Below are 72089 nucleotides of genomic sequence, written 5' to 3'. Positions count from 1 at the left end.
TAACAATTGCTAAATACGCCAGGAAATAGATGATCTGTTGCGATCTTTATTTCCGCTTCTCTAGCTGTCAGCGTCTGATTGCTCTCGGACCGTCCCCCTGGTGGGAACTTGGGATGTAAACACTACTCATGGCGTGTAGTGAGACGGAGGCTGGGAGGGAGAGGGGAGGGTTGTAAGGCAGCAAATTATTACGAGCTGTAGTCTTACAGTGAAAGCGTAGCTTCCTGTGGTGCCAGGAGGGGAGCGGATTTCTGTCCTCAAGCTCGCACGCTGGCTACTGGGCCGGGCGAGCGGTATACTACTTACCGCTGCGTGCAATACGTTGCACATACCCTCTATGAATCTGGAGAAGTACCATTAAATATTAATCGATCTTTTTCATACTTAGTATACAAAATTCTATGGATATCCAACCATACTGCTAAAATTTCAAATCAGTAACTTCAGTATTTTCGGACATATAAATTTTCACCTAAAACACACAATAACCGTGCTGGCATTGTGAAACCGAGGTAGCTACTGTGATGTCTTCATCTATAGTATCAATTGAAATTACAACCAACAGGATAGTCTGAAATGGTGTAATTTTCTAGAATTTTGTTTAGTTTCTTTGCCACAGATTCCTGACGTAATCTACAATAGATTGGAAAATTATTATTTCATTGTATTTTGGTTGTGTGAGTGCTCTGAAGAGACAGAGAGCGAATGGAGGACGTACGTAGAGTGAGAATGCCAAATTTTACCAAGCTTGAGAAAGTTGTTGTGTAATAGAGGAATTTGAGACGTATGTCCGAGTGAGCTTGATTTTTCAAAGGGCAACCATAAGGGTCGTTGAATATTAAATTTTGTTAGTGATTTATTTTGTAGAAAGGAATCGTATTTTGTTTTCATTAAATTTTATCTAGTCTCGGTATGACGAGACGTCTAGTTTAAATTACGTGTGGTTATCTGATTGCGTGACATTGGAAATACCGCATGTGTAGAAGTGCTCGAAAGGATCTCATTGGCCGCTTAATATACAAGCCAACAGGAAATTAGCATTTTCCCTCAGATCTAGGAGTTGATAGAGTCGCTCGGGAGGAGTCTTCGCCAGCCGCGGTGGCCGTGCGGTTCTAGGCGCATCAGTTCGGAACCGCGTGACTGCTACGGTCGCAGGTTCGAATCCTGCCTCGGGCATGGATGTGTGTGATGTCCTTAGGTTAGTTAGGTTTAAGTAGTTCTAAGTTCTAGGGGACCTCCGATGTTAAGTCCCATAGTGCTCAGAGCCATTTGAACCATTTTTTGAGGAGTCTTCTAGAAAACACCTACATATGTTAAGTAACGTTGATCAGATTTGTACCAAAATGAAAAACTCCGCGAGTTTCATCGGTACTTGATCAGAAGCATCTACAGTGTTGAGTATTTTGTGAAAGTTTGAGCTTTGTGAGCGATTTATTTTAGGAGATTTCGCTTGTGAACATTTCAAGTCGTATATAAACTCCACGTTGTGTGTTTAATGCAAATTACGAGACATTATTGGCGAGCACTTCTGTACAAGGAGACTACTGAACGACTGATAGTGTTACCTCGCAGTTGGTCGTGGGTCAGTGACTGTTTAGGAAGTTTAAAATATTGAGGCGGGCTAAGTGTCTTACGGCTGCTTTCGGGTGTGAACTTGGAACAGAGAATCAGTAACATTTCCTAACTGATGTCGAGATATTAGGTAAGGACGCGATAGCCATTTTCTGTGTTTTATAGACAATAAACAAGCTTATAGGAAATTGTAGACCTTTTTTCAAAAGAGTCATTCAAGAATCCGGAACACCCGGTAGTTCAACTAACTTTCATGTGCTGCCCATGGACTGGAGTTAGGTGGCCTTTGCGTTGTAGGTGTTTAGCTGACTTTTCGTAAACACTGCTTTTATCGGCTAAACCAGTATCTACCATCGCAGAGCGAAGGAGCAGACAACCTGAACTCTATCCATCTACGTGAAGTGATTGTCTAAAGGATAGTGAAAGACCGACCCGCCCAGCCGCAGGGGGCGTTGACCCTTGCCTGCACAATCTACATACCCAGCCCGCACTCTGACGCTGCGACTGTTTTGTCCACGCAAAGGGCGTGCCGCCGACTTGCGCACACTATAGATGCTGTATACAAAGACTGTTATATAAGGGACGAGGAAAAAGTTTGAAAGGGTTGCTGCAGCGCATATGCAACGCAGTGCGACTCCGATGCGAGTATAGAAGCACCGACATAGAGAGAAGGGATTAGTGTGGCATTCGTGTCCATTCCACGTGCGGTAAATGCGGGAACTTGAACTGTGACGATGTCATTACATCTACATCTAGATACAAACTCCGCAATCCACCATACGGTGCGTTGCGGTGGGTACCTCGTACCACAACTAGCATCTTCTCTCCCTGTTCCACTCCCAAACAGAACGAGGGAAAAATGACTGCCTATTGCCTCTGTACGAACTCTAACCTCTCTTATCTTATCTTTGTGGTCTTTCCGCGAAATATAAGTTGGCGGCAGTAAATCTGTACTGCAGTCAGCCTCAAATGCTGGTTCTCTAAATTTCCTCAGTAGCGATTCACGAAAAGAACGCCTCCTTTCCTCTAGAGACTCCCACCCGAGTTCCTGAAGCATTTCCATAACACTCGCGTGATGATCAAACCTACCAGTAACAAATTTAGCAGCCCGACTCTGAATTACTTCTATGTCCTCCCTCAATCCGACCTAATAGGAATCCCAAACGCTCAAGCAGTACTCAAGAATAGGTCGTATTAGTGTTTCATAAGCGGTCTCCTTTACAGATGAACCACATCTTCCCAAAATTCTACCAATGAGCCGAAGACGACTATCCGCCTTCCCCACAACTGCCATTACATGCCTGTCCCACTTCATATCGCTCTGAAATGTTACGCCCAAATATTTAATCGACGTGACTGTGTCAAGCGCTACACTATTAATGGAGTATTCAAACATTACGGGATTCTTTTTCCTATTCATCTGCATTAATTTACATTTATCTATATTTAGAGTTAGCTGCCATTCTTTACACCAATCACTAATCCTGTCCAAGTCATCTTGTATCCTCCTACATTCACTCAGCGACGACACCTTCCGTACACCACAGCATCATCAGCAAACAGCCGCACATTGCTCTCCACCCTATCCAAAAGATCATTTATGTAGATAGAAAACAACAGCGGACCTACGACACTTTCCTGGGGCACTCCAGATGATGCCCGCACCTCCGATGAACACTCACCACCGAGGACAACGTACTGGGTTCTATTACTTAAGAAGTCTTCGAGCCACTCACATAGTTAGGGAACCAATCCCATATGCTCGTACCTTAGGAGTCTGCAGTGGGGCACCGAGTCAAACGCTTTCCGGAAGTCTAGGAATATGGCATCCGCCTGATACCCTTCATCCATGATTCGCAAGATATCATGTGAAATAAGGGCGAGTTGCGTTTCGCAGGAGCGATGCTTTCTAAAGCCATGCTTATGCATGGACAGCAACTTCTCTGTCCCAAGGAAATTCATTATATTCGAACAGAGAATATGTTCGAGAATCCTGCAACAAACCGATGTTAAGGATATTAGTCTGTTATTTTGAGGATCCGTCCTTTTACCCTTCTTATATACAGGCGTCACCTGCGCTTTTCTCCAGTCGCTCGCCACTTTACGTTGGGCAAGAGATACGCGATAAATGCAAGCTAAGTAAGGAGCCAATGCAGTAGAGTACTCTCTGTAAAACCGGATTGGAATCCCATCAGGACCTGTCGATTTGTTTATTTTCAACCCATTCAGCTGCCTCACAACCCCAGGGATGTCTATCACTATGTCCTCCATACGGGAGTCTGTACGAGACTCGAACGGCGGTATGTCTGTACGATCCTCCTGCGTGAAAGATTTCTCAAATGCTAAATTTAAAATTTAGCAACGTCCAAACAGAATTAACATGGCGCCACTTTCTTCTTGTATGCCGAAGCGGAAACACCTGTAGACATCCATCAGAGAATGAAGAATGTGTCTGACGCATCAAGCCTATCGAAAACCACCTTTGTGGTATGGTGCGCAAGTTCCGTCCTGATCTCGATTCGACACAAGACGCCGGTCTACCTGGGAGGCCAGCCATAAATGAGGGACTCAAGGGCGAGACTCTTGAGCTCGCTCCCTATAGTCATGATCTCTCCCAATGCGAACAGCACGCCTACGATCCCTTAAATAAGGGCTCGAAGGGTTCACGGTTCCTGTCGACTGAGGATGTGCAGCAGGCAGTTACAGACTTCTTCACGCAGCAGGATATGGTGTTTTACCTAACGGATACCTTGAAACTGGTGCGTCGGTGTAATGATTGGCTCAATGCTCAGGACCATTTTACCTATTGGCGTACCATCTCTGAGCTGTATGGCCTTCGAACGGAAACGTTTTGATCGCTCATTATAGTTTGTTCCTGTAAACGTCATCAGCACAACCAAGTTTTATGATGTACTGATTTTGTGATGCCCTACGTTTCCTTAATATTTCTTGAACCATTAGGCTTTCGCCGCTTAGCTGACGTGTCTTCTTAAGCGCCTGTAAGATCGCATTTATCAGCGTTTTCGTCATGATCTGCAAGTCAGATGGACCTGTGATCGCTCTTGCCAACCCTTTTCCGTAGCCGTTCAGTTTCAGCTGGCAGTCATAACCTATGAAACACGTATGTATGCAGGGTATACAGTACAGCGATGGCGAGCCATGAGAGAATCTCTGACCAGAGGGTTATTTATCGTTGCTAGTCTGCGCTTGACCGCGCGAGAGTTCAGTTCAGTTGCATGTAGGGAGTCGGTAGTAGTAGTTGCGAGTTAGCTGTTGTGTGAGGAGTCGGCGGGCGTCGATATGGAACTCTGGTCGGGATTCACGACGAGGTATATTTTTTAAATAAGGTAATGAAGCAGCATTGCGCTCATCTGATAATGTAATGGATCTTAAGTGTAATTAATTTGTTCAAGAATCGCCCCAGTAATAATTTTGTTTTCAAACCAAGCATTTTAACAAAACAAACATTTTATTGAAAGAAAATTTCCCATACATTTCCTTAAAAAATTTTACTTAAATCCAAAGAATTTTTGCGATGCATTTCCTCCAAGCTATGGCGAAAAAATAAGAGCAGATGCAATTTTACTGAGGTAAGAAGAGGGCCTAAGATCGACATTTCGGAGGTAAGAACAGGGCCTAAGATCGACATTTCGGTCTATTTGCGTTTTCATTGTCACTGAGATTTCATTTTTTTATTGAATTGACTTTATATTTTTTGCTGGTTGGTTACACTAGGTTCTATTCTCGATAACATTTAAATATTGTCTTTCAAAATTCTCCGGGGAGGTTACACTTGGCTCCATTTATATTAAATAATTGTCATTAAAATTTTGTGGGGAGGTTACACCTATCAGTTCATGAAAAATGAGATACGTTAAGATTATGTATTTAGTACTTCAGGTAAAAATAAAATGTAAGTGTCGTGTGACAGGGCCTCCCGTCGGGTAGACAGTTCGCCGGGTGCAAGTCTTTCGATCTGACGCCACTTCGGCGACTTGCGCGTCGGTGGGGATGAAATGATGATAAGTAGGGCAACACAACACCCAGTCCCTGAGCGGAAAATATCTCGACCCAGCCCGGGATCGAACCCGGGTCCTTAGGATTGACAGTATGTTGCGCTAACCACTTTTTTTTTGTTCGGTATTGGTCTGTGCATTTGTTCAGTGCGGATGTAGCATTACACCCGTTCAAGTTCAGTGTTGAGCCGTGGACTCAGTTTTTTATTGCAGAGGGCAGCTAACCCTCTGACCGAACACGGTGAGATACCGTGCCAGCATTTTTTTTACTCATTTTGTTTTATATTGTTCGTTGAATTCGTTCGGGGCGGACGTCCGATGACATCCGGTCAGGTTCTTCGTTGATCCGTTCACTCAGTTTTTTTTATTTTTATTTTTTTTAATTACAGAGGGCAGCAAACCCTCTGACCGTACGCGCTGAGCTACCGTGCCGGCACCACTCAGCTACCGGGGTAGGACAGTACTTCAGGTGTTCTACATAGTTTCTTCCCTACGCCCCCCAACCCCACCAAGCCCATTTGACGGCAACGTATAAAACGTTCATACAACCCTGTGAAACTGTCAGGAAAGTCCTTTTTTGGGATGTCCCTTTACTCACGTATTACATTGGCTTGAATGTCAGTTACGCCGGCCGCGGTGGTCTAGCGGTTCTAGGCGCTCAGTCCGGAACCGCGCGACTGCTACGGTCGCAGGTTCGAATCTTGCCTCGGGTATGGATGTGTGTGACGTCCTTAGGTTAGTTAGGTTTAAATAGTTCTAAGTTCTAGGGGACTGATGACCATAGATGTTAAGTCCCATAGTGCTCAGAGCCATTTGAACCATTTGTCAGTTACGTCATGAAAGTCTTGACCATTCATGTCAATTTTTGCACTGCGTCGTTTTGTTACTTATAACAGCAAGCGGTACCTGTGATGAGGTTTTTAAGAAAAGAACTGTCCGCGCATTGATCTTCACTCAAATCGCGGCAAGTGTCCAGGTGTCTTCGTTGTTGTTCAGGAATCAGGCTGCGCTGGACAAACTTGTAAATTCTGAAGAATATTTTGAACACTTACTTTAGCGATGTTGCTTCATTGCGTTTTGTGACACAACAGCATTGACAGTCTACGGTCGCACGCCAACTACTTAACATTGGCTGCCCACAGTCTGGTTGAATGCTCGTCTGTTGTTTACAGTCGTAAGATCAAGCTGCTACTGTAGTTACTGCGCTGACGTTTTCTTCTTCTTCTCCCTTTCAAAATGTCCAAATGTTTGTGAATTCCTAAGGGACCAAACTGCTAAGGTCATCGGTCCTTAGACTTACACACTACTTAAACTAACTCAATCTAACTTATGCTAAGAACAACACAAACACACCCATCCCCGATGGAGGACTCTAACCTCCGGCGGAAGGGGCCGCGCAAGCAGTGACATGGCGCCTCTAACCGCGCGGCCACTCCGCGCAGCTATCCATTTCCATTAATGGATGTAGGCGACCATACGTTTCGTTTACATTTAGTTGTTTCGGTTTTGTTTCACTCAAACTTCCGTTTTCTTACAGACTCTTGCCTAGAACACCGTACAAACGACTACACAGCTAACAGCTAAGTCGAAATCTCTCTCCTTTTAATCCAAAATTATGTTTTTACCTTCGCACTGACCAAGTGGAATCCATAACACAACTTCATCCCCCTTTCTTTCAAATGGTTCAAATGGCTCTGAGCACTATGGGACTCAACATCTTAGGTCATAAGTCCCCTAGAACTTAGAACTACTTAAACCTAACTAACCTAAGGACATCACACACACCCATGCCCGAGGCAGGATTCGAACCTGCGACCGTAGCAGTCCCGCGGTTCCGGACTGCAGCGCCAGAACCGCTAGACCACCGCGGCCGGCCCCCCTTTCTTTCACATTGCTCTTTCCAATGCTACTATATTTTCTCTACATGATGTCTTTTCTTTGTTTTTGTTTATTCAGATCTTGAGTTATTTTATTTTTTCTTCCTTGAAAGTCTTTTAAATTTAAGATTCGACACGAGAAACAGCTTCTCTCTTTTCTCCCCGATTCTTTCATATTTCTCTTTGTAGTTGCTCCTTTTACTTCTGTAATCAGTTCTACTGTTCACTTGTTTTACCATAAATAAAGGAATGTGAAGCGTAGCGTCGTATACCGATCCTGCCTTGGAGGCGGTTAAGTGTGAGATGTGTCTCAGCTCGATAGTGACAGATGGTGACGTGAGACTGGACGCGCACGTAGTATATGTATCGGTCGATAGAGGACAGTATTGGAGAGGGGACTGTGATTAAGTATCCATTGTGCCCAGTAGAGTGCGCTAAAGTAATATCATGTTTTTCATAAACTGTTATAGTATTTTCATAAAGTGTTTTTATGTCTTTTTGTGTATGTAAAATGTTATAAATGTGTTTTGGCGGTATGAATGATGCGTGAGTGAGATTTAAGGTTAATATGAAGATAATTGTTTAACGAGTTATGTAGTGGGATTTAATGTGGGAACATTTCAAAGAAGTATGGATATGGGCAAAGGGGATTTTTGTAGAATAGATTTGTAAAGTAAGTTTATAGTAAAGGGAAAGTTAATGCAGGTATAAATAACAATAGTAAATAACTTTAGGCATAAAAAAACTTCAGCATATTAGATAATTACGTCGGTAGAAAGTGCAGTCGTTAGGTTTACTATTTTGCGATTGGTTATTGATGAAAAGCGCGGACTGACGCAGGAGAATGTTGTTTTGCTATTGGCTGTTGAGTAAACTGACCAATGGTAAAGCAATATTCTTCACGCGCCTTTTTCTGCTGGTAGAGAAGACTTACAGTATTCTAGAGAGGAGTCGGAGCCTAGCCATGAAACAGTTCGGACGTGTGTAGTTGTAGTTCCGAAGGAAATGATAAGTTGCGGGATCTAGCTGTGTTTCATACATCAAAAGTGTTGTAAACTGACGGCATAATTATTCCGATTGGTGTGTAGAAATTTCGGAATTTTTAAAGTGAATTTTGTGACGAGAAAAGACTTAAATTCCGCGTGGCGTATTGAGCAGGTCGGTGGCTAAAAACCGTGACTGCATTAGGTACCGACAGACTTAATATTTGTCGAGCATTCTCAATCAAAAACAATCCGTATTTTTGTAGCTATTACGTTTTCGGTAAATGCAACACCATAAACTTGCTAACGGGAGTGAATGGGACTGTGAGTGACTGTGTTAAGACTAGCACGGGCAGTGATACTTGTTCACCTAAGCTTCAGAATTTGTTAATTAAGGACAAAATCTCCAACCTTTCATTTCATGTGAAAACTTTCTCCCGAAACGTAGATTAGTGACTTTAATTGCAGCCTGGTTCACGTCGAAGTGCAGTAGGTTTCGCTTGGCTTCCCTACTGATGATCTGCTAAGACAATGTTCACAGGTAGGTGCAGGTTCGTCGTAAAGGGACAGAAGGAACCGCGTTGCCGCAAATGTTTGTTTCGTTACTTTGTTCTCATACATTCGGTAGAAGTGTTCAAGGAAGGTTAATCGTTAATACCTCATTACTCTATCAGTGTTTTGCATTTGTTTATTCTGGTCGATATCCTCATTACTTTCGCGATTCAAACGCTCTGTTGTAAGAATTCCACTTAGTTGGCTAAATGGCTCTGAGCACTATGGGACTTAACATCTATGGTCATCAGTCCCCTAGAACTTAGAACTACTTAAACCTAACCTAGCTAAGGACAGCACACAACACCCAGTCATCACGAGGCAGAGAAAATCCCTGACCCCGCCGGGAATCGAACCCGGGAACCCGGGCGTGGAAAGCGAGAACGCTACCGCACGACCACGAGCTGCGGACTTCCACTTAGTATTTTTCTAACAATCCGTCTTTCATGTACCTTTATTCCCTATATATTGTTCAGCATTTATATTTTAATACACACCCCGGCGTAGTGTTTTAGTTTTGTATTTCTAAAGATGCATCTGTTGCTGTAGATATATACAGTTAAGCCATATGCTCTTACAATTTTAATATTATTACATTTATTGTAAATCTTTCTAATCCTGTATGATGTCTTCTAGATATTTAAATTTAGTAACTCATAGTGTGCCTATTTGTAATAGTTCTTTTTTATAAAATTCATCATTTTTTTCATATGACAAAAGCTTTTCTCACAATTAACGTGGTGCACGTGTCAATAGGCGTGTAACATAATGAGCTTAATGACTTCAGCAGTTTCATTATGTTTAACGTGTGAATGTTTGAAGGAGTACTGAGTTTGTCCGACTTCGCAGCGTAGAGGATCTGCTTTGATACGAACACGTGAAACGCGGCTCCTTCTTGGGGACTGTGTCTTCTTGTTGTGGAGGTTCAGAGACAGGTTAAGTGAAGTTGGATCTGGAGATGATCTCAGCAGAGAAAACCGTAAAGAAGACAGCGGCCTCTTGTCATCATCTCGGCTCTGCCTCGTGCGGGAGAGCAGAGTAATGCGATACCAACTGACAGAATCACAGCGGGGCAGCCATCTGCTGCAACAAAACGGCCGAGAATTAAAGCATACGACGTCAGGAAGACACACGATAGGGGCAACTGAGATTTCCTCTGGGAAGGCTAAGACCAGCGCCAATTCACTCATTCATTCACTCACTCACTCACTCATTCATTCTTCGTATACTGGACACGAAAACTTGATGAATTTTCAAGCTGGTCAGGAAGGTCGCAGTTCGTAGTAATAGACGGCAAATCATCGAGTAAAACTGAAGTGATATCAGGTGTTCCCCAGGGAAGCGTCCTGGGACCTCTGCTGTTCCTAATCTATATAAATGACCTGGGTGACAATCTGAGCAGTTCTCTTAGGTTGTTCGCAGATGATGCTGTAATTTACCGGCTAGTAAGGTCATCCGAAGCCCAGTATCAGTTGCAAAGCGATTTAGAAAAGATTTCTGTATGGTGTGGCAGGTGGCAGTTGACGCTAAATAACGAAAAGTGTGAGGTGATCCACATGAGTTCCAAAAGAAATCCGTTGGAATTCGATTACTCGATAAATAGTACAATTCTCAAGGCTGTCAATTCAACTAAGTACCTGGGTGTTAAAATTACGAACAACTGCAGTTGGAAAGACCACATAGATACTATTGTGGGGAAGGCGAGCCAAATGTTGCGTTTCATTGGCAGGACACTTAGAAGATGCAACAAGTCCATTAAAGAGACAGCTTACACTACACTCGTTCGTCCTCTGTTAGAATATTGCTGCGCGGTGTAGGATCCTTACCAGGTGGGATTGACGGAGGACATCGAAAGGGTGCAAAAAAGGGCATCACGTAATAGGGGAGAGAGTGTGGCAGACATGGTACGCGAGTTGATCTGGAAGTCATTAAAGCAAAGACGTTTTTCGTCGCGGCGAGATCTATTTACGAAATTTCAGTCACCAATTTCTCTTCCGAATGAGAAAATATTTTGTTGAGCCCAACCTACATAGGTAGGATTCACCATGAAAATAAAATAAGAGAAATGAGAGCTCGAACAGAAAGGTTTAGGTGTTCGTTTTTCCCGCGTGCTGTTCGGGAGTGGAATGGTAGAGAGATAGTATGATTGTGGTTCGATGAACCCTCTGCCAAGCACTTAAATGTGAATTGCAGAGTAATCATGTAGATGTTGATGTAGATGTAGAAGGCTCTCAAAATCTAATTCGTTTGCTATATTGAAATTAGTATTTACACAAGCTATTTTAGTATCAAAGAAAGAAATGCAGTTACTTCCTCAGTCATGTTAAAGAAGTGCTATTTATCCTATGGTGCTAGGCTAATATTTATACTAGCACACTGATTCTATCAAAGAATAATAGTCGATCATGGGAAGACGTAATTACTGCTGTAATGAAATAGTGGTGGCTGGGACATGGGTGGCAGCCGAACTACAGAGTTTCTTGCTGGGTTCCAACGGATGAGGAAACACAGAGACGAAGACGTCATGGAAGGTGGAGAGATGACGCCGGAAAACTTGCACAGGCAACATGGGTGACTGCACATTAAGTGTGTAATGAATGGAAAAGTCTGTACAGGGCACTTTAAACATCAGTCATTAACATCCTGTAAGAATAGACGTTTACTTGCTATGAATATTGCTGCCAGTTACACTATTAAAGAGAATCGTTATATATAGACAAGATAATTTGTTACAAAGTTATTTATTAATTGCCTTTAGCATCCGTGGAAGTGCCTTATATCACTTTGTTGATAGCTGTTATTTTTCCACCAACTATGACGCAAATTTTTTCGAAATGGAGTCAGTCGTCAGCTGCACAGCTGGCACATTTTATTGCACTGAACAGGTTTCGACAGTTTAATCTGTCATCTTCGGAGGTCTACAAGGTTTAGGAAAATACAAATCGTTAGAACGTGAACATACACGTATGTAAAGTACAATCGAAAAACATACTCTTCCTCCGATATATTTATGTAATATGGAAATTTTGTATATAGCTGACAACGATTGCAAAATGAACCTCTTAAAAAAGCTTGGAATGTATAAACGTGCCTGCCTAATCTCTAAAGATTTGCTGAATAATCAGTTCTCTTTGAAAAACAGACACTATTTTGATTGTATACAGTCTCTTACACAACGATGAAAATTAGCATATTTCATGTTGATACTAATGTTTACAGTTGATACTGTGGGAGTATCTTGATACACATTTTTTTCTCTCTTGTGAGTCATCAGTCCTCTGACTGGTGTGACCCGGACCACCAGGAATTCCACTCTTGCACTCAGCTCTTCATCTCAGGATAGCATTTCCATCCTAGAAGCTCACTTATTTCTTGGATGTATTCCAATCTCTGCCTACCCCCAAAGGTTTTTACCTTCTGCTGCTCACTCTAGTTTCCTGGCGTCTTAAGACATGTCCTGTCATCCTTTCTGTTCTCTTTGCTAGTGTTTTCTATACGTCCATTCCTTCGCCGATTCTACGGAGAACTTCCTCATTCCTGATCAGTTCGCCTAATTTTCAACAACCTTATGTAGCACCACATCTCAAACGCTTTGATTCTCTCCTCTTCCGTTCTGGTCCATGTCTCACTACCATACAATGATGCGCTCCAAACGTCACATTCTCAGAGATTTCTTTCTCCCAGTAAGGCTTATGTTTGACACTACTAAACTTTCCTCGTCCAGGAGAGCGGCCTTTGCGTGTTGTAATCTGCTTTTTGTGTCCTCCTTGATTCGTGCGTCACGTTTTCTTTTACTTCCAAGGTAGCAGAATTTTTTAACTTCTTCTCTTTCCTGAGCACCAATTTTGATGTTAAGTTTCCGGTTACTCTCAAAAAATGGTTCAAATGGCTCTGAGCACTATGGGACTCAACTGCTGAGGTCATTAGTCCCCTAGAACTTAGAACTAGTTAAACCTAACTAACCTAAGGACATCACAAACATCCATGCCCGAGGCAGGATTCGAACCTGCGACCGTAGCGGTCTTGCGGTTCCAGACTGCAGCGCCTTTAACCGCACGGCCACTTTGGCCGGCGGTTACTCTCATTTCTCCCACTCCTCGTTACCTTTGTCTTCCTCTGGCATACATTATTCTTGAAGAACGAAGTTAGTCAAGATCGTTTGTAATTATTTTTCGTACAGTGACCGGTTTCGACAGATCTTCGGTGTCATCCTCGGATCTTGTAACATTATTAGTTGCACATACTTGTTACAATACTGAAAGCTACGTAGTAAAGTTGCGAAAAAAAGGGGCAGGGAACATCAGGATGTCACAAATAAAATAACACACAATTAAAACATTCCCTGCCACATTTTATTTGATGCAACATCAGTGTGTCACTTTCAGTATTGTACATCCGAGGATGACAACGTAGATCTGTCGAAACCGTTCATTGTAATGAAAAGGATTGCTAGCGATCTTGGCTAACATGATTCTTGAAGAATAAGATAACTTTGAACTCGATTCTTGAAGAATAAGATAACTTTGAACACGCCCTCAAAGTGAGACAATCTCAAACATACATAATTTTTCTGTTTTTCTCTCAATCCATATTCAGTACTCATTAGACTGTTCATTGCAATCAAGAACTTCTGTGATTCTTTTTCATTCGGTATGACGACGGTTCAAACCCGCGTCCGGCAATCCTGATTTAGATTTTCCGTTATTTCCCTAAATTTCTTCAGGTAAACGCCGGGATGGTTCCTTTGAAAGGGTTGGCCGACTTCCTTCCCCATCCTTCCCTAATCCGATGGGACCGATGACCATGCTGTTTGGTCCCCTCCCGCAAATCAACCATCCAATCAACCAACCAATCTTTCCCATTTTTATCAAGGATAGCAATCTCATCAGCAAATCTTATCAGTGATATCTCTTCACCTTCAACTTCAATTACGTCCTTGAACTTTTATTTCCTTCACCACTGCACGTGCATATTTAACAGTAGAGGCGAAATACTCTTTTTAACACAAGCACTTCGTTCTTGGTATTCCAGTCTTATTGTTTCTTCTTGGTTCTTGTACATACCGTACATTACTCTACTTTCCCCACAGCTAACTCCCGTTTGTCTCAGAATTTCGAATATCTTGCACCATTTTACACAGTCGAAAAATTTTTCCTGGTCCACAAATCCCATGAGGTTGTCTTGATTTTGCTTCAGTCTTCTCTCCGTTATCAACCCCAACGTCAGAACGGACAATGTGGTACCCTCACCTTTCCTAAAGACTAAGTTATCGTCATCTAACAATCACTTTTCTTTTCCATTCTTCTGTATATTATTCTTGACAGCACTTATCTGGCCTTGCCATCTTTGTAATTTAGTTGATAACATTTTTTCGAAAGTCTGATGGTACATCGTCGGCCTCATAGATTTTACACACCAACTTGAGGAATGTTATCTGTTCCTTCTGCCTTATTTGATGTCAATTTTTCCAAATCTCTTTTAAATTCTAATAGTAGATCCCATATGTCTCCCTCATTGACTCCATTTTCTTCTTCTCTCAAGTCATCAGACAAGTGCTCCCCATCACTGAAGATTTAAGTGTACTCTTGTCACCATCCGCTGTCTCCAGTGCGTTCAGCAATGGAATTCCCACTGCTCTCTTAACATTACCAGCCTTGCTTTTAATTTCACGGTACGTTGTCTCATCTTTTCTGCATGCTGAGTCATTCCTTCCGACAATCATTTCTTTTCCAATTGCTTCACATCTTCCCTACAGGCACTTCGCCGTGGGTATCCTTCATTTCCGATTTATTTCATTCCTAAGGGATTTATATTGCTATATTCCTGTCATTCCTCTAAAATTTTTATACTTCTTCCGTAGATCAAATGAAGTATTTTCTACTGTTATCCAAGGTTTTTTCGCACTTACTTTTTTGCGCCTATATCTGCATGTCGAACATCTGTGATTGCTCATTTTAGAGAATTCCACTCCTCTTCATTTGAACTGCCTGCTCTGGTATTCCGTATCGCAGTATTCAAATCCTTAACGAACTTCAAACTCCAGAATGAGATTTTCACTCTGCAGCGGAGTGTGCGCTGATATGAAACTTCCTGGCAAATTAAAACTGTTTGCCGGACTGAGACTGGAACTCGGGACCTTTGCCTTTCGCGGGCAAGTGCTCTACCATCTGAGCTACCCAAGCACGACTCACGCCCCATCCTCACAGCTTTACTTCTGCCAGTACCCCCGTCTCCTACCATCCAAACTTCACAGTTGCTCTTTTATTATTTTAAAGAAACATTTTAATATTTTTATCTTGGTATTTCTGTGGCTTTTTAATTGTTCTTAAATGCGATGGGATGCCAACACGAGTGTCACCTCTATACGGACCGACAGCCGGAAATGGTGGTCTGGGTTCGTAGCACGACCCCTTTGGTTTTCATCCGCAGCATTCTTACAACACAGCGGTACGTCGAGCATATTCTACATCCCGTTTTGTTGCCCTTCACTGCAATCCATGCTGGGGTTACATTTCAACAAGCTAGTGCCCGCCCGCGTATGGCGATAGTTTCTACAGCATGTCTTCGTGCTTGTCAAACCCTACCTTGACCAGTAAGGTGGCCGGATCTCTCCCCAACTGAGAACGTTTGGAGCATTACGGGCAGGATCGTCCAACCATCTCGGAATTCTGATGGTCTAACGGGCCAAATAGACTATCAGACCAATTGTGTGATTGGATTGAGGAGTTCCTAGATAACAGGACGCAGCAATGTCATTCTCAATGGAGAGAAGTCTTCCGAAGTAAGAGTGATTTCAGGTGTGCCGCAGGGGTGTGTCATAGGACCGTTGCTATTCACAATATACATAAATGACCTGGTGGATGACATCGGAAGTTCACTGAGGCTTTTTGCAGATGATGCTGTGGTGTATCGAGAGGTTGTAAAAATGGAAAATTGTACTGAAATTCAGGAGGATCTGCAGCGAATTGACGCATTGTGCAGGGAATGGCAATTGAATCTCAATGTAGACAAGTGTAATGTGCTGCGAATACACAGAAAGATAGATCCTTTATCATTTAGCTACAAAATAGCAGGTCAGCAACTGGAAGCAGTTAATACCATAAATTATCTGGGAGTACGCATTAGAAGTGATTTAAAATGGAATGATCATATAATGTTGATCGTCGGTAAAGCAGATGCCAGACTGAGATTCATTGGAAGAATCCTAAGGAAATGCAATCCGAAAACAAAGGAAGTAGGTTACAGTACGCTTGTTCGCCCACTGCTTGAATACTGCTCGGCAGTGTGGGATCCGTACCAGATAGGGTTGATAGAAGATATAGAGAAGATCCAAAGGAGAGCAGCGCGCATCGTTACTGGATCATTTAGTAACCGCGAAAGCGTTACGGAGATGATAGATAAACTCCAGTGGAAGACTCTGCAGGAGAGACGCTCAATAGCTCGGTACGGGCTTTTGTCAAAGTTTCGAGAACATACCTTCACCGAAGTGTCAAGCAGGATATTGCTCCCTCCTACGTATATCTCGCGAAGAGACCATGAGGATAAAATCAGAGAGATTAGAGCCCACACAGAGGCATACCGACAATCCTTCTTTCCACGAACAATACGAGACTGGAATAGAAGGGAGAACCGATAGAGGTACTCAAGGTACCCTCCGCCACACACCGTCAGGTGGCTTGCGGAGTATGGATGTAGATATAGATTTAGAATTAGGCACTATATCTCACAGGAGTAAATCCAACAATACTACCAATCAACGCCAAGCCGAGTAACTATTTGTATAAGGCCCTGAGGTCGAACAACGCATTATTGTTTTGCTCAATTTGTGGAGCTATTTCTCTTTAATAAATCGTCCTATTTCCCTGAAATTGTAATGATTTGTTTGTCTGTACACGTACATCATATCTAACAGTTTCTGTCCCATTTCGGAGAATTCCTTCGTTGCGCGTCGTTTCTTTTGTCTTAGAGTGCATGTCTTGATCCCTGTTGATACACGTCAATTAGAGTGTCCACGGGCACAATATCCAAGTGATCTTGGTGAGATGACCTGGTTGCCAGCAATCGCTCTAGCTCATTTTCCAGTCTGGTTGAATAGTGCTCACTCCAAAACGCTACACGTCCAAATACATACTGGATGCGTCAAGTCTCCTTCAAGTTATCAGCTATATAGCTTCATATCCTCTGCGCAGAGAGGAAGCACTCATCAAACAATACAAAGAAGTCACGGATAATCCTGACCTGCACATACACCAGGTTATACAAAGCTTGCTGCTAAGAAGTCGGTTACGAATCAGCCACCAAACCTCGTATCTTGCTCAACACCTCGTTGATGACATCTTCGATCTTAGTGCCAACAGTTGGAATTGAGGAATGAAAACACCCCTACTAACTACGTCATCCATTAAATCTGTAAGAAATGAACAGTTGAAAGGGTAAAGTACCGCCCGACATTGAAAATAGGTACAACATACTTCATTATTTTTGTCAGAACAACACATTTTTTTTGTAAAATAACTCAATTTCAATTAATACAGCGAAGCCGGATACCAGTGTTGGAAAGAATGACAATTTATTTATTTAATTGATCACATGTGCACTCCCACAAAGTAAATCCGTACATCCAGTTTGGTGAGATCTGTGAAATGAATGAGTGTATGGTCATCTGCTAACTGCAGATAGTGAATGTGAATATATGATCATCTTTGAGACGATCCTTTGGCCACCTTTGGTGGGACCAAAGAGATGAAATTTACCTGAGCTTTGAGTGCCTGAAATGTGGCTGACCAATATGGTAGCAAGGTGCTCCCCCACTTCAGCAGAGGTGCGAGAGGACCCGAAGAACGTCCATGTTTCAGCACTCTGCCGCTGGATCTTGTGCTGTTAAGACCTGTCTTAGTTGTGCTCTGTAAAGACAAAAGAGTGGAGACATGGTATGCATGTGGAATATTTAAGAGTAGTTTGAAATAATAATTTCTCTATTTCAGGAACTTTTGTGGGGAGAATTAAATGTCAGGCAGGTAATATTAATGGGATCGTAGTAATCTTCGGAAGTGACCAACGGTCACAATGAAACCACGTGTAGCAATAAGTTGAAATACTTCCGTGTGCTTAAGTTAAGCTGAATTACTAGCGTGTGTACAATAAATTGAAATATTTAAGAAATAGCGTGTGTACCATAAGTTGAAATATTTAAGAAATGGCGTGTGCAGGACTTGAAATTAGAGACGAGTACTTCCACGTGGTGAGTACTGTGTGAGTCTCAAACTGTGTATGAGACAAAAGATAAAGAGAAGTACTCGTCCATGCTATCAGTTGAGAACTCGCGTGTGTGATGAATACGCTCTTAATATTACTTTGCGTGATATAATTCCGTGTGACACTAGATTCAAACTCTGAGAGAGAAGCAAGGTGAGTCGTCCGTCTATTCAGCAACGCCACTTGGCTTGCATTGTACAGGAAGACGTGCATTTATCTCCAGAGTTCATAGTAGGAAAGTAGAATTACAAAGTGGGGCAGTGTCGTGTGAAACTGGGATAAATATTAATTGAAGTGGGAAAGCTGAAAGTGATAATGTTGTGACTATTCACTGTCTTGTATTTCATATTGTAGTGTGGTGTATGTCATGTAATTTGGGTATGTGTGGTTTGCATGGGAGAGTAGCGAGGTTGTTTCAAAAGATTAGTGGGTTATGCGTGTTCCTTTTGTACTGCTCGGTCTGGAGGAAAGTTTCGTGATGATGATTGTGAGAGTCGAAGTGTGAGATATAATAAAAGATCCACCATCCTATCCAGAAAGTGCACTGTAGCGTTAAATAATTACGAGACCATAAGGTAGAGAATCACCAATGTTAAGCCATGCCCACTGGGCGGAATTTCTCATGTGTTATTGTTGTAGGTTACAGAATTTGTGTGTTTAGGTTATAGAATTTATCGGAATAAATAAGATAGTGAAAAGAAAAAGATTGGTGGCCTTTTCCTTTGAATTGTATGTTGTCATGATATCCAGAATCTATAATGTGTGCGCCATTCATATTCAGTGCGGTGGCCACGTGTTAATAAAAGCCATTAAATAAAAGACAAAAAGAAAATGTGGTATTGCCAGTGCGTAGTGAACAGTCAGAGTCCTGTAAATTACTGATAGTCAGATGTGCGTTTCCGTTGCGTATTATTCATACAGGAGGATAATTTGTAACTTAATTGAGAGTACGAGAGTTCATGTTACTCGATAAATAAGAATGAATCCACTCGCTCGGCAAACCACTCATCTTGCAAGCCTGACTGCTTGATGCCACAGTATGAGCAAGGCATGTGGGTGCCTCTCATAATTTCGACCCTGCCAGGCTAATTTTGCCAGGATAATTTTGCCAGGATATACACTCCTGGAAATGGAAAAAAGAACACATTGACACCGGTGTGTCAGACCCACCATACTGGCTCCGGACACGGCGAGAGGGCTGTACAAGCAATGATCACACGCACGGCACAGCGGACACACCAGGAACCGCGGTGTTGGCCGTCGAATGGCGCTAGCTGCGCAGCATTTGTGCACCGCCGCCGTCAGTGTCAGCCAGTTTGCCGTGGCATACGGAGCTCCATCGCAGTCTTTAACGCTGGTAGCATGCCGCGTCAGCGTGGACGTGAACCGTATGTGCAGTTGACGGACTTTGAGCGAGGGCGTATAGTGGGCATGCGGGAGGCCAGGTGGACGTACCGCCGAATTGCTCAACACGTGGGGCGTGAGGTCTCCACAGTACATCGATGTTGTCGCCAGTGGTCGGCGGAAGGTGCACGTGCCCGTCGACCTGGGACAGGACCGCAGCGACGCACGGATGCACGCCAAGACCGTAGGATCCTACGCAGTGCCATAGGGGACCGCACCGCCACTTCCCAGCAAATTAGGGACACTGTTGCTCCTGGGGTATCGGCGAGGACCATTCGCAACCGTCTCCATGAAGCTGGGCTACGGTCCCGCACACCGTTAGGCCGTCTTCCGCTCACGCCCCAACATCGTGCAGCCCGCCTCCAGTGGTGTCGCGACAGGCGTGAATGGAGGGACGAATGGAGACGTGTCGTCTTCAGCGATGAGAGTCGCTTCTGCCTTGGTGCCAATGATGGTCGTATGCGTGTTTGGCGCCGTGCAGGTGAGCGCCACAATCAGGACTGCATACGACCGAGGCACACAGGGCGAACACCCGGCATCATGGTGTGGGGAGCGATCTCCTACACTGGCCGTACACCACTGGTGATCGTCGAGGGGACCCTGAATAGTGCACGGTACATCCAAACCGTCATCGAACCCATCGTTCTACCATTCCTAGACCGGCAAGGGAACTTGCTGTTCCAACAGGACAATGCACGTCCGCATGTATCCCGTGCCTCCCAACGTGCTCTAGAAGATGTAGGTCAACTACCCTGGCCAGCAAGATCTCCGGATCTGTCCCCCATTTAGCATGTTTGGGACTGGATGAAGCGTCGTCTCACGCGGTCTGCACGTCCAGCACGAACGCTGGTCCAACTGAGGCGCCAGGTGGAAATGGCATGGCAAGCCGTTCCACAGGACTACATCCAGCATCTCTACAATCGTCTCCATGGGAGAATAGCAGCCTGCATTGCTGCGAAAGGTGGATATACACTGTACTAGTGCCGACATTGTGCATGCTCTGTTGCCTGTGTCTATGTGCCTGTGGTTCTGTCAGTGTGATCATGTGATGTATCTGACCCCAGGAATGTGTCAATAAAGTTTCCCCTTCCTGCGACAATGAATTCACGGTGTTCTTATTGCAATTTCCAGGAGTGTATTTTGCCAGGATTTTTTTGCCAGGATATTTTGCTGTTAGGGTTTGCTGTTAAGATGTTTTTGATGGAATACATTGTGATAGCGCTAAGAAGAAAAATTTTTTTTCTTTGCAATTTCTTTCTGGATTGGTGAGGATCTTTTATTTTTTTATGTAATTAATTGCTATATCGTCCAAGGCTGGAAGATCGTTGCATAATTTTTTTTTTGCGTAATGTCCGTAGTAACTAGGTCGCAGTCGAAAGTGTTGTCACCATGGAGAATAGTGATTCTGGGGTGAACGTAGCTGTGCAGCAGGAAGTAAGTGTCGACCATGGACTAATGAGCGGGAACGGCAAACACTCGGAAGGGGCTGAATTGTTCAGTGGACCGCGGCTAGGTGATCCTTTAAGCGGCGGGCTTTGTCCACAAACGGGGGCTTTTCCCGACGACGCGGGCGAGCCGGGACTAAGTCAGGTATGCAGTGAAAGTGAAGCTACCCTTGGCGAAGCTACGGTTTCTCAGGCGAACGAGGTGAGTGCACCGAAAGTAACAAATGACAATGTGCTACTGCAGTTTTTACAGAAGATGGATAAAGATAATAAGGAAAGATTAGAAGCGATGGATAGAGATAATAAGGAAAGAGATAGGGAGTATAAGGCAAGATTGGAGGCAAATAAGGAAAGATTGGAAGCGATGGATAGAGATAATAAGGAAAGGTTGGAAGCGATGGATAGGGAGACTAAGGAAAGATTGGAAGCGATGAACAGAGATAATAAGGAGAGAGATAGGGAGACTAAGGAAAGATTGGAAGCAAATAAGGAAAGATTGGAGGCAATGGATAAGGGAAATAAAGAGGCAATGAGGAAGCTACACACAGTTGTCGACGAGCGTCTGTCCGTAGTTAATAATCGGTTAGATGAGGGGGAGAAGAATCTGGATGCAGTGAAGCAAGAATGTGATGCCGTGAAAGAAAAAGCCAATAATCTGGAGGTACGAATAAGTGCAATAGAGAGCGGTATTACAGAACGTAGGGACGTGTTGCCGGATGAGCGAATCAAAGAGATAGTGGAGGACTTACTTGCAGATAAACAAGGGGCATTAGACAGCGTGGAAGCTAAAGTCACCCGGCAGGAAGTGGCGCTAAATAAACACAGGGATGAAGTTGTGGAGGTAGTGGTCAGAATGAATACGATTAGCGCAGATGTAGAAAAGATCAGTATAAGAGGCGAAACAGACTCTGACAGTACGCAGCGAGAGGTTTATGCCGACCAGGAGGAGATACAATCACTATTACAGTTTAAAGAGGCACAATTGGAAACAAATAGGAAACATAGGGAAGAACTAGCACAGTTGCAATTAGCGTGCAGAAGCGAAGGTGAAACACCACCAGGTAGATTGCAGAGGGAGAGTGAGATAAATTCAAAAAACGAAAATAGGAAGAAAGAGGAAGACGAACTCAGAGAGTTAGAAGAACGGTTGTGTCGGATAAAACAGGTGGCAAACCCAACTGGGTATAGTCCAAGGTCGGAAAACATAAATGCGGAAGAAGAATGTAGGAGGCACTTTGTGTCGGTACAAACGTACACTTGTTTTCCGGATCCTGATAACTACCAACATCCATGCCTGTGGCTGTCTCAATTTCAAGATTCATTACCTTCATCGTGGGGACCGCTCCTCAAAATGAAGTTTGTGTGTAACCATTTGAGGGACGAGGCTAAATATATAACACGCTAAATACACTCCTGGAAATTGAAATAAGAACACCGTGAATTCATTGTCCCAGGAAGGGGAAACTTTATTGACACATTCCTGGGGTCAGATACATCACATGATCACACTGACAGAACCACAGGCACATAGACACAGGCAACAGAGCATGCACAATGTCGGTACTAGTACAGTGTATATCCACCTTTCGCAGCAATGCAGGCTGCTATTCTCCCATGGAGACGATCGTAGAGATGCTGGATGTAGTCCTGTGGAACGGCTTGCCATGCCATTTCCACCTGGCGCCTCAGTTGGACCAGCGTTCGTGCTGGACGTGCAGACCGCGTGAGACGACGCTTCATCCAGTCCCAAACATACTCAATGGGGGACAGATCCGGAGATCTTGCTGGCCAGGGTAGTTGACTTACACCTTCTAGAGCACGTTGGGTGGCACGGGATACATGCGGACGTGCATTGTCCTGTTGGAACAGCAAGTTCCCTTGCCGGTCTAGGAATGGTAGAACGATGGGTTCGATGACGGTTTGGATGTACCGTGCACTATTCAGTGTCCCCTCGACGATCACCAGTGGTGTACGGCCAGTGTAGGAGATCGCTCCCCACACCATGATGCCGGGTGTTCGCCCTGTGTGCCTCGGTCGTATGCAGTCCTGATTGTGGCGCTCACCTGCACGGCGCCAAACACGCATACGACCATCATTGGCACCAAGGCAGAAGCGACTCTCATCGCTGAAGACGACACGTCTCCATTCGTCCCTCCATTCACGCCTGTCGCAACACCACTGGAGGCGGGCTGCACGATGTTGGGGCGTGAGCGGAAGACGGCCTAACGGTGTGCGGGACCGTAGCCCAGCTTCATGGAGACGGTTGCGAATGGTCCTCGCCGATACCCCAGGAGCAACAGTGTCCCTAATTTGCTGGGAAGTGGCGGTGCGGTCCCCTACGGCACTGCGTAGGATCCTACGGTCTTGGCGTGCATCCGTGCGTCGCTGCGGTCCGGTCCCAGGTCGACGGGCACGTGCACCTTCCGCCGACCACTGGCGACAACATCGATGTACTGTGGAGACCTCACGCCCCACGTGTTGAGCAATTCGGCGGTACGTCCACCCGGCCTCCCGCATGCCCATTATACACCCTCGCTCAAAGTCCGTCAACTGCACATACGGTTCACGTCCACGCTGACGCGGCATGCTACCAGTGTTAAAGGCTGCGATGGAGCTCCGTATGCCACGGCAAACTGGCTGACACTGACGGCGGCGGTGCACAAATGCTGCGCAACTAGCGCCATTCGACGGCCAACACCGCGGTTCCTGGTGTGTCCGCTGTGCCGTGCGTGTGATCATTGCTTGTACAGCCCTCTCGCAGTGTCCGGAGCAAGTATGGTGGGTCTGACACACCGGTGTCAATGTGTTCTTTTTTCCATTTCCAGGAGTGTATATAACACGCCAACTTCAAATCGGAAAGCACAAGGGGCGATGCGTACCAACAGGGCGCCTTTTGTCCCGGTCGGGGAAGTGTTCTCGAGTAGATGTTTGAATGGGATGATACGGTGACACTAATTCGTCTGCCGTGGTCTCTCATCGCCAGATTATACTAGAATGCACTATCTGACTATGTGCATCCGTTTGCACTCCTGCGGCACCATGCGGACGACCTGTAATTACAAGAAGACAATGTCGCACCCCAACCCACCCTGTTTTCTGTCAGAACGACGCGAAGACCGTTCTTCGGACGTAAGTAGCCACCGTGATCTTACTGATCTCACATGGAACAGCACGGATCGAAGTCGTGCGTGTTTGGACTCAGCTGTGAACAGTCTATGTAAGTTGAGCGCAGCGGTTGAACGTCCGTGGACAACGAAGGGTCTCCAGCGTTTTCCATGTCTCGTGGAGTTCACGACTCAACGGCTCACTGGTGAGGGAGGCTCTCCAATGCTTTCCATATCTCGTGGAGTCTATGCCACGAGCGGTCACTGCTGTCGAGAGAGCACGCACAATGAAGCGCTGCATGCTGCTATTATAGCACGAGGTTTACGTTTTCACCCGAATCTGGTTTGTACGTAAACCGATTTCCTGATTTTCGTTTCTTTTTTTTTTTTTTTTTTTTTTTGTCTGAACACTCGAATATCGATTACAGAAATGCTGTTGGTCTGCAGCTTCCACAACCGGGTTTCGGGGACCGTGTAAACGCTCTGCCATGTCTGAGTTGCAACTTGGTCATCACGTTACTACTTGCCTTTTAAAGCGTTGATTAATGTGGGCGTAGTTAACTTACGTGAAGTAACTGAACTGAATGGGAACTTATTAATTTCTTTTATTTAATTGACATGAAGCAATGTTTTTTTTTTCTTTGCGCGATGGAAAGAGACACTTAAATACGGTTATATTACGGAATTAGTGAGGTGAACTAGTTGTCAACAGTCTAGAAGAAGGGAGGAGGAGATTAATGTTTAACATCCCGTCGACAACGAGGTCATTAGAGAATGAGCACAAGCTCGTATCAGAAAGGATAGGAAGAAAATCGGCCGTGCCGTTTCAAAAGAACCATCCCGGCATTTGCCTGAAGCTATTTAGTGAAGTCACGAAAAACCTAGTTTAGGATGGCCAGGCGAAGGGTTTGAGCCGCCGTCCTCCCGAATACGAGTCCAGTGTGCCAACCACTGCGCCACCTCGCTCGGTCAACGATCTTATATCCTGCGAAGAAGACTTACTCATACATCTGTATACCTACTCTCGCTTTTATCAACAAAGGCTCTCGTACAATGGCTGAAGAAAATAGATCATAATTCTATGTACAGGAATAAAAATGTGTTTTTACTTATTAGACATTTCCCTAGCCATTTCGCGTCACCAAAACATCAGAGCGTAATGAACGTTAACCAGTTATCGCTTCGCCGCATTTCTTCACGGCTCGTGTGACTCCTTTGGCGTAATAAGATAGTTTTGCAGACGTTAATTGATGTCGATCAGAATTTTAATCACCTATTCTTGACAAATACATCCTCCTCCTCCTCTTCCTCCCACTCCTCCGCCTCCATCTCCTTCTCCTCCTCAAGAGTCGAATGGCATTCAATAGTTTTCTTTCTTTGTCAAAAATATTACTGGTACGAAGGAAGTGACAGCTTCCTTTCATCATGATGACGAAATCGCCTCAACTGATTTACTGACATAAGTAATGTAAAACAAATGACACGCGGAAAAGAGATATTCAGTCGGCTTAGCTAAATCAGTTCTGGTCTTACGTGTAAACAAGACAGAAAAACTTGTGTCTTAAATTCTGTGTTTTTGTCTTGCGCATGTGAACACGACGTAGCTAGGCGTTTCTAATTTATGTGACTGAGACAATTTCTTGTCGGTCTGTCCTCCACGTGCAATGGAAAAGATTCCACCGATAAACACAAAATTGGAGTACATCCAGAAATGCGTTGCAGTGGCTAAACTTAACTACAGGTGCCCTTAGCGCAGCTCCGAGCCTGTGATACTACTCCCAGAGCTTCTGCTTGAAAACGCGGTAAAGTGTATGGCACCAAGCGGAGGACTGGTTCATCAGGTTGTCGGGATGCGTGCTCACGCGCATGCGCACTAGCGTACGTGCGGGGGCGTAGCCAGTGACTTGCAACGACGCTTCTGTATTCCATGTCCGTCGCTCCTGCCGAACCCACTATGACTACTACCTACTCCCATTGTCGCTTGACTCTTAACAGCCATAGCCAATGTACACTACTGGCCATTAAAATTGCTACACCACGAAGATGACGTGCTACAGACGCGGATTTTAACCGACAGGAAGAAGATGCTGTGATATGAAATTGATTAGCTTTTCATAGCATTCACACAAGGTTGGCTCCGGTGGCGACACCTACAATGTGCTGATATGAGGAAAGTTTCCAACCGATTTCTCACACACAAACAGCAGTTGACCGGCGTTGCGTGGTGAAACGTTGTTGTGATGCCTCGAGTAAGGAGGAGAAATGCGTACCATCACGTTTCCGACTTTGATAAATGTCGGATTGTAGCCTATCGCAATTGCGGTTTATCGTATCGCGACATTGCTGCTCGCGTTGGTCGTATCACTAGCAGTCGAGATGACAGGCATCTTATCCGCATGGCTGTAACGCATCGTGCAGCCACGTCTCGGTCCCTGAGTCAACAGATGGGGACGTTTGCAAGACAACAACAATCTGCACGAACACTTCGACGACGTTTGCAGCAGCATGGACTATCAGCTCGGAGACCATGGCTGCGGTTACCCTAGATGCTGCATCACAGACAGGAGCGCCTGTGATGGTGGACTCAACGACGAACTTGGGTGCACGAATGGTAAAACGTCATTTTTTCGGATGAATCCAGCTTTTGCTTACAGCATCATGATGGTCGCATCCGTGTTTGGCGACATTGCGGTAAACGCACATTAAAAGCGTGTATTCGTCATCGCCACACTAGCGTATCACCCGACGTGATGGTAGGGGGTGCCATTGGTTACACGTCTCGGTCACCTCTCGTTCGCATTGACGGCACTTTGAACAGCGGACGTTACATTTCACATGTGTTACGACCCGTGGCTCTATCCTTCATTCGATCCCTGTGAAACACTACATTTCAGCAGGATAATGTACGACCGCGTGTTGCAGGTCCTGTACAGGCCTTTCTGGATACAGAAATTGTTCGACTGATGCCCTGGTCAGCACATTCTCCAGATCTCTCATCAATTGGAAACGTCTGGTCAATGGTGGCCGAGCAACTGGCTTGTCACAATACGCCAGTCTCTACTCTTGATGATCTGTGGTACCGTGTTGAAGCTGCATGGGCAGCTGTAACTGTACACGCCATCCAAGCTCTGTTTGACTCAATACCCAGGCGTATCAAGGGCGTTATTACGGCCAGAGGTGGTTGTTCTGGGTACTGATTTCTCAGGATCTATGCACCCAAATTGCGTGAAAATGTAATCTCATGTCAGTTCAAGTATAATATATTTGTCCAATGAATACCGGTTTAACATCTGCGTTTCTTCTTGGTGTAGCAATTTTAATAGCCAGTAGTGTATTTACCTCGCCGGTTCTCATATTCTTCTTATTTGCATACCTAAACATTATGGGACTGATTTCCGTGGATGACTCCTTTGACTCTCAAAAATCATTCGAGTATAAGTGACCATTTTCTCTAAAAGGGTACTTCTAGCTTTCTCGGATAAAATGCGTTTATCATAAATCATTGAAGACAAATTGAATGCCGGCCATGATGGCCACACGGTTAAAGGCGCTACAGTCTGGAACCGCGCGACCGCTACGGTCGCAGGTTTGAATCCTGCCTCGGGCGTGGATGTGTGTGATGTCCTTAGGTTGGTTAGGTTTAAGTAGTTCTAAGTTCTAGGGGACTGATGACCTTAGAAGTTAAGTCCCATAGTGCTCAGAGCCATTTGAACCATTTGAACAAATTGAATGGTAAAGCTAGTTTAGAACCGCCTGCTGCGGGTACAGCTACCGTTAAGCCGTCGTCTCACGTGACGGAGAAACAAATGTGGATCTGGAGCTTGTGTTATCACACCGTGCAATTCCGCGCTCCACTACACTGAGAAGCTCGAAACGAAGAATCTGGCGTGTCATGTCTTTGTCTCGCGGAGAGGAACGTAATCAATGAGTAGAAGCATAGGCTTTAAGTCACAAGTATAAGTTACGAACCGCCACATTGTATGGAGATGAACTCCACATTTGGAGTCATTTTTTACTGTAGATACTTGGCATGAACATAAGTTGTTTCTAATCATCAGTACTTTGAGGATCTCTCAAAAACCCATTGTTTTAGGTATGATTTGTTATAGTATCATAAAATCATAATAAACTACATATCGGTTATTAAACGCTTTGTAATTCCTCGTTACATAGCTGGCCATTCATTAAACTAAAACATATTCCTGTATTCCATTTAAAGTCACGCATTCCCGTTTTACAGTAGAGAAAATTAAATGATAGGATACTAAGAGTCAATGGAATGGAGTATTATACGCAAAGTAGCAAGGGGATTCATTCAAAGACTTTCTAAAAAAACGTCCCTTTCGTTTCACAACTTCTATACAAAACCAACGCACGTAGTGCTAAAGTCCTTACCGTCTGTGATTTTCTAGCATCTGGGAGACTTTGTGTTCGAGATTTTAGAGTTCGAGATTTTAGCGTTTGAGTTCTGAGTATCCGCATCTCTTGAGTTCATGCGGCATTGCGTGAAATAGTTGATATCATTAGAAGCCGGGCTAGTTAAAAGTAAATTTCTGTTCGTTTGATTTATTGTCAGAAGTATGAAAGCTAACAGTACTGAGATAACACTAATATCCAGCGGACATCTCAACCGACAGCAGATCGATACCATTAGTTCCAAATTAAGAACTGCAGTTGTTGCCGAAGCTGCTACTCAAACATCACGTCCCAACTTGACTTTAGATTATAGACCCTGTTTGGACATTTATTATCGGGTCAAAGTGTGACCATTAATAGTAGTGAATCACATCTAAGAAAATGAGCTAATAAAAACCGAGTTAACGAAAAACTATCGTGTCCTACGATTTCGAATAGATTATCACGAAATGTAAACCGTATATTGCCGGCCGGAGTGGCCATCCGGTTCTAGGCGCTACAGTCTGGAACACATTGACACCGGTGTGTCAGACCCACCATACTTGCTCCGGACACTGCGAGAGGGCTGTACAAGCAATGATCACACGCACGGCACAGCGAACACACCATGAACCGCGGTGTTGGGTCGAATGGCGCTAGCTGCGCAGCATTTGTGCACCGCCGCCGTCAGTGTCAGCCAGTTTGCCGTGACATACGGAGCTCCATCGCAGTCTTTAACACTGTTAGCATGCCGCGACAGCGTGGACGTGAACCGTATGTGCAGTTGACGGACTTTGAGCGAGGGCGTATAGTGGGCATGCGGGAGGCCGGGTGGACGTACCGCCGAATTGCTCAACACGTGGGGCGTGAGGTCTCCACAGTACATCGATGTTGTCGCCAGTGGTCGGCGGAAGGTGCACGTGCCCGTCGACCTGGGACCGGACCGCAGCGACGCACGGATGCACGCCAAGACCGTAGGGGACCGCACCGCCACTTCCCAGCAAATTAGGGACACTGTTGCTCCTGAGGTATCGGCGAGGACCATTCGCAATCGTCTCCATGAAGCTGGGCTACGGTCCCGCACACCGTTAGGCGGTCTTCCGCTCACGCCCCAACATCGTGCAGCCCGCCTCCAGTGGTGTCGCGACAGGCGTGAATGGAGGGACGAATGGAGCCGTGTCGTCTTCAGCGATGAGAGTCGCTTCTGCCTTGGTGCCAATGATGGTCGTATGCGTGTTTGGCGCCGTGCAGGTGAGCGCCACAATCAGGACTGCATACGACCGAGGCACACAGGGCCAACACCCGGCATCATGGTGTGGGGAGCGATCTCCTACACTGGCCGTACACCACTGGTGATCGTCGAGGGGACACTGAATAGTGCACGGTACATCCAAACCGTCATCGAACCCATCGTTCTACCATTCCTAGACCGGCAAGGGAACTTGCTGTTCCAACAGGACAATGCACGTCCGCATGTATCCCGTGCCACCCAACGTGCTCTAGAAGATGTAAGTCAACTACCCTGGCCAGCAAGATCTCCGGATCTGTCCCCCATTGAGCATGTTTGAGACTGGATGAAGCGTCGTCTCACGCGGTCTGCACGTCCAGCACGAACGCTGGTCCAACTGAGGCGCCAGGTGGAAATGGCATGGCAAGTCGTTCCACAGGACTACATCCAGCATCTCTACGATCGTCTCCATGGGAGAATAGCAGCCTGCATTGCTGCGAAAGGTGGATATACACTGTACTAGTGCCGACATTGTGCATGCTCTGTTGCCTGTGTCTGTGTGCCTGTGGTTCTGTCAGTGTGATCATGTGATGTATCTGACCCCAGGAATGTGTCAATAAAGTTTCCCCTTCCTGGGACAATGAATTCACGGTGTTCTTATTTCATTTTCCAGGAGTGTAGTTTATTTCACTTTAATATTAAAGGGAATCAGCTTCAACGTACAAAATAATGAGCTGTAATAAACAAACGTTGTGACTTTTGAATAGATTTAAGTGTCAAGAAGTCGTTTCTCAAAGTATTTGTATGGAGTGTAGCCATGTATGGAAGTGAAACATGGACGATAAATATTTTAGACAAGAAGAGAATAGAAGCTACAGAAGAATGCTGAAGATTAAATGGGTAGATCACATAACTAATGAGTAGGTATTGAATAGAATTGGGGAGGAGTTTGTGACACAACTTGACTAGAAGAAGGGATCGGTTGGTAGAACATGTTCTGAGGCATCAAGGGATCACCAATTTAGTACTGGAGGGCAGCGTGGAGGACAAAAATAGTAGAGGGAGGCCAAGAGATGAATACACTAAGTAGATTCAGAAGAATGTAAGTTGCAGTAGGTACTGGGAGATCAAGAAGCTTGCACAGGATAGAGTAGCATGGAGAACTGCATCAAACCAGTCTCAGGACTGAAGACTACAACAACAACAACAGTGACTTTTTACTGAATTAATTCGGTGTACATGAGCTATCAGTGATATGAATTAATTTTGATACGCGAATGGGTCGCCTAGTAACTGTTAATAAGAATCTTTGGCGGCAACCGATAAAGAACGCAGCTATCCGATAGTAATAACTTGAATCTAAACTTATTAACGGGGGAGAGTGACTCAGATTACGGCAAAGAGCGGAGGTAAAAAATATTCACTGCAATAACACATAGTTTTGAGTCACCTCGCTTTCACGTATCTCGACGAGGTGAAGAGTTCTGGCTGGGCATAGAAAAAGAACATAACACTTCCGCTGATCGTGGAAGTACAGTAGACAGCAATAGCAGGTGTCACAGTTCCCCATCTTTGATGCTTTTACGGTTGTAACTTGAGTACTATGAAAGTACGCCGTTTCAATTCTATAGCACAATGCTGGTATATCAAAAGTGCGTCGTTTTGGGTTGAATTTGCGATGGCAGTTAAATATCAAATAATGACATTTGTAGATACAGCCGTTACACTGTTTATGCCATGTAACTGAGGCACTGCAGGAGCGTAGAACCCGTAGAGTATCTGATAGCGTCGTGAATTTTTAAGTGCACTTTAGGTTCGTATCTAGCTACCTCCAAATTTTTTCACCTTTTGTTTTCCAAAAGAAGCTGTGCTTATTATTAATTTCATAGAAGTGTTATATGTAATAGTCGACGATATTTGTTATAAATAATGTATTTGCTGCAATTGAACCGGCGAGGTGTTGCAGCGGTTATTACACTGGACTCGCATTCGGGAGAACGATGGATCAAACCCGCGTCCGGCCATGCAGATTTAAGTTTCCCGTGTTTTCCCTAAGTCTCTCCATCAAATGCCGAGATGGATCCTTTGAAAGAACACAGCCGACTTCCTTCGCCGTCTTTCACACAATCCGAGCTTGCTCTTCGTTTCTAATGACACAGATGTCGACGAGACTTTAAACCCAACCTTCCTTCTTTCCTTCCCTCCTCCCTTGCTGCAGTTCTTGTGGCATAGGTCAAAGACTGAAATGTTCCCGCAGTGGCCGGAAATTTTGATTGCCAGTCTATGTCAGAAGTTAAATACATGTTACACACAGGAAGTTTTTGCTACTGTGAAACTTCGTGTAAAAGTACCGAGTGTTCAAGGACCAGTGGTAAATATTTAGGCACAAGAAATGAGCGATCATTCGAAGTAAAAATATCTAATGAACATGGGCTCCAAAACGCTTACATCAAGACCTATGAGCATTTGTTCATCTTCGATACTGTAAAACAAATCTTTCCTACAGCAAGTTCTTTGCTTTCCATATTTTCGGAGAAGGTAGTACGAACCAATCAAGGAAAATTGCCTTCTACAAATACACCATAAGAACTACGAGCACTTGCTCAGTAGGAGAGATATGTTTCGCAGTAACAAGGATGAACAAGTGCTCGCACGGCAAAGATATTCACTTTAGAGCACATATGAACTGGGCAATTTATTCTTTTGTTTTGGTGCATATTACCGCCAATCAAAACATGGAAAGCAAGGAGTTTGCAGTAGAAAGGATTTGTTTTGCTGTATAGAAGATGAAGAAGCGTTCGTAGCTCTTAAGTAACTCATTTTAGAGCCTATGTTTATGGGATTTTTTTCTCACTCGAATGATATTTCCTGTCAAATCCCAGAATATGTCTTGGTTTTATTGACGTCCTCAGGTTTGTATCTGACGTGGAACTATCTTTTCCAGTGATGGAGAGGAGTTCCGAAAAAAAAGTCGTCTCCATTCGAATGAAATTACGAATCGAATCCCGATCTTGAAACCTACGTGAAGGTCTTTACTTAAGAGTGATGGTTGTCAATACAACATGGAAAATATGTGTATTGTCCCATCAAATACCGATATGGGACATTATACACTACTGGTCATGAAAATTGCTACACCAAGAAGAAATGCAGATGATAAACGGTATTCATTGGACAAATATATTATACTAGAACTGACATGTGATTACATTTTGACGCAATTTGGGTGCATAGATCCTGAGAAATCAGTACCCAGAATAACCACCTCTGGCCGTAATAACGGCCTTGATACGCCTGGGCATTCAGCCAAACAAAGCTTGGATGGCATGTACAGGTACAGCTGCTCATGCAGCTTCAACACGATACCACAGTTCATCAAGAGTAGTGACTGGCGTATTGTGACGAGCCAGTTGGTCGGCCACCATTGACCAGATGTTTTTAATTGGTGAGAGATCCGGAGAATGTGTTGGCCAGGGCGAGCAGCAATGTCGCGATACGATAAACAGCAATCACGATAGACTGCAATCCGACCTTTATCAAAGTGGGAAACGTGATGGTATGCATTCCTCCTCCTTACACGAGGCATCACAACAACGTTTCACCAGGCAACGCCGGTCAACTGCTGTTTGTGTATGAGTAGTCGGTTGGAAACTTTCCTCATGTCAGCACGTTGATGGTGTCTCCACCAGCGCCAACCTTGTGTGAATGCTGGCCAGGGCAGCAGTCGAACATTTTCTGTATCCAGAAAGGCCCGTACAGGACCTGCAACATGCGGTCGTGCATTATCCTGCTGAAATGTAGAGTTTCACAGGGATCGAATGAAGAGTACAGCCACGGGTCGTAACACATCTGAAACGTAAAGCCTACTGTTCAAAGTGCCGTCAATGTGAACAAGAGGTGACCGATATGTGTAACCAATGGCACCCCATACCATCACGCCAGGTGATACGCCAGTATGGCGATGACGAATACACGCTACCATTGTGCGTTCCCCCCCTCCCCCATGAACCATGGACCTTGCCCTTGGATAGCCGTACCGTATGTGCAACCACAACGGAGGGGTATCTGTTGACAGGCTAGACAAACGTGTGGTTCCTGAAGAGGGGCAGCAGCCCTTTCAGTAGTTGCAGGGGCAACAGTCTGGATGATTGACTGATCTGGCCCTGTAACACTAACCAAAACGGCCTTGCTGTGCTGGTACTGCGAACGGCTGAAAGCAAGGGGAAACTACAGCCGTCATTTTTCCCGAGGGTATGCAGCTTTACTGTATGATTAAATGATGATGGCGTCCTCTTGTGTAAAATATTCCGGAGCTAAAATAGTCCCCCATTCGGATCTCCGGGCGGGGACTACTCAAGAGGACATCGTTATCAGGAGAAAGAAAACTGGCGTTCTACGGATGGGAGCATGGAATGTCAGATCCCATAATCGGGCAGGTAGGTTAGAAAATTTAAAAAGGGAAATGGATAGGTTAAAGTTAGATATAGTGGGAATTAGTGAAGTTCGGTGGCAGGAGGAACAAGACTTTTGTTCAGGTGAATACAGTGTTATAAATAAAAAATCAAATAGGGGTAGTGGAGGAGTCGGTTTAATAATGAATAAAAAATACGTGTGCGGGTAAGCTACTACAAACAGCATAGTGACCGCATTATTGTGGCCAAGATCGACACGAAGCCCACGCCTACTACAGTAGTACAAGTTTATATGCCAACTAGCTCTGCAGATGATGAAGAAATTCATGACATGTACGATGAGATAAAAGAAATTATTCAGGTAGTGAAGGAAGACGAAAATTTAATAGTCATGGGTGACTGAAATTCGACAGCAGGAAAAGGAAGAGAAGGAAACGTAGTAGGTGAATATAGATAGGGGCTAAGAAATGAAAGAGGAAGCCGCCTGGTAGAGTTTTGCAAAGAGCACAACTTAATCATGGCTAACACTTGGTTCAAGAATCATGAAAAAAGGTTGTATACATGGAAGAACCGTGGAGATACTGGAATGTTTCAGATAGATTATATGATGGTAAGACAGAGATTTAGGAACCAGGTTTTAAATTGTAAGACATTTCCAGGGTCAGATGTGGACTCTGACCCCAATCTATTGGATATGAACTGTAGAAGGTGGGAATTTAAGGAGATGGGACCTCGATAAATTGAAATAACCAGAGGTTGTACAGAGTTTCAGGGAGAGCATAAGGGAACAATTGACAGGAATGGGGGAAAGAAATACAGTAGAAGAAGAATTAGTAGCTTTGAGGAATGAAATAGTGAAGGCAGCACAGGATCATGTAGGTCAAAAGACGAGGGCTAGTAGAAAATCTTGAATAAGAGAAGAGATACTGAATTTAATTGATGAAAGGAGAAAATACAATAATGCAGTAAGTGAAGCAGGCAAAAAGGAATACAAACGTCTCAAAAATGAGATCGACAGGAAGTGCAGAATGGCTAAGCAGGGATGGCTGGAGGACAAATGTAAGGATGCAGAGGCTTATCTCAAGAGGTGTAAGATAGATACTGCCTACAGGAAAATTAGGAAAATTAAGGAGACCTTTGGAGAAAAGAGAACCACTTGCATGAATATCAAGAGTTCAGATGGAAGCCCAGTTCTAAGCAAAGAAGGGAAAGCAGAAAGGTGGAAGGAGATATAGAGCGTCTATACAGGGGCGATGTTCTTGAGGACAATATTATGGAAATGGAAGTGGCTGGAGATGAAGATGAATTGGGAGATATGATATTGCGTGAAGAGTTTGACAGAGCACTAAAAGACCTAAGTCGAAACAAGGGCCGTAGTAGACAACATTCTATTAGAACTACTGACAGCCTTGAGAGAGCCAGTCCTGACAAAACTCTACCATCTGGTGAGCAAAATGTATAAGACAGACGAAATTCCCTCAGACTTCAAGAAGAATATAATAATACCAATCCCAAAGAAAGCAGGTGTTGACAGATGTGAAAATTACCGAACTATCAGTTTAATAAGTCAAGGCAGCAAAATACTAACGCGAATTCTTTACAGACGAATGGAAAAACTAGTAGAAGCCGACCTCGGTGAAGATCAGTTTGGATTCCGTAGAAATGTTGGAACACGTGAGGCAATACTGACCCTACGACTTATTTTAGAAGAAAGATTAAGGAAAGGCAAACCTACGTTTCTAGCATTTGTACACTGACAATGTTGACTGGAATACTCTCTTGCAAATTCTAAAGGTGGCAGGGGTAAAATGCAGGGAGCCAAAGGCTATTTACAATTTGTACAGAAGCCAGATGGCAGTTATAAGAGTCGAGGGACATGAAAGGGAAGCAGTGGTTGGGAAGGGAGTGAGACAGGGTTGTAGCCTCTCCCCATTGCTATTCAATCTGTATATTGAGCAAGCAGTGAAAGAAACAAAAGAAAAGTACGAAGTAGGTATTAAAATCCATGGAGAAATAAAAACTTTGAGGTTCGCCAACGATATTGTAATTCTCTCGGAGACAGCAAAGGACTTGGAAGAGCAGTTGAACAGAATGGACATTGTCTTGAAAGGAGGGTATAAGATGAACACCAACAAAAGCAAAACGAGGATAATGGAATGTGGTCGAGTTAACTCGGGTGATGCTGAGGGAATTAGATTAGGAAATGAGACACTTAAAGTAGTAAGAGTTTTGCTATTTGGGAAGCAAAATAACTGATGATGGTCGACGTAGACAGGATATAAAATGTAGACTCGCAATGGCAACGAAAGCGTTTCTCAAGAAGAGAAATTTGTTAACATCGAGTATTGATTTAAGTGTCAGGAAGTCGTTTCTCAAAGTATTTGTATGGAGTGTAGCCATGTATGGAAGTGAAACATGAACGATAAATAGTTTGGACAAGAAGAGAATAGAAGCTTTTGAAATGTCGTGCTACAGAAGAATGCTGAAGATTAGATGGGTAGATCACATAACTAATGAAGAGGTATTGAATAGATTTGTGGAGAAGAGAAGTTTGTTGCACAACTTGACTAGAAGAAGGGAGCGTGGAGTGAAAAAATAGTAGAGGGAGACGATGAGATGAATACACTAAGCATACTGAGAAGGATGTAGGCTGCAGCAGGTACTGGGAGATGAAGAAGCTTGTACAGGATAGAGTAGCATGGAGAGCTGCATCAAACCAGTCTCAGGACTGAAGACCACAACAACAACATCATTGTGCGTTCACCGCGATGTCGCCAAACACGGATGCGACCATCATGATGCTGTTAACAGAACCGGGATTCATCCGAAAAATTGACGTTTTGCCATTCGTGCACCCAGGTTCGTCGTTGAGTGCACCATAGCAGGCGCTCCTGTCTGTGATGCAGCGTCAAGGATAACCGCAGCCATGGTCTCCGAGCTGATAGTCCATGCTGCTGCAAACGTCGTCGAACTGTTCGTGCAGATGTTTGTTTTCTTGCAATCGTCCCCATCTGTTGACTCAGGGTTCGAGACGTGGCTGCATGATCCGTTACAGCCATGCGGATAAGATGCCTGTCATCTCGACTGCTAGTGATACGAGATCGTTGGGATCCAGCACGGCGTTTCGTATTACCCTCCTGAACCCATCGATTCCATATTCCGCTAATAGTCATTGGATCTCGACCAACGCGAGCAGCAATGTCACGATACGTTAAACCACAATCGCGATAGGCTACAACCCGACCTTTATCAAAATGGGAAACGTTATGGTACGCATTTCTCCTATTTACTCGAGGCATCACAACAACATTTCACCAGGCAACGCCGGTCAACTGCTGTTTGTGTATGAGAAATCGGTTGGAAACTTTCCTTGTGTCAGCACGTTGTGGGTGTCGCCAACGGTGCCAACCTTGTGTGAATGCTCGGAAAAGCTAATCATTTGCGTATCACAGCATCTTCTTCCTGTCGGTTAAATTTCGCGTCTGTAGCAGGTCATCTTCGTCGTGTTGCAATTTTAATGGCCAGTATTGCACTTTAACTACATTCAGTTTAAAACCGGAAATTGGATGGGAATTCAGTTGATTTAGGTATAACTCCTATTATAGTCTTATTAAAATTACTTGATGGGTGACAATTCAGTTCCCGCGTTTGAGCTGGTTTCGTCCGATGAGAGCGCTCAACGTCACGCCGGGGCCGTTCGCCATTGCCAAATTGCCACAACACTTGGACAGTTCACTTCCAATCCCTTGTCCGGCATTCCGTCTTGATGTGCTTGGATCCCGAATCATAGGTCTGCCACATTTATTTCGTATTTCATCACACACAACAACCACAAACGAGACGGAGAAATAATTATGCTAATGAATTACACACGTTCCATACACAGCACTAACTAAACACTTTTGGATATTTGCATACAAGATGCGATTCAGTGTCACATATGCGGTTATCATGACCACAGAGATCGGTTTACATTAGATAAGCATCGTACTGCATGAAACCGAGTTTTGGAAGGCTGCAATTCATCACAGTCAAAAACATAACAAATTGGTTGACTGCTGCGCTTCAGCACAATGGTTAGCGCATTAACCTGCCACGTTGAATTTTATAGATTCAAAGCTCATCAAATGCGATTTTTTAAAAATTCTGAATGTAATCAAACGCAGTGAATCTTTTTATTCCTTTATCTAATCAAAAGAATTTGATTACGATTTTTATTCAATTAAGTGCTTTAAAAGTATTTTTTTTACTAATAATTCTTTTCCACGTCATTTTCATCATGATATTGACTTATAATAATAAGTTTATTGCAGCCAAATTGCCATACAAATTCAATGTACAGTGATACTGATAAGATAAATTAGAAATTTCACATATTGTGATTTGCATAGTCACTTATTGTTCGTTTTCTTTTGGTACAGAGCTCTATATGGTAACGTTTGCAAATTTGGTGACACAGTTTACATTTCGTTTGGTTCATGATATGACGTGCTATTGCAAATAAGGTGGTGGAAACCATGGACTGCCAGTCTGGTGATCATGTGTCTCATTTCGAAGTTTTCCTTTGTCCATGTACGGTCAATCATGGCCCCTGTGCAGTAAAATTCTGGAGGTAAGTCTTCCCTTTTTTCCTTTAATGTTTTAAGTAGATTTTCCAAGGCGCTGCTATTGGGTAGCATCAAGATTATCCGAAGGTCTTCAATGAGGAAGGGTTCCCTCGCCAGCAGATAAAGTCTCGATCGTGTTGTTTTGGGATACTCCTATTGCTTTCTTTATATAGATCGCCTCTACTCTTTCTAGTGTTGTTGGGTTGTTCACTGTAAGATGTGGTCCAATAATTTCTATGCCGTACGTCAGTATTGGGAAAATTTTGGCTCTGAAAAGTGCCATTGCTGTCTCTAGGCTAAGGGATCTGATGTATTGTATTTCATGTATTACCATTGCCGCTTGCATTGCTCTCTCTGTTACATGTTTTGTGAAACATTTTGCAGTTGTTTGTATTGTGACCCCTAGGTACTTGTAGTCCGGTACAATCTTCAGTTTTCTCTCTCGTATGAAGATCTCAGCTTATGCAGGTGTTCTTCTCTCTTTTCTGAGCACCATCATTTCTGTTTTCGCCACATTTATTTCCAAGCCGTGTTCGGCACACCAATCTTCCATATCGTTTATCGCTTCTTGTAACTTTGCAATATTCTTCGCACCTATTACAATATCGCCTGCATATGCATATGAGACTACACCCTCCCTTTGGGGTATTGACTTATTTGCTCTTATTTTTCTACCGACCACTGTTTTTTCGTCTGGAATCTGCCTGTGTCGTCTATAATCTGAAGCCAAGTTTCAACGAGGACCGCTCATCGGTTGTGGTACCGCTGCAGTTTGTGTAGCCAGTGAGAGGATAATTTCAGGTAACCACTGATGGTAACAAATTACAGTTTCGTTATAGGGCTGAAACTGAACTTCCTCTGTCTTGAGTTTGCTCGTAGAGGTTAGCGTTAATAGGCGTGAACAAAGCCGTCGTGGTTTTAGTTAAGCCGCAGACGATTGTCTACCGGTTTCTCGGATACATCACACATCACGAGATTGTGGTTAGCTTAGGACAGGGCAACAAAATGCATCTCCTGCCGCAGTTCAGTCACACGTCACTTAAAGTCAGTTGTCGACGGTTGTTGTTGTTGTGGTCCTCAGTCCTGAGACTGGTTTGATGCAGCTCTCCATGCTACTTTATCCTGTGCAAGCTTCTTCATCTCCCAGTATGTACTGCAGCCTACATCCTTCTGAATATGCTTAGTGTATTCATCTCTTGGTCTCCCTCTACGATTTTTACCCTCCACCCTACCCTCCAATACTAAATTGGTGATCCCTTGATGCCTCCGAACATGTCCTACCAACCGATCCCTTCTTCTACTCAAGTTGAGCCACAAATTCCTCTTCTCCCCAATTCTATTCAGTACCTCCTCATTAGTTATGTGATCTACCCATCTAATCTTCAGCATTCTTCTGTAGCACCACATTTCGAAAGCTATTCTCTTCTTGTCCAAACTATTTATCGTCCATGTTTCACTTCCATACATGGCTACACTATATACAAATACTTTCAGTAACGACTTCCTGGCACTTAAATCTATGCTTGATGTTAACAAATTTCTCTTCTTCAGAAACGCTTTCCTTGCCATTGCCAGTCTACATTTTATATCCTCTCTACTTCGACCATCATCAGTTATTTTGCTCCCCAAATAGCAAAACTCCTTTACTACTTTAAGTGTCTCATTTCCTAATCTAATTCCCTCAGCATCACCCGACTTAATTCGACTACATTCCATTATCCTCGTTTTCCTTTTGTTGATGTTCATCTTATATCCTCCTTTCAAGATACTGTCCATTCCATCCAACTGCTCTTCCAAGTCCTTTGCTGTCTCTGACAGAATTACAATGTCATCGGTGAATCTTAATGTTTTTATTTCTTCTCCATGGATTTTAATACCTACTCCGAATTTTTCTGTTGTTTCTTTTACTGCTTGCTCAATATACAGATTGAACAACATCGGGGAGAGGCTACAACCCTGTCTCACTCCCTTCCCAACCACTGCTTCCCTTTCATGTCCCTCAACTCTTATAACTGCCATCTGGTTTCTGTACAAATTGTAAATAGCCTTTCGCTCCCTGTATTTTACACCTGCCATCTTCAGTATTTGAAAGAGAGTATTCCAGTCAACATTGTCAAAAGCTTTCTCTAAGTCTACAAATGCTAGATACGTAGTTTTGCCTTTTCTTAATCTAGCTTCTAAAATAAGTCGTAGGGTCAGTATTGCCTCACGTGTTTCCATATTTCTACGGAATCCAAACTGATCTTCCCCGAGGTCGGCTTCTACCAGTTTTGTTGTCGACAGAGCATCTGGTATTTCCGACATACCTCGAGGCGGCCACTTGTAGCACTATTCCGCGTTACATATTAACAGCACTTCTGTAGTGACTTGACGTGATTGTGTTGTTAATCGAGCGGCAGTCGGCGTCCGGTGTGGGAACACTGTAGAGGGAAGTGACAGACGTCAGTTGTCAAGTAACTTCAAACGGACTATGATATGTATCTCAGATCGTTGTACATCATTATATAGTGTTCCTCTACCAGCAGACTGCTGTTCAAGCCAACGAGATGCTTATAACAGTTTCCACAACGAACAACGAAACGTTGTCTCGAAACCTGGCAGAAAGTCCAAAGAGATTCTGGTCGTATGTCAAGTATGTTAGCGGCAAGAAACAATGAATGCCTTCTCTGCGCGATAGCAATGGAGACACTGTCGAATATAGTGCTACCAAAGCAGAGTTACTGAACAGTCTTCCGAAATGCCTTTACAAAAGAAGACGAAGTAAATATTCCAGAATTCGAACTGAGAACAGATGCCGACGTGACTAACGTAGAAGTAAATAACGGCAGAGTAGTGAAGCAACTTAAATCACTTAACGAAAGCAAGTCTTCTGGACCAGAATGTATACCAAATAGGTTCCTTTCGGAGTATGCTGTGCATTACCTCCATACTTAAACAATCATATACTACCGTTCGCTCGACGAATGATCCGCACCCAAAGACTGGAAAATTGCGCAGGTCACACAAATATTCAAGTAAGGTAGTAGGAGTAATCCACTAAATTACAGGCCCATGTCGTTAACGTCGATATGTAGCAGGATTTGGAACATAAATTGTGTTCGAACATTATGAATTACCTCGAAGAAAACTATCACACACCATCAACATGGGCTTAGGAAACATCGTTCCCGAGAAACATAACCAGCTCTTTATTCACATGAAGTGTTGAGTGTTACTGACGAGGGTTTTCAGATCGATTCCGTATTTCTGGATTTCCGGAAGGGTTTTGACACTGTACCACACAAGCGGCTCGTATTGAAATTGCATGCTTATGGAATATAGTCTCAGTTATGTGAATGGATTTGTGATTTCCTGTCAGAGACGCCACAGTTCGTGGTAACTGACGGAAAGTCATCGCGTAAAACAGAAGTGATTTCTGGCGTTCCCCAAGGTAGTGTTATAGGCCCTTTGCTGTTCCTTACCTATATAAACGATTTGGGAGACAACCTGAGCAGCCGTCTTAGGTTGTTTGCAGATAACGCTGTCGTTTATCGACTAATAAAGTTATCAGAAGATCAAAACAAACTGCAAAACGATTTAGAAAAAATATCTGAATAGTGCGAAAAGTGTGAGGTCATCCACAAGACTGCTGGAAGGAACTCGTTAAACTTCGTTTACACGATAAATCAGTCCAATCTAAAAGCCGTAAATTCAACTAAATACCTAGGTATTACAATTACGAACAACTTAATTTGGAAAGAGCACATAGAAAATACTGTGGGGAAGGCTAACCAAAGATTGCATTTTATTGGCAAGACACTTAGAAAATGTAACAGACCTACTAAGGAGACTGCCTACATTACGCTTGTCCATCCTCTTTTAGAATACTGCTGCGCGGTGTTTTGTATTATCGCGAAATATGGGGGAGAGTGTCACAGAAATGACACAGGATTTGGGCTGTAGACCATTGAAAGAAAGGCGTTTTTCGTTGCGACGGAATCTTATCACGAAATTCCAAAGGCTGACCACATGGAATGCCAGCACAACAGCAAATATTTCCACAATTACAAACACTATGACCTGACGCAGGAAAGTTACCAGACAACACATCTCCCGAAATACTAGATGGCCTACTGGCATCCTCTGGCAAATTTTCAGACACTAAATATCTTATTGTAGCAGCGTCAATCAGATCCTCTAAGTTATTCATCTCCATCAAAATGCAATCTAATTTCAAACTTAATAACAGACCTCAACAACCACCTAAGAGCTCTCTGAATTTTGTGTCTACCGTGCAACCACCTAACTGTCATTATATAATCATCAGCAAATGTCATATAACTCTCTTGTTCACTTAATGACTTCAAATCAATTTTTATAGACACAGTCCTCATTCGTAAATATATCACAGAGGCAACCACTTTGCCTTTCTTATATGCCAATACCTACATCCACACCTCTGATTATTAGGCAAACCAACTAAAAAACGATACACTTCACTAAACAAATCAAGCAGCTCTTGTATATTCCACTGAAACTGCCATAATGAATCAAGTACCAACAGAGCTGCACCTTCACTTATTCTGTTTCCATAAAACAACAATGCACAATTAAATATATTATCTTCTTGAAGATTCGGTGCGTTGGACTGGAGCAAGGAATCACGGATAACAAGTGTGAAATCAACAATGCGTCCCAATTACTTTCAAAGAAATTTCTTGCTGTCATTTATTTCCGCAATTACAAAAAACACATGCTATACACAAGCTGTTGAGGTATTCCTTGTACAAAACGTAAAATAATAATCAACTTTAACATTAAAATTAACACTCTTACGTAGTACATTGTCACTACTTTTCAGTGATTCATTACCATCCAACATAATGCCACAAACATAATGAGCAAAATCATTTAAATACAATTGACAATGTTCTGGAACCTGACACAGTTTTTCAACATTTGCAATAACTCCTCCGAAAGCAAAAATACTTTGTTGACACCGAGCTACATAGGGAGGAACGGTCACCACGATAAAATAAGGGAAATCAGAGCTCGTACGGAAAGATATAGGTGTTCATTCTGTCCGCGCGCTATACGACATTTGAGTAATAGAGAATTGTGAAGGTGGTTCGATGAACCATATGCCAGCCACTTAAATGTGATTTGCAGAGTAGCCATGTAGATGTAGATGTAGATCGACGCAGGCGGAGCCCTCTTCTCGATTTTGTTCACTCTTCTTCGACAATCGCTAATAGAACTAACGCAGCTATGTTATGCACGTCCGTTTTCGCAAAGAAATTGTGTGATTCGCGCTCCAGATGCGAAGACTGCCGCTGGAGAGCGCTACGGTCGCAAATCACGACTAGGAGCACGAGCCCTGAGATGTAGCAGGTAGTTTCAGAGCGTGCAGCCACCACAGCGGACTCCACGTATGGCGAGCTTCGCGCTGGAAAACACGTCCCGCTTGAGGACGGCTTCCGGAGGTAATGCAGAGACCGACCGCCCGAAGTAGCGTATTATTTGCTTCTTTATTACTACTTTTGCACTGCGAATAAGAACACCGTCAGATATTCATCGCCGGCCGCGGTGGCCTAGCGGTTCAGTCCGGAACCGCGCTACTGCTACGGTCGCAGGTTCGAATCCTGCCTCGGGCATGGATGTTTGTGATGTCATTAGGTTACTTAGGTTTAAGTAGTTCTAAGTCTAGGAGACTGATGACCGCAGATGTTAAGTCCCATAGTGCTCAGAGCCATTTGAACCATAAGATATTCATCATCCAGAATTTTAATTGAAAATATTGCAATTGCTGAATCGAGCTGAAAGAACAGGTTTTTGTTTGTCTGGCTAGTATTTTGGTGTGTTTCTTCGATTCGACGATATCACCAAAAGGAGCTTCCGGTTACTAAGAGACGTTAACGAAAGAGACTGAACCTAGCTCAATGCATATATAGCTTTATGTGATGAAAGCAACTGGCGACAGTAACACCATACTGATCCAAGGGGCGTTCTCATCATTTTGAAAAAAACTAGACACACACGTTTGTGTTTGTTTTAAGGTAAAGGATCATTTTTAAGGTCTAGTCTTTAATGAAATGTTGGGTAATATGTTATAATAAATAAAACAAATGTGTTACTGAAATCGTTTTACCGTAGAATCAAAAAGTTTGGTTTATACCGTAAACAATCACTTGGATCACTTTGGTACAAACATAGAATAGCATTACAGTTGCGTCACATAGAAACACTGAAAATCTAATAAGGTAATCAAAATTAACCATCTCCAAATCCGGAGGGTAGGATATTTTCATCGCCCTGGGGCTCATCGCTTCTAAGTCTTCTGGATACATGCTAAATTGATAGGTAAAACGTATGATAAATTGGCGGAACAAATTTAAGAATTTTTCTTATGTCTCGTTTATTTTTGTATTCTTTTGGCTTTGCTGCCCTAACCTGCGCAGGTACCTCATTTCGCAGCCTTATCAGAAATGTTTGCAAATGTGCTCCACTCAGCATAATAGTAGTGGATAAGGCTTGAGCCGTTGAAGAACTTTTTCGCGTTTTTGACATCTTTGCATCCTCTCCGAAAAACGGTTTGGTAATCTCCGTAGGTTTTCAAAATTCATAAACGTGTCAGTCATGTCTTTAACTTTTACGCTTCCGACAGTAACGCTCGAGGATCATCCATGTCTGAGGCTTAAATATCTCTGTCCTCTTCTCTCCCTCTCGACTTGAGAAGGAAAATCCACGCAATTTGGCAAGTATGTGTGGCAGCTCACAGGGTAGGGAATAACTGTATTTTCGAGATGGGATGATTTGTTGACCAGAAACATTAAGAAAGGCAACATGTTCCAACTTCTATTCTGTCCAGAGCAGCAGTCGCTAAAATCTTGTAGAGTATCTTCTGTGTCGTGATGGAATGAGGACATCACTTCCTGAAAACCCCTTGCCCCATAGTGTTCAGGCCACATGTTCATAACTATTTTTTCTCCGTCTTTTAGATAGGAACGTATTCCGAAATTTAGCATCTGAAGTTGCCCTAGATAACAGACCTCACCCATACTTAAATATCGATGGGCGAGTGTGCGCTCCAAGCCAAATGTTATACCTGCCAATGATTCGTCATCTTTAACTTTTGCATTACAGTCGCTCAAAATATTCCTCTTTTCAGTTGCCAGTTTGATATGATTGTCTTTGTGGTTTCTTAAAACTAAGCAGGTTTCTAGGTTTTCCTCTCCTTTTTTTACTACTTCATAAGTATTGCATGTATCTGTTTTAGGCACATAAAAATCCAAATGGAGCTCTGTCGTGAATACTTTTTGAATACTTCATACGTTTTATTAATGGACAGTTTCAGAGACAAGTATTGACGTGAAGACTTCATTTCCCTACAGTGAACTAAAAGCTTTTAATATGGTCTCTGATCAATGTCAGCACCTCCTGGCAGATCATGTCTGGAGGAAACTTACGCCCCTTTTGGTCATTTTCAGGTATTCCTAAGACTTTTTTTTTAATCGTAGTGCAAAGTCAATTTTTTTTGCTTATTTGGACCATATCTGAAAAAAGTTTTACAAAGTCTTTTGTGACATAATATAAACTACTTCGTCACACTTTTGTGACTTTCTGACGTCGTTTGGGTACTGACGTTTATATAACATTATATAACCAAGTAGTTTTTGCGTTCCATCAAGATAACTGGTAATACATGTTACCCGTCACTTCCTGATTTTCTACAGGAACATGTTCACTGCATTTAAATCAGAAGTTATATTAAACAAGCATGAATACTTTTGCTGGCACAGTGTTATATTTAACGTTGTTGTTATATTCCTGACCTGCTGTTCTTTTGCGTTTTCTTATATTCTCCTTCCATGCGTCCGTATTTCTTAGCCGCTTTCTTCCTCTAATATGTTCATAAGCCTCTTCATTGCCAACGACTTCTACTAAATTACCCATCACACCACAGGAAGACTGTCCAGTCGTTTGAAAAGTACCTGGAAGTAATAAAATCTCTGATAAAAGCCAAACCCCAAGACCTCCCGTACAGGAAACTAAAATGTAAGTAACTAACCAGTCAGACGGTCGGATCTCAAGTAAAGCTGTTCTAGATAAAAGCTGGTCAATGAAAATTCCATTGTATGATATCGACTCTTCACAGATATACTTACCTCTAATATGTGTTTCGCTGAGAGATTCATTCACCTGGTCTGGGAGGGGGGCGAAGGGGTGAGGGGTAGTAGGATATATTAGCGTTGGAAAAACCCCGATTACTTTCGGAATCGCTCGATTAACTTTGTAATGCTAACGTATTTTCCGCTCTAGAGGGTTTGTTTCTGTCGTCCATTTCACTGATACGTCCATTTAACTCGGGAAATATACACACAAACAGCAACAACGCTACACTCGTGCGCCACAAAGTGTATATAGTGCACAGCAAAGAGAATATAGTCAGCAAGAAGAATTGTCGAAACCAGAGAGCATGTTGTTGTTGTGGTCTTCAGTCCTGAGACTGGTTTGATGCAGCTCTCCATGCTACTCTATCCTGTGCAAGCTTCTTCATCTCCCAGTATGTACTGCAGCCTACATCCTTCTGAATCTGCTTAGTGTATTCATATCTTGGTCTCCCTCTTCGATTTTTACCCTCCACGCTGCCATCCAATACTAAATTGGTGATCCCTTGATGTCTCAGGATATGTCCTACCAATCGATCCCTTCTTCTAGTCAAGTTGTGCCACAAGCTCCTCTTCTCCCCAATTCTATTCAATACCTCTCATTAGTTATGTGATATACCCATCTAACCTTCATCATTCTTCTGTAGCACCGCATTTCGAAAGCTTCTATTCTCTTCTTGTCCAAACTATTTATCGTCCATGTTTCACTTCCATACATGGCTACACTCCATACAAATACTTTAAGAAACGACTTCCTGACACTTCAATCTACACTCAATGTTAACAAATTTCGCTTCTTCAGAAACGCTTTCCTTGCCATTGCCAGTTTACATTTTATATCCTCTCTACTTCGACCATCATCAGTTATTTTGCTCCCCAAATAGCAAAACTCCTTTACTACTTTAAGCGTCTCATTGGTGATGATGATGTTTGGTTTGTGGGGCGCTCAACTGCGTGGTTATCAGCGCCCGTACAATTACCCAATCTTTGCTCAGTCCAATTTCGCCACTTTCCTGGATGAAGATGAAATGATGAGGACAACACAAACACCCAGTCATCTCGAGGCAGGTGAAAATCCCTGACCCCGCCGGGAATCGAACCCGGGACCCCGTGCTCGGGAAGCGAGAACGCTACCGCGAGACCACGAGCGGCGGACAAAGCGTCTCATTTCCTAATCTAATTCCCTCAGAACCACCCGACTTAATTCGACTACATTCCATTATCCTCGTTTTGCTTTTGTTGATGTTCATCCAGAGAGCATACAAAAACTGAAAAAATAACGACACGAGACAGCCGGCAGACGTAAACAATCTCTTTTGTAACCGGCTGAAAAATTAGTGTACAGTCAGTAGTATGAAATATGTATAAGAACATTGTTATAAAAAGTTTGTACCTTTCTTGACTTTAATATAACAAGTTACACGAATTCCAAACTGTAAGTCACAATCATATGATTATTTTCACTTGGATCACTCCAGATTTCGCACTAAATTTGAGCCATAACGATCCAAGTGTGGTTTTTCACTTAGATGAGTGTGGCAGGATGTATTTTTCAAAGAAAGATCAATTCTGAAATGGGAGATTGAGACGTTATTACATAGGACATGGTTTTTGCATTTGGATCACAGTAAGATGAAAATTTATGTTTTATCCCAAGGATCTATGGGCCGAAAAGCTCCAATAAAGGAAAAATGGCTTTTGGATCAGGATATTTCTACTATCCCTAGTTTTATCAGAAATATTTTGTTTCTTTGTTGGTGGTAAGTGAATTTGCTATACAATATACTTCTAACATTGTTGCAAATGAATGTTCGATCATGACAATTTGTGACATCATTTCCTGGCCGAGCCTGTGTACTTTCCTGACGCCAGGGTCAGATTCCAGTAGCCTGAGGAATTGGGTACTAGATCTGCCTGGAGATAATGAACTCATCTTTTCCTAATCTACTTAAGGGGCTCCGGAAAGGCTCAAAATCATGAAAAGTTCAATTTTTACTTTTTTGCGTTTTCTGAATCTGCAGACTATTACCTTTTAATAGATATATAATTTATTCAATTCTGAAGACTACAACTACTTTTAAATTTTTTTTGAAATGTGTTCTACATTGCCGTGACCCACTGTGGCGCTGTTAAACTGCTGTCAAATGGTGTTATTATTAACGTCCGTGTTCATCAGGTACATTTTAGTGATGTGAGATAAAGTATGTGTTGTGGCTAACCTGTGATGGTTCAATATATATCGCTGGTGTAATTGTCGATTGTTTCATGTTTATTTACTCTGTCGTTATCTCGAAAATATTCGTAATTAATTCTATTTCTTGAGTCTCTGTTTTGTTGAAGTATAATAATGAGTAAAAGTAAAGTTGCTGTTGCGACTTTCAATGATGGCAACATTGTAAGGTGCAAGGTATTTAGAAATATGGGAATGAAGATAGGTTCTAACATGGTACGAGCGATGCTTGCTTTAGACAAGGAACGCCTTCGGGCTGCAGACAGGGCTGTAAAGAGTCTAGAAATACAAGCAAGAGTAAACAGGAGGAGGAACAAGAGGAAGCTGGAGGAGGAGTTTGCAGAGGATGAAGATAATCCATCCTATGGACCTGGAATGCACTAAAAAGTTAATCCGATCTTTGTCGCTCGATTCCCAAAACTTTTATTTTCTCATACTAATTACATGTTTTCTAAGGATCTTCCAAACATATTTGTTTCAAACTTTCAGTAAATGTTACACAGTACCTTCTGCATATTTTAACACAGCCTTTTTCCAAAAAACTGTATATTTTTGAATACATAAATAAAAAATTGCAAAAAAAGTTGTGAATTTTCATTACAATTGGAAAAAAATCATCTTTAATAACTGAACTAAAATTTTGTAAAATCCCTGTGTTAAGTTGTAGCCCATATTCCAATAAATAATCTGTAAAAAGTTCAACTTCCTACCTCAAATACTTTGTGAGGAAAGATGTAATTTATAAGCGTTATTTTAACATTGCAAGTATAGGGCGTTCCGGAGCCCCTTAAATGAGTTGTGGTTAGAGCCGAATAGAATGGCTTAAGGCCTGTGATAATCCGTGAGGGCCCATTTTCACCAGTACCCACTGCAAAGAAACTTCCGTAAGTTGTGGCAGCAAGCAGCACCTTACGAAGAGCTGTTATCAAGACAGGATACAGCCGATGGAACGCCGAATTTCTATTCCTGAGGCTAACTGGCTAATGTTAGAACAATTTCATGGAGCTGTTTGCAGCTTCTGAAATTGTGGAGTATGCTTGCAGTATTCGTGTGGTTGAAGTGGCAAGGATGGAATTTGTGTTTTAAAGCATTTGACTGAAGTGTGGAGCTATTGATCCTTCGTGATCGACAAAGCTGCTTTTCAATTGGAGGAGAACTTCAGGAATCTGAAATGTAGCACTCAATTCTGTTTAACCAATACCAGATTTTCAAAGTGAGTTGCACTTCTAGTGAATGAGAAAGTGTCCGATAGAAAGAGGCATCTCATATCAAAGCATGGACCGTTAGTTAGATGGAGGTTGTGTTCACTGATTGTGAGCAAAGTGGACTTGGCGAGGTTTAACTAAAGCAAATAAATACCATTTCTTTCCATGGAAACTTGAGTGTATGTCTGTGCGTGTCTTACGACCTATTGACATTAAGGGGCTCCGGAAAGGCTCAAAATCATGAAAAGTTCAATTTTTACTTTTTTGCGTTTTCTGAATCTGCAGACTATTACCTTTTAATAGATATATAATTTATTCAATTCCGAAGACTACAACTATTTTTCAATTTTTTTTGAAATGTGTTCTACATGGGCGTGACCCACTGTGGCGCTGTTAAACTGCTGTCAAATGGTGTTATTATTAACGTCCGTGTTCATCAGGTACATTTTAGTGATGTGAGATAAAGTATGTGTTGTGGCTGACCTCTGATGGTTCAATATATATCGCTGGTGTGATTGTCGATTGTTTCATGTTTATTTACTTTGTCGTTATCTCGAAAATATTCGTAATTAATTCTGTTTCTTGAGTCTCTGTTTTGTTGAAGTATAATAATGAGTAAAAGTAAAGTTATTAGAAATCCTCTGAAGGCTTTTAAGAAAAGGAGAAATGTTGGAAAGCCAAAGGTATGTGTTACTACTGTAAATAATAACATTCTCACATGGTACGAGCGATGCTTTCTTTAGACAAGGAACGCCTTCGGGCTGCAGACAGGACTGTAAAGAGTCTAGAAATACAAGCAAGAGTAAACAGGAGGAGGAACAAGAGGAAGCTGGAGGAGGAGTTTGCAGAGGATGAAGATAATCCATCCTATGGACCTGGAATGCACTAAAAAGTTAATCCGATCTTTGTCGCTCGATTCTCAAAACTTTTATTTTCTCATACTAATTACATGTTTTCTAAGGATCTTCCAAACATATTTGTTTCAAACTTTCAGTAAATGTTACACAGTACATTCTGCATAATTTAACACAGCCTTTTTCCAAAAAACTGTATATTTGTGAATATATAAATAAAAAATTGCAAAAAAATGTTGTGAATTTTCATTACAATTGAAAAAAAATCATCTTTAATAACTGAACTAAAATTTTGTAAAATCCCTGTGTTAAGTTGTAGCCCATATTCCAATAAATAATCTGTAAAATGTTCAACTTCCTACCTCAAATACTTTGTGAGGAAAGATGTAATTTATAAGCGTTATTTTAACATTGCAAGTATAGGGCGTTCCGGAGCCCCTTAATTAGTTACACATTCAATAGATCATCTAAACAATTCTTTTATGGAAATGATGTGGATTGAGTCAGTTTACAGGATAAGTAAACATGATTCCTATTAACATTAATGAACACATCATTTCATTCCTACTCATGTAACTACACTTAAAAACAAGTTTTTTTATGTACTGGCTACAAATTTTGAAGTAAAAATTCTTCAGTGTAATAGAAGGATCTTATAGTTAAAATTTTCTCAAGACATTGAAGTCTCACCTTTATCTACGATAATAGTGAATGCTGATGAAATAATTTAAAATTAATAACACAGTCACGGCTTGAACCCAGGTCTCCTTGTTTACTAGGCCACAATGCAGCACTATAGTTAATATTGCTGCACGGACTACGCAAGTCCAGTGCCCTGCCCAACTCAAAGTAAGTTCACATCTTCAGCTTATCTTCACCTTCTTAGATCGTCACTATTGCTGAGGCTCTCCAACATTGGAGTAGAAACCCAGCACTGTACATAATGGGGAAATCCTGTACCTCACATGTAGGTGATCTATAGACCTTTAATTTTCTTAGAGACATTTGGATCTCATCTCTATCTATGATAATGATGGAAGCTGAAGGGATGAATTAAGATTTGTGCCACAGCCAGGACTTCAACCTGGGTATCCTTGCTTACTAGGCAGAAATGCTAGCCATTACACCACTGCTGCACTATAGTTAACATTGCTGCACGGAAAAATCAAGTCCAATGCCGGAGAGCCTCAGCAATGATGACGATATAAGAAAGGTGAAATAAGTTGAAGACATGAATTGAAGATTGTGTTGGGGAGGGCTTTGGACTTGTGTAGTCCGTGCAGTAATATTAGCTATAGTGCTGTGGTCATGTAATGTCTAGCATTCTCTGCCTAGTAAGCAAGGACACCTGGGTTCAAGTCGCACGTGTGTCACTAATTTTAATTTATTTCTTCAGCTTCCACTATTATTGTAGATAAAGATAAGACTTGCATGTCTTGAGATAATTTTAACTATACGATCCTTCTATTACAATGAAGCATTTTTATTTCAAAATTATTAGCCAGTAAATAAAAAAACTTGTTTTTAAGTATAGCTTCTTCCCTTCTGGGGGACAGTGATAATTCGGTAGTGTGTATGCTGTAGATAAGTGGAGAGATTATGTCTGCTTGACGTTCTCTTGCTTCTGGTGTGAAGTAATCAGAAGTTTGGACTCCAACATGTACTCTCCACTGTTTCTTTGTTAACTGCTCGTTCATAATTCGTATTAGTTTGGCCGGAATTTCCATGTTTGCCACTTCTAGTAGCAGTCCGCTATGCGACATTTTATCGAAAGCTCTCTTGATACTTAGAAATGTGGCTAGAGCATGTAAGGTGGCATGGTCTCCTGACCTTCATTTCTTACATATTCCGCCCTCACAATCGTACTCTGCACATCAAGACGTTTCATTCGAACCCAAACTCGATAAGGCAGAGTCAATATTGTATGAATTCATGTAAGCGATATACAAATCTAATAAGTAAATTGCAAGTGCGCACCGAGGTCGAAAAAAGTCGAGGTTGGCGTACACAACATGATGGCCACAGGAATTTTTGTTCTAAAGAGGAAACCAGCCCGCTGGGAAGACCGTCGCTTCAGAGGGCTGGGTCAACAACATACCTACTTCGGCCAAAGCGACCGCCCAGAGAGAAGACAGCTTTTGCCAGAGCGAAGGGATAACGACCTCTGCGTTCGACTTAAAAGCAAATTCCGCTACATTGTGTGGGAGCACCCAGAAGACGAATTTTTTCATAGACCGACTGCATAGTTACGGAGTTCTCACAGGAGGACAGAATATGCCTAACGGAGATGCTACAGATTTGTGCATTGGTTGACTTAAACGAAACGTCATTCTCCCGTTTAAAGGAGCAACGCTGATTGGCGGAATATTTCGGACGAAAAGATTCAGAGGAGTGAGGGAAGACAGCGAATGATATACCCTTGCAACTTTTCCAGAAAAAGGGGCAGTTCCATTGTCGCTCTTGGAGTGGGAACACGTAACGAGAGCGAGTGCGCCCGTACGTGTAAGCAAAGAGTGAGGAACAAAGTCTCTCCTCAGTACTTCCCTGGGAGAGCACCTCTGTCGTTAGCGAATCGGAGTGACTCTCTATATTGCGTCGCTCGCGATTAAGTGTTGGCCGCCACACTTATTGCGCGGTGTGAACACGGACAGAGTACAAGTTAAACGCCTGCGAGCGAGTATTGAGTGGCATCGCGGTGGTCTGGTTATCTTACCGGTGTACCACGCCAATAGTTAGACTAGAGGCGGATCGGAGTCCTTGACTTCATCAAGGTGTAGGGAGAGTTTGATTGGCGAAGGTAAATCCAGATAGAAAGAGATAGCCGTGTTATTTGTCAGCAGCGAGCGACGCAGGCAGCAGTCGTCGCAGCTCACGGTGTTGTGCGCTACAGTGTATGCGAGCCCAATCTGTCCCAACAGTACACTCCAGTACATTTCTCACGCGACAGCCTTGACCGTACCTAGAAAAGTTATTCAAGCTGTGTAGGTGCGGCTTTCAGCCATTCTGCCGAGTAAATAACATTCTTAAGGAAAAGGGAGAAAAGAACCTTTCTGTACTTTGTAAAATAACAGCATTCCTATCCATAAGAGGCAATCTACTGCTCCGAAAAGAATTCGGAAATTTATTATTATTTTATAAGAAAAAGTTTCACTTGATTTCTCAGAATTTTTGTAATAAATAATATTTTTCATTTGTTTAATGTTTCTCTTACACTAACTAGCAATACTCCTGTACCCAAGTATCCCACTAATTACGTTAGAATATATAGAAAATTTTTGTGTCCTTTCCTTACAGCGGATGACTCCAGAAGATATTTGTTGCTGAATGTTTTTCAAGCAGTTCTTGTTGGTACATTAGGAGCGTCTGTCTGACTTCTGTAGTAGTGGGAGGTGGAAATTGTTTCTTGCAGTAGCCAAAGGGTTCTTGTTGGATCAATCCATTGCGCAACTTGACAACATAAAACCCACACACTCACAAGCACTATGGGAACAGTTTAAGGCATTTGTAATATCAGCTGTTAATCGTAACATGGGTTCATTGGTAGAATTTTATTTTCTGTAAAGCCTGCTTGAAAATTGGGTATGATTTGCTGGTCTTACAGCGTTATCGGAAAACGACTTGACTTAATATGTGATTTACATGCGTGAATGGTTCACGTTTTGAAGCCCCGAAGCTCGTGCTACTCAATCTGCGCTTTAGCTTACAAGATCCATGTGAGGGCTGCTTAAGAGTTCACTCTTCATGTGCCATCGTCTTTATACTCGCTTATAGTAGCCCGGATTCAACAAAATTGGTAGGATTATATATACGGTGTCTGTTCTTTCGGACATGATGATACATTTTCTAAGTGTTCTGCTGCATTACTTGTGCTGGCCCGCATCTCGTGGTCGTGCGGTAGCGTTCTCGCTTCCCACGCCCGGGTTCCCGGGTTCGATTCCCGGCGGCGTCAGGGATTTTCTCTGCCTCGTGATAGCTGGGTGTTGTGTGCTGTCCTTAGGTTAGTTAGGTTTAAGTAGTTCTAAGTTCTAGGGGACTGATGACCATAGCTGTTAAGTCCCATAGTGCTCAGAGCCATTTGAACCATTTTGAACTTGTGCTGAAAATTATTCTTGTAAATATATTGTAAAGTTATAAATTATTTAAGAAAGAGAATACGCATGGAATGTTAACATTTTGTAAGTAGACACGCTGGCCTAGTCAGGAAAAAACTATTGTCAAGGACTGTAATAAATTGTAAATACATTATCGCTGGGCTTGCGAGTGCGCCAAAAGGAGTAGCAGGAGTCGCGACGAGACGATTGGTATCGTTGGTTGTGTGTATTTGCCGGTGTGGCTTTGCAAAAGTGCGGTGACAAAAAGTCCGTTTCCGAAGTGCGAAGCAGTGAAAATTGAGTTGGTTGTGTTGGCGTGATGTTTAATATGGGCAAGCTATGGCACTGATTGGGCACAGTACAAATGCAGCAAGAGTAATTCACATAACATCAGGAGTACTGTGGGCCCTTGTTATTGACTGTTGTTGTTGTTGTTGTTGTTGTGGTCTTCAGTCCTGAGACTGGTTTGATGCAGCTCTCCATGCTACTCTATCCTGTGCAAGCTTCTTCATCTCCAAGTACCTACTGCAACCTACATCCTTCAGAATCTGCTTAGTGTATTCATCTCTTGGTCTCCCCCTACGATTTTTACCCTCCACACTGCCCTCCAATACTAAATTGGTGATCCCTTGATGCCTCAGAACATGTCCTACCAACCGATCCCTTCTTCTGGTCAAGTTGTGCCACAAACTTCTCTTGCTTGAATAACATTGTTTTCGTGCATATTGTCACGCAAATAAGTTTCCTAAGTCATTATACAAGTAGTGTCCATCCTATCTCTTTGTATGAACCGAAGTAATCAGAAAATGAACTGAAAAGAAATGAACACTAATTTATTAGATTATCAAAACATAATTTTTCCAACTTTTGGACAATTACGTAATAATGAAATCTTTGGCTGTAGTATGAACATTGTCAAAAATAGAATGATGTAAAAGCCAGTATTAATTCATTTGCTAAAAATACAGTAACTTTCATAATAAAAAAATTGGTAGTAAACCTTTACGTAACTTGGACGCTGAATTTCATTGTCAAAGCACAGTTCTAATTTATAGCTTGTGGCATAATTTGTAACTTTTATTACAAAATAAATATGAAAATAACTGTTAAATTCAAACAATCTTTCTACGACAGTCAGTATTACGGTGAGCAACGTAACAAAAAGTTTCTGTCCACAGCCAGTAAACAATCTTACTTTAATTGATCTTTGAAAATTAATATGATATGTTGTATGTGTTTGCTATTTGATTATTATCTGGCTAATGTGACGTGTGCTGTGGAGTACTTGAAAGTGTGAGTTAGGTGCTGTTCCTACGTCATGACGCCAATAACTATTCTTACGCAAGATTGCTTACGAATATAAAGTGCAGTTTCAATTTCATTATTCTTGTTGCAGCGACCGTCGGTTATTTCATTAATGACATATTTTTAAAACCTTTGTTCCAAATAACCACTAACTATTTTTAAAAAATATAGTTCACATCATTAAAAATATATAAAGTTAACCGAACTTTGTTTGCAATCATCATTGCTAAAATAGTGACCACTGGCGATTCGGTTATAACCCATCTACTTCTCCAGGTTTTGCATTATTTTTCGAAGTAGATGGCTTTTTCCCACGATTGGGGACTTTAGGTACAAGGTCATATAGAAAACCCTAATTAGCCGCAGAAAAATGTTCAAATGTGTGTGAAATCTTATGGGACTTAACTGCTAAGGTCATCAGTCCCTAAGCTTACACACTACTTAACCCAAATTATCGTAAGGACAAACACGCACACCCATGCCCGAGGGAGGACTCGAACCTCCGCCGGGACGAGCCGCACAGTCCATGACTGCAGCGCCTGAGACCACTCGGCTAATCCCGCGCGAATTAGCCGCAGAGGTAGGAGGGTTGTAAGTTCTCTTGCTTATTAGTAGGCAGATGTGCTGTCATCGCAACTGCATGGACTACTCTAACACACCTCCTGTCAGACCCCAATTCGTAACTTCTCCACACACTACAGTGTCTTGAAAGGAGGATATAAGATGAAACATCAACAAAAGCAAACGAGGATAATGGAATGTAGTCGAATTAAGTCGGGTGATGCTGAGGGAATTAGATTAGGAAATGAGACGCTTAAACTAGTAAAGGAGTTTTGCTATTTGGGGAGCAAAATAATTGATGATGGTCGAAGTAGAGAGGATATAAAATGTAGACTGGCAATGGCAAGGAAAGCGTTCCTGAAGAAGAGAAATTTGTTAACATTGAGTATAGATTTAAGTGTCAGGAAGTCATTTCTGAAAGTATGTGTATGGAGTGTAGCCATGTATGGAAGTGAAACATGGACAATAAATAGTTTGGACAAGAAGAGAATAGAAGCTTTCGAAATGTGGTGCTACAGAAGAATGTTGAAGATTAGGTGGGTGGATCATGTAACTAATGAGGAGGTATTGAATAGGATTGGGGAGAAGAGAAGTTTGTGGCACAACTTGACTATAAGACGGGATCGATTGGTAGGACATGTCCTGAGGCATCAAGGGATCACACATTTAGCATTGGAGGGCAGCGTGGAGGGTAAAAATCGTAGAGGGAGACCAAGAGATGAATACACTAAGCAGGTTTAGAAGGATGTAGGTTGTAGTAGGTACTGGGAGATGAAGGAGCTTGGACAGGATAGATTAGCATGGAGAGCTGTATCAAACCAGTCTCAGGACTGAAGACCACAACAACAACAACAACAACTAACGTATTGCCCCCTGCCCATTATCCTCATTGCTCGTGACATTCCCGAAAGAGTTCGAGCCTTGTGACATAAAAGTGAGACGGCCGATCGTCTCTTCAGTGTTGATGCACACCAGGTTCGACCTCTTGGGGGAATCGACGAAATTACACGAGTAATGAGGATAATGGGCAAGGGTTACTACATTACTACTGTGTGGGTAAGTTGAGAATTTTGGTCTGATAGGGTAGTCCGTGCAACTGCAATGACCACTGTCTGGGTGTTGCGACGGCAACGCGTCTGACTAGTAAGTGGGAGACAAGTGTTCGGATCCCGCTCCGGCAAAAGTTTACCACTTTCGTCTTTGACTGAAATCAATGCCTGCTCGCGACCAATGTTTGTAATTGTTTTGTGTCTCCTTGGGGTTGTTCGTCATCCATTCTGAAACGGAGGAAATTCCTGTCGTTCTACTTGACATGCTGATTCTGGATTATGTAAAACGATATCTGTTTTCGATAATTTTATTCTAATTTCTCTGTCCGCATATAACAGCAGTGCATTGCTCATTAAGCGATCGACATAAAGTTTCCGATTCCACTCCACAAATTTTATTCTCAATTTTAAATGCGATTACGCCTTCACTCATTTGCGAATGTGAAGACCAAGCCATTTTTTCGTTCCAGCACATACCATTCGTGCCACTGACCAAGAGACATAAAGGGTGTTACAAAGTGTTTGCATTAAACGTCTAGCGGCGATATTCCGCCCCATGGGGAGCAACTTTTGTTCCAGACAAAATGTTCACTGATTCTTCCCGGCTACGTTAGGCATCTTGTTATTGAGTACGCTAGGCATCTTGTTATTGGATTCGCCGGCCATGACACCACGAGATGGAAATGAAATAGCAGCATCCAGTAACGAGCTGTGCAGCGTACTACCCACGCCTGTAAACTGATAGAATAATTTTCAACAAAAAAACAACCTTTAAGAGTGAGTGTCTCTAAGTGGAGAAGTATATTTTAGAAGCTCAGACTACCCCTTTCACCTCGAGCAGATGACTCGACTAGAACTAATACAAAGACTTAACCATAATTACTTATCGACAATCATTCTACCTACATCACTTAGTGGTGCCAGGAGTACCCTCCGCCCCACACCGTTAGGTGGCCTGCGGAGTGTGATGCTGATGTACATATAGGCAATACAGACTCTATAAGAACGCTTACACCCTGTCGACCCTCAGGGGGGAGGGGGGGCGGAAGGGCTACCTGTCGTAAACACGCATAGTCGCCGGGAAACATAAGCAAACGTTTTGTTCCCAAGAAACTTTGTTCCAACCACCTCCGTATCTTGACGATCCAACAAGCCAACTGGACAGCATTTGGCACTTTTTCCTCAGGAGAACGTCCAACAACTTTCTCAATCAATGCCAAGCCAAATAACTGCTTGCGTAAGGACCAGAGATGGACCAAATCGTTAACGACTTGCTGATTTTGTGAAGTGTTTTCTCTTGAATAAATTATCCAGTTTTTCTGAAATTGTAATCTTTTGTTTTGTTTGTCTGCGCATATACATCACATCTGCCGATTTCTGATCTTTTTGGGTAATTCATTCGTTGTGCATCAGTTTATTTCACTTTATTTTTTTCACTTATCTTAGAGTTAAATTACATTGACACCCATATTTCTCGGGAAAAGAAGCACGTCCATACATTAAGAAGACACTTACTGAGAATATTGTCAAGTGTAATCTATAGTTAAATACTTTTTACAATAGCAGAGTCGTCAACAGGACCAAACACTTCGCACAGGAAGCACACATGAAGGTGAAGACGAAACTGACTTGCCAGTCTCAGTGAAAATCTATCTAAATACATAGTGTGTTCTAGTAAATTAAGATATTTCATCTATGAGCATGTTCTAGAACCTTCCGGAAACCAGAAACGATAAATCATATTTAATTATAGACGGCAGGAATTGAACCGATGAGACCTAGACAACGACCACACTTTTACCCCACACCGGATGCAGCACGCGGCAATATAAACTGTTCAACACAATTACATAGTAAATGTATCGAAACCCTGTAACTGTCTCCCATTACGGCGTAGAAGTTTAAAATTTGGCTAGAGGGTGCCTACAACCTTCCTCTGTAACGGTCCTGGGACGTCACCGACCTCGACGCCGCTTTATGAACAGCAAGGTGTAAGCGCATGCGAAAAAAAGGCCAGAGCCCATAAGCTCATGTGAGGTATCAGGTGGGTTAATGATGTCACTTGGCACGAAGTTTCACCACAGTTGTGGCCAACGCCAACGCGGATGTGTCACATGACGGGAAGATCGTAACACCCAATCTGACCCACATATCACTACTCCTTTTGGCGTCTGTGCAAAAGAGGTCGTAACCGGACGTCCAACAGTAAAATCACGCTCTATTCTTGTGGGTTTTCGAAGAAAACATGTCACACACACGGCGTATGGAGGCGAATAGAGCTTAAGGGATGGCATAAAGGGCGTCAATGAAACCACCCCTTCTCTCGGGGCATTGATTTCCACACTTTTGCGGTCGAAAACGATTGCTCGCAGTGCAGTGGGCAACATGATGATGTTCCTGACCGCGGGCGATTCAATCTTTCAACCGTGGCCCTGCAACCCCACTGAACATGCGTTACACTCAAAAGGATGGATGGGGGGGGGGGGGAAGGAAGGTGATTGTCATTACGTTGACTTCGAGTGGAGGCTTACGATGTCCTTACGGGGAGTGTCAGCTATGTTATAGGTTGTCAAGGACATCCTATTTGCTCATCCCACCGCGAACCGTCGTTAACGACCGCAAAATGTGTGGCATTCCGTTAGAATGTTATTAAATCGCAATTTTTCCCGACGTGGCATCACTCTGCTCAGTGATGTGGAAATGGCGTCTTGTTACACCGGCACCAAGTAATCAGTGACTGGTTGCCTCTGTACCGCTATATTTTTAAAGTGCTCAACAAAGGTGCTTCGCTGGCAGCACGAGTGTTGCCGAACTGGGGTCTTACATGGACCCGTTGCCGTTTCACTCACTCATGTGTCAATCTCGCACCCCGGTTGTGGTCACGCCAGAGAAGGGTTCAAAAAGCCTAAACACCTTTGCTGCATCGGTTTACGTTCAAATTTCGTCGAATGGTTTTGAACGGTTCCTGGTCGTTCCTCCCTGCATACCAGAGAAAAAACTACAGTCGCGTTACACTCAAAAGGGAGGGCGGGGGTGTTTAGATTACGTTCACTTCAAGTGGAGGCTTACGATGTCCTTACGGGGAGTGTCAGTAATGTCATACGTTGTCAAGGACATCCTATTTGCTCATCCCACTGCGAACCGTTGTTAACTACCGAAAAATGTGTGGCAATCAACGTGCAGAGGCAAGAAGGGCTTTCAATGACGCCTCCCTATGTCACCCCCACAGGGCTGTTCGTGTCGAAACTGAACGGCGGTCTGTCTAATAGGTTTTCCTCGGCCACACATGAGAAAACAGCCTGGTATTCATGCTGGGTGTCGTAGTTCTAACGTCCACCGCACAGGCGTCAAAAGAAGGAGTGAAATATGTGTAAGATAGGGTGCGACCACTTTCCCATCCTATGACACGTGCACAATTGTGTTGGCAGAATTATGGTGAAATTTGGTGTCCGTGTAACATCATTAACCGGCCTTACACCTCGAACGAAGTTTTGAGTTCTGCCTTTTCTGTATGCGTCGGCACATTGCAGTTTGATGCTTCTCCGAGCTCAATGTTGACGTCACAGGGCGCCACGCTTTTGCACGATGACAGACGAAGGTTTTAGGCACCTTCGAGCCAAATTTAAAACTGCTGCGTAGCCACAGAAGACACTTGTTTCGAAAAACTGACTCTTTAATTGTGTTACACAGTGTCAGTTTTCTGCTTAATTTCCCCGATACGTCTGCTGTGAACGTGTAGACGATTTCCCGAGCAACCTGAATCTTTTGATAAAGCACGAATACTCTGGTACAGCGTCCCCATTAACTTTCTAACCACTGGCTGTTAGTAACGGCTTTTGCCTTTTAATCAGCTGGGGGAGTGCTGTACCTAACAAAAAAGCTAAAAAGAGTGGTGGAGTGCTTGAGCTACCAAAAAACGCTAATAAGACGGTAAGGGCCTGGCTCTAAACCACTCCAGGTTACAGGTCCTGTTTGAACAGAAGAAAAATTTTCACGTTACACAGAGAAGCGAGATATGGCTGGTTCAAATGGCTCTAAGCACTATGGGACTTAACATCTGAAGTCATCAGTCCCCTAGACTTAGAACTATTCAAACATAACTAACCTAAGGACATCACACACATCCTTGCCCGAGGCAGGATTCGAACCTGCGACCATAGCAGCAGCGTGGTTCCGGACTGAAGCGCCTAGAACCACTCGGTCATAGCGGCCGGCAAGCGAGATACTACTCTGAATTTTACCAGAGCATATGACCACTCACTCAATTATTCACACACCCACACCACAACCTAAAAAAATTACTCATGACGTGGATTAAGAAAGGTAAAGAGGTTACTGATGTCAGACACAAATAAAACAAATTTTCCCGTGCGAATTCTCTCCCCAAGCATAGGACAAAAAATACAATAAAAAAAAGAAAACTAAGCTGATAGCTTGATTACAAAGCCGACGAAGTATAATAAATGATATTTATATGAAAGTGGAGTGGTACAGACTCCTTTCAATGTTGCTCATAATGTCTGTTTACATTAATGAACATCTGGCGTCTGCGTACTATTTTCTATCTGACATGTTCAAAACAACCTGATGTTCCGCAAGTACTGGCTGCAGCTTCAGCTTGTAGAATTGTCCCGTAAATGCCTCATCTCCCCCACTAAAATAAATTCCCCTCCCAAACAATTTGGGAAAAACATTATGTCACTGTTGCCTGGTACCGAGATACGGTGTGATGGCGCCTCCGTCATGCTGCAATGAAATTTTTGTTTCGATACTATTGGGACATTCTCCACCAATCCAGATATTACAGGGTGGTTAAAATTAAATTTTAGCTACTTGATCCAGAGAAGTCGGAAACTATTTACTGTATGGGTACCCAATTTTACAGGAATGATGTTCAAACTGTGCGCTGCTGGCTTTGCGATGTTAGTAGTTTTAATGTCATGACTTGCCGTTAGACGCCTGTATTGGTACGGTGACGCAGGGTTGAGAACAAGTATAACAGATGCAGACAGTCAACATGGGTCTGGACAAGCTGAGCTGGTCTTTACTCGCAAAGCTGTTTTAGCAAAACAACGGCTATAGTGCTGCTGTTGTTTGCCAGATCCGGCGAATTAAAATAATGCGGAGAGGCGCTATTTCTGCATCGTGTTTGAAGAACATGGTTCGGAAGTTTGAATTAACTGGCGATGTAGGATTGTTTCTGGAAGAGGCAAACGGTCCATTGCGGCACAAGCCGTTGAAGAAGCTACTGTTGCCATGGCTGAGAATGCTAGGGGCAATTTGCGATCTTCAAACAGTGCAAGAGCTGTACCGCTTCAGCCGGCCAGTGTGGCCGAGCGGTTCTAGGCGCTTCAGTCTGGAACCGCGCGACCGCTGCGGTCGCGGGTTCTAATCCTGCCTTGGGCATGGATGTGTGTGATATCCTTAGGTTAGTTAGGTTTAAGTAGTTCTAAGTTCTAGGGGACTGATGAACTCAGATGTTAAGTTCCTTAGTGCTCAGAGCCACTTTTTTGTGACGCGTCAGATGGACATTCCATGCTTCATTGTTTCGGACAGCATTAACTCTAATGTGGTTACAGGCTGTCGTGGGTGCAGACGTTCGTCACACCGAGTAACGTTTATAGCATGGAACGTAAACATGGTACAAAATTAAATGTTACCATCTTATGTGGAAATTAAAAAGTGATTTTTTAAATGGTCTATTCCGTATTTCTCTTCTTCATATCCTTACAAATACACTCCTGGAAATTGAAATAAGAACACCGTGAATTCATTGTCCCAGGAAGGGGAAACTTTATTGACACATTCCTGGGGTCAGATACATCACATGATCACACTGACAGAACCACAGGCACATAGACACAGGCAACAGAGCATGCACAATGTCGGCACTAGTACAGTGTATATCCACCTTTCGCAGCAATGCAGGCTGCTATTCTCCCATTGAGACGATCGTAGAGATGCTGGATGTAGTCCTGTGGAACGGCTTGCCATGCCATTTCCACCTGGCGCCTCAGTTGGACCAGCGTTCATGCTGGACGTGCAGACCGCGTGAGACGACGCTTCATCCAGTCCCAAACATGCTCAATGGGGGACAGATCCGGAGATCTTGCTGGCCAGGGTAGTTGACTTACACCTTCTAGAGCACGTTGGGTGGCACGAGATACATGCGGACGTGCATTGTCCTGTTGGAACAGCAAGTTCCCTTGCCGGTCTAGGAATGGTAGAACGATGGGTTCGATGACGGTTTGGATGTACCGTGCACTATTCAGTGTCCCCTCGACGATCACCAGTGGTGTACGGCCATTGTAGGAGATCGCTCCCCACACCATGATGCCGGGTGTTGGCCCTGTGTGCCTCGGTCGTATGCAGTCCTGATTGTGGCGCTCACCTGCACGGCGCCAAACACGCATACGACCATCATTGGCACCAAGGCAGAAGCGACTCTCATCGCTGAAGACGACACGTCTCCATTCGTCCCTCCATTCACGCCTGTCGCGACACCACTGGAGGCGGGCTGCACGATGTTGGGGCGTGAGCGGAAGACGGCCTAACGATGTGCGGGACCGTAGCCCAGCTTCATGGAGACGGTTGCGAATGGTCCTCGCCGATACCCCAGGAGCAACAGTGTCCCTAATTTGCTGGGAAGTGGCGGTGCGGTCCCCTACGGCACTGCGTAGGATCCTACGGTCTTGGCGTGCATCCGTGCGTCGCTGCGGTCCGGTCCCAGATCGACGGGCACGTACACCTTCCGCCGACCACTGGCGACAACATCGATGTACTGTGGAGACCTCACGCCCCACGTGTTGAGCAATTCGGCGGTACGTCCACCTGGCCTCCCGCATGCCCACTATACGCCCTCGCCCAAAGTCCGTCAACTGCACATACGGTTGACGTCCACGCTGTCGCGGCATGCTACCAGTGTTAAAGACTGCGATGGAGCTCCGCATGCCACGGCAAACTGGCTGACACTGACGGCGGCGGTACACAAATGCTGCGCAGCTAGCGCCATTCGACGGCCAACACCGCGGTTCCTGGTGTGTCCGCTGTGCCGTGCGTGTGATCATTGCTTGTACAGCCCTCTCGCAGTGTCCGGAGCAAGTATGGTGGGTCTGACACACCGGTGTCAATGTGTTCTTTTTTCCATTTCCAGGAGTGTATTTCCGTAAAGTTTCACAGTCCCTACCATCACTAATTTGTCAGAGGACCGTCTCCACTAGCGAAAGTTTGTGACCACCCTTTACGTCACACCTGTACCTGTTAGACAGAAGACACGCCCCAAACAGATTTTCGTGAACAGTACCAGTCCACACACTGATAGTAAATCTCTGTTGTTGTACAACAAACGAGTCGCCACAGGATTTTCCAGTTCCCACATAAGGCTATTATGACAATTCAGTACTCCTATTGTGAAGGTAGCCTCATCAGTAAACAAAACACACGTTTGGAGGTCAGGGACGTTTACAGTTTGGTGTAGATACCGCTCGCAGAATTCCACGTGCTGGAGAAGGTCATCAGTTGGTTGGCTTTGTAATTGCCATAACTGAATGAACGCAGTCCTATCTCGCGCAGAACGTTCCACACACTGGTATTGGAGGCATTTAGTTTCTTATCTGTGGGTCGTGTGCCAGTGCTGTGTCTGTCATAAATTTCACGGTGAAACAGTTTCCTCAACCGAAATGTTTGCACACTGACAGGTCTACCTGTTTCCCGTCGGTCTTCCCTAAGACGCTTGTTTCACGAAGCCGGCCATGAAGTCTTTGAAATATGACAGGATTTGGTAAGCATTTACCTGGAAATCGTTCTGCTTGCATGCTGCTCGACTGCTGCACTGTGGCTCCCCATAAGTAAGGTTTATGTCGGCTAACTTGGTTACAGTGTAATCATCCCTCAAGAACCTGTAAAATCAGCGGAAACTGCAATGTAAACACGACATAACATAAATAAAGTAACGTAATTATTAATCCAAGAACGAGGACAGTACTAACAGTAATTAAAACTTGTCCTTCCTGGCAGTAAGACGTAATTGTATTGCAAGTGATATTCCAGTATCAAAGAGTTGTATATAGAGTAGTTAAAATAACTGTGACCGCTAGGCTAACGAAAGTCAAGTATAACCCCGTTTCTTTTAATCTTCTCGAATAATGCTACAAATCTGTATATGCTACGGTCGCGGGTTCGAACCTTCCTCGGGCATGGATGTGTGTGATGCCCTTAGGTTAGTTGGGTTTAATTAGTTCTAGGTCTACGGGACTTATGAAAGTCCCATAATGCTCAGAGCCATTTTTGTAACTCCCCCTTCCTAATCGGCCTAATGGATTGCACTATAACTGACCGTGATCGCGTATGCCTAATGAAATTTTACGGTGAGTAAGTCTATTGTTACCGAAGGAAAATAACGGCGGTTTGTAGGAGGAAATCGTACAGCAACTCTTCTGAAGGAAGAATCTATTCTAGCGGTTCTAGGCGCTACAGTGTGGACCCACGCGACCGCTATGGTCGCAGGTTCGAATCCTGCCTTGGGCTTCGATGTGTGTGATGTCCTTAGGTTAGTTAGGTTTAAGTAGTTCTAAGTTATAGGGGACTGATGACCTCAGAAGTTAAGTCCCATAGTGCTCAGAGCCAATTGAACCATTTGCTCAGAGCCATTTGAACCATTTTTGAAGAAACTATTCAAAGTTTAAGCTAAATACTGATGATAATTTTGAAATTGGTGGAATACAGTGCAATCGCTCACGAACTGCACTGAGGAAAAACGATACGAGGTAATATTTACTACAAAATCACTGATAACATAACAAATACACTGATTAGCTAAAAAGTTGATAATTAAACGGTCGCCAGCCGGCTAGGGCAATGAATCTCCAGAATCTTGAGAAAGATAATGGCGAAGAAATTTAAGCAAATAATCACTGGCGTAGCAACAGAAGGCTGTAACGCTTTTCCACACTACAACAGTTCACGTGAAAATAAATGAATCGGAAAGTACTGAGTTTGCAGTTACTAATTCTGAAATACTAAATTTTGAAAGTAACGTTAAATGAAGTTACTGGTTAAATAAATGAATGTCTTAACTTGAACATTGTTATGTACAAAAAAGTAATTTTCAGTAACCTCAGTGTAACGTATAGCAAAATTTAGAAAAAGGCATGCAATTTACTTTTGATTTCTAAAAGATTGAACTGAATTTACTTTAAGTAAACGAGCAATTGATTTTACTTTTAATATAAGAACAATAAAATACATACCAAGCCAGCAGAAGTCACTCGCTAAGCTAAATACAGAATAAATGAAATTGCTCACTCTTAATTTGTGCTGTATCTTTAGTTATTAGTTTTTCCAGCAAAATGTAACTTTACTTTAAGGAGCCTCTGTCAACAAAACTGGCAGGAAATTGTTACTCAGTCTTCATATTCTTACGACACTCGGTGATTGCGCGGAAAGGAAGAGGACCCTGCTTGGTAATAATGTCTGAGAACAATGACAACGCAGGTGACCTACAAGTTTTAACTATTGCAGGTTATTATTCAGCTTAGCCATACTTTGTGAAAGAAATGTTGCTGGGTAACACCTACGTAAGTTCATAATTTTTCACCTATCAGTCTTACGATGTCGTAGCTATCCGGACGACGAAGAATGTAGCAGGCGACAGTGCTGAACTGCAATTGTTGCTGCTGCTGCTGTTGTTCGAGAAGAACTCAGAGTTGTCTCCAAGCCACGGCTAATCGTGGAACAGACAACAGATGGCGAAACTGCAGCATCCTCCGCGTATCCACTCGTACCGTGCGCTCCATACTCGCGGGTTAAAGAATCAGCCGCGTCCACACTGGCACGAGCACAGCTGCACAACGCGTCGGCGGGAGCACCCAACAAACACTTCCGCACCTTCATAACTTGAGCTGCTCCTGCCTCCTCTCTGCTCACAACGCGACACAGAGTCTCCATTTGTTGTTGTAGTCTTCAGTCCTGATACTGGTTTGATGCAGCTCTCCATGCTACCCTATCCTGGGCAAGCTTCTTCATCTCCCAGTACTTAGTGCAACCTACGTCCTTCTAAATCTACTTAGTGTATTCATCTCTTGGTCTCCCTCTACGATTTTTACCCTCCACGCTACCCTCCAATGCTAAATTTGTGATCCCTTGATGCCTCAGGACATGTCCTCCCAACCGGTCCCTTCTTCTAGTCAAGTTGTGCCACAAATTCCTCTTCTCCACAATTCTGTTCAATACCTCCTCATTAGTTATGTGATCTACCCATCTAATCTTCAGCATTCTTCTGTAGCACCACATTTCGAAAGCTTCTATTCTCTTCTTGCCTAAACTATTTATCGTCCATGTTTCACTTCCATATATGGATACACTCCATACGAATACTTTCAAAAACGACTTCCTGACATTTAAATCAATACTCGATGTTAGCAAATTTCTCTTCTTCAGAAACGCTTTCCTTGCCATTGCCAGCCTACATTTTATATCTTCTCTACTTCGACCATCATCAGTTATTTTGCTCCCCAAATAGCAAAACTCCTTTACTACGTTAAGTGTCTCATTTCCTAATCTAATTCCCTGAGCATCACCCGACTTAATTCGACTACATTCCATTATCCTCGTTTTGCTTTTGTTGATGTTTCTTCTTATATCCTCCTTTCAAGACACTGTCCATTCCGTTCAACTGCTCTTCCAAGTCCTTTGCTGTCTCTGACAGAATTACAATGTCATCGGCGAACCTCAAAGTTTTTATTTCTTCTCCATGGACTTTAATACCTACTCCGAAATTTTCTTTTGTTTCCTTTACTGCTTGCTCAATATACAGATTGAATAGCATCGGGGAGAGGCTACAACCCTGTCTCACTCCCTTCCCAACCACTGCTTCCCTTTCATGTCCCTCGACTCTTATAATTGCCATCCGGTTTCTGTACAAATTGTAAATAGCCTTTCGCTCCCTGTATTTTACCCCTGCCACCTTCAGAATTTGAAAGAGAGTATTCCAGTCAACATTGTCAAAAGCTTTCTCTAAGTCTACAAATGCTAGAAACGTAGGTTTGCCTTTCCTTAACCTTTCTTCTAAGATAAGTCGTAGGGTCAGTACTGCCTTACGTGTTCCAACATTTCTACGGAATCCAAACTGATCTTCCCCAAGGTCAGCTTCTACCAATTTTTCCATTCGTCTGTAAAGAATTCGTGTTAATATTTTGCAGCTGTGACTTATTAAACTGATTGTTCGGTAATTTTCACATCTGTCAACACCTACTTTCTTTGGGATTGGAATTATTATAGTCTTCTTGAAGTCTGAGGGTATTTCGCCTGTCTCATACATCTTGCTCACCAGATGGTACAGTTTTGTCAGGAATGGCTGTCCCAAGGCCGTCAGTAGTTCTAATGGAATGTTGTCTACTCCCGGGGCCTTGTTTCGACTGTCTCCATACGCAAAGATAAACAACGGCAGACATACTGCCATTTCGTCGTGGCTGCCGATACATTTAAATTTTGGTTATTACCCAGCATTTTACAATATTTTCGCTATATTTACAATCAATTATATACAGTCCGAAATAAATACACTATTACATCAATTAAGTATTATATATGGTTTCTATAATAAAGCTTGCGGCTTCAGAATCATAAGTACGGTACAAGTTGTCAAGAGATGTTAAACGGCGAAAGTTCTGGATGGTGCAGAAGGTATTTTATCTGTATTTTCGGTGTAACAATGGTACATAAGTGAAATTTAGATAATAAATGCCTGTTCAGAATTCGAAGATGTTAGAAACATGTTAACCTGATGTTTTATGTTAAAATAAAACAAAAAGATCCTGTCGACTGTGGCGTCTGACTTCTCGGTAAGAAGTTCTGTCGTTGTTGTTGCAGAGCTGCCTTCAGCGCAGGAGGGACGCCGTGGGAAGCGGGGCGCCAATCGATGTGCTCCAAGGGATTCAGGTAGGGAAACGGCCCTTTGCTAATCTAAGACCATTGCCCTAGTTGGCGTGCTGATTGCTAATAACTGAGATGTTCTTGGCCAGTTGCGACACATTTCCAAGCTAAAACATCTCTGGCAGATACCAGAGCTGCCGGATTGTCCGTCTTGCGCATTAGTAAAAAGTTCGTATCTCGTGCTTCATATCGTCACGCACAGTTGAACGCCCTCAGGTTCACTACTTCTGAAATTACTGGACTACTGATTGTTAAGCACTAATTTAGATAAAAACTGGCAATCCTACTCACTTTGCGAACCATAACATTCTTACACACTTACTACGACTAGATACACTGAAGAGCCAATGAAGCTAGTACACCAGCCTAATATCGTGTAGAGCACACGCGAGCCATAACACGGCGTGGTGTGGACTCGTCTGAAGCAGTGCTGGAGGGAACTGAGACCATGGATCCGACAGGGCTGTCCATAAATCCGTAAGAGTACGAGGGAGTGGAGATCTCTTTTGAACAGCACGTTGCAAGACACCCCAGACCTGCTCAATAACGTTCACGTCTGCAAGTTTGGTTGCAAGCAGAAGTGTTTAAACTCAGAGGAGTGTTCCTGGAGTCACTCTGTAGCATTTCAGGATGTGTGGGGTGTCGCATTGTCCTGCAGGAACTGCCCAAATTCGTCGGAATACGTAATGGACTTGAATGGATGCAGGTAACCAGACAGGATGCTTACGTACGTATCACCTGTCAGCCTCGTACTAGACGTATCAGGGATCCCACACCACTCCAACTGCACACACCCCACCCCATTACAGAGCCTCCATCAGCTTGAACAGTCTCCTGCTGACATACAGAGTCCACGAGATGTGTCCATACCCGTACACGACATCCGCCAGATACAATTTGAAACGGGACTCGCCCGACCAGGCAACATGTTTCCAGTCATCAACAGTCCAATGTCAGTGTTGACGGGCCCAACCGAGGAGTAAAGCTTTGTGTCATGCAGTCATTAAGGGTACACGAGTGGGCCATCGGCTCCGAAAGCCCGTATCGGTGATGTTTCGTTGAATGGTTCGCACGCTGACGCTTCATTGCCCAACATTGTAAACTGCAGCAGTTTACGGAAGAGTTTAGCTTCTGTCACGCTAAACGATTATCTTCTATTGTCGTTGGTCCGGTTCTTGCAGGATCTTTTCCCGGCGACAGCGATGTCGGAGATCCGATGTTTTACCGGACTCCTGATACGGTTCACTCGTGAAATGGTTCAAAATGGTTCAAATGGCTCTAAGCACTATGGCACTTAACATCTGAGGTCATCAGTCCCCCAAATTTACAACTCCTGCCTCGGGTATGTATGTGTGTCATGTCCTTAGGTTAGTTAAGTTTAAGTAGTTCTAAGTTCTAGGGGACTGATGACCTCCGCAGTTAAGTCCCATAGTGCTAAGAGCCATTTGAACCATTTTTCGTGTGTCGAATTTAACACCACCTTCAGACTCGTATAAATCTTGATACTTTGCCATTGGAGCAACGGTAACCGATCTAACAACTCCACGACACTTGTTGACATATAGGCATTGCCGACCGCATCGCCGTATTCTGCCTGTTTACATATCTTTGTAATTAAATACGAATGCCTATACCAGTTTCTTTGGGGCTGCACCGTACATTATATATTTCTTTCATTAATTCGATTCTGGAGCCGTTTTCTAATGGTAGCCACTATGGTTGTATGTTATCATTCCATTAAATTTTAGCAGTTGTCCACCAAGCTGCAGACACAAAAGTTAATAAACTTTATCCCGTAAACCGAAATATTTAAGAAAAGAGATATCAGCCTTGTAGTACAGGCCAACAAGGTTATTATCTCGCCAA

The 72089-nt window shown here is 43.3% G+C and overlaps 1 protein-coding gene across 1 annotated transcript; it reads left to right on the top strand.

Annotated features, from left to right (window-relative positions):
• The first annotated feature begins 21048 nt into the window (after window positions 1-21048).
• Window positions 21049-46138, top strand: LOC126188783 (IgA receptor-like). The gene is made up of 2 exons (XM_049930395.1): window positions 21049-21945; window positions 46106-46138. The coding sequence occupies exons 1-2, from the start codon at window positions 21049-21051 to the stop codon at window positions 46136-46138; spliced, it is 930 nt and encodes a 309-aa protein (XP_049786352.1).
• The last annotated feature ends 25951 nt before the right edge of the window (window positions 46139-72089 follow it).

Source organism: Schistocerca cancellata, chromosome 5 (genome assembly GCF_023864275.1).
Source record: "Schistocerca cancellata isolate TAMUIC-IGC-003103 chromosome 5, iqSchCanc2.1, whole genome shotgun sequence".
Taxonomy (NCBI): domain Eukaryota; kingdom Metazoa; phylum Arthropoda; class Insecta; order Orthoptera; family Acrididae; genus Schistocerca; species Schistocerca cancellata.
This window is presented reverse-complemented; position numbering and strand designations above follow the sequence as displayed.

Excerpts from the sequence above, each read along its gene's own strand:
- LOC126188783 (XM_049930395.1), top strand. The coding sequence starts at position 21,049 with ATGGAGAATAGTGATTCTGGGGTGAACGTAGCTGTGCAGCAGGAAGTA. Across the intron at positions 21,946-46,105 it reads ACAGGGATGAAGTTGTGGAG|GCACATAAAAATCCAAATGG; the intron begins GTAGTGGTCAGA and ends TATCTGTTTTAG.